A 71,221-nucleotide genomic window follows, 5' to 3' on the forward strand; every position below is an offset into this window, starting at 1 on the left:
GACAACACGGGAGGTTATGAGCTGTCAGACATGGGTGCTGAAAACCAAACTTGGCTCATTGCAGAGTGGTGTATTCCCTTAACTACCGAATCATCTCTAAAGCCCTATTTGTATTTTTTTTAATAAGAAAATACCCTAGGGCTGGCCAGATGGCCCAGCAGATAAAAGGTATTTGCCACCAAGCTGATGGCCTGAGTTCAATCCTCAGGACCCACATAGTTGAAGGAGACTCTCAACTCCTGAAAGTTGTCCTCTGAATTCCTCATAGGGTCAGTGGCATGTGAGAATCTACTCACACACCCACACACAAAGTAATAAAAACTGTTAAGACACCCTCTAAGGTTGCTGTTTAAAACCGTGTTAGTGTGACGAAAGTGCTTGCCACAGTTCTTGGCATCTGCTCAATCAGTGCTTGGTAATGAATGCTTCTGGACATGTTACGATCCCCCAGATCCATGCTTCTTTCTTCAATGTTCGTTCCAATGTTGGTCCATTCACTAATGGAAAAAAATCCCAGTAATAGCTTCAAGTTTGTCCATTCCGTCACTCCCCAGACCCAGCCTACAGCACCAATGCCTCTAACAGCCCCTCAAAATCAACACCATTACCTCTTACCTGGGCCACATTAGCAGCTACCCACCCTCCCACTGCCCCTCAACGCCATGACCATTCCTTTGGCCAAAGAACCCTTCAAAATTTAAATAAAACCAAGGAATCCAGTTTAGCCATGGATTCCTTCTGGCCGTGCCATCTAACCCTGGGCTGATCTGTCTTGTTCTAGCTTGCTTTTCTAATCACTCCAAACACGGTCATCTTTCTAAGCCTTTACCCACACTAGTCCCTTGGCTGGAACTGAGTGTCCTCCCCCACCCCCTTCCATGTCTCCTATGCAAGTGAGACAGGTCACGTGGCTTTCCAAACTCTCTGTGCCATAGATGGATATTCGCTCCTGTTAGAAATACGCTGAAATCTAACAGCCACTGTAAGCATGTGAAGAGGTTGGAGCTTATTTAAAAGGGAGCAGGCCGCAAGGACCCCCAATCTATGGGTGAGACTGTAAAGGGGTGGTCTCCCTCAGCTCCTTTTCTTCCTCTTGCTTTCCAGTGTGGGGGGATTCAGGAAGGAGGCCTTCACCGCCAGAGGCAGGCCGCTGTGTTGTTTGTTCTAAGAATCTAAGAACAGGTGGGGCTCGTACAATCCATACTGGCCTTGAACGTCTGACCCTCCAGCCTCCAGCTGAGATGACCGGTATGCTGGTAGCCTTTTGTGTTTGTTGGTTTGTTTTTAAATAGTCATTTTCTTTGTCGTTCTAAAATTTTATTTAAAATTATGAGTGTTTTGCCTACATGTATGTCTGTGTACTACATGCATTCCTGGTGCCCAGGGGGGTCAGAAGAGGCTGTTGGATCCCCTGGATCTGGAGTTACAGACAGTTTTGAGCCACCATGTAGATGCTGGGAACCGAACTTGGCTCCTCTTAGAAGAGCAGCAGCCAGTGCTCTTAACAGATGAGCCATCTCTTCAGATCCCTTTTGAGTCAGTCTTGCTGTGTGGCCTACACTGGCCTTGAACTCACTGCAATCTTCTCGCCTCAGGCTCCCAAGTGCTGGAATTACAACCAGGCCTCACCCTGTCCGGTGGTGTTGTTTTATTAGTGGTGGTGCTTTTTAAAGGTTTATTATTTTGTGTGTCTGAGTATTTTATCTATGTGGCTATATGTGCATCACGTGTATGCCCGGTCCCCGAGGAGGCCAGAGCTCCTGGACTAGGATTTACAGACAGCCATGAGCGGCCAGTGGGTGCTGGGAATCAAATCTCAGTCCTCTGCAAGAACAAGTGGCCTGAACCACTGAACTCACTCTCTAGCACTACCAGTTACTTACTGAGGAGATGGGATCGTGATCCGTTAGCTCCACTGGCTCTGGAGGAGGCTCAAATGCTACACCTGTCCAGACCCCCAAGTAGGCGGGGGTACAGGTACACACTACTGTGCCTTGCCGTAGGCGTTTGTTTTTGTATTTTTTATCTTGCGTTTGTTGTTTTGCTTTGTTTAAGACAGTCTCCCTGAGTGAGGTGTCATACATGCCTTTAATCCCACCCCTTGGGAGGCAGGGGTGGGTGGACTCACTGTGAGTTCAAGGCTAGCCTGCTCTACATGGTGAAACCCTGTCTTTAAGAAACTATCTCGGAGTTGGAGATTTGGCTCAGTGGTAGAGCGCTTGCCTAGCAACCGCAAGGCCCTGGGTTCGGTCCCCAGCCCCGAAAAAAAAGAAAAAAAAAAGAAAGAAAGAAAGAAAGAATCTCATGTATACTAGCATAGCCTCAACTTCCCTATGGAAGTTGACCTCAACCTTCTGATCCTCCTGCCTCCACTTCCCAAGTGCTGGAATTACAAGCATGTGACCTCGCCCCTAGCATTTGCCATCTAGAAGGAAGACCTCTCAGCTCCAGAACTCTGTCCGTTATAAAGCATCTAGAATCAGCGTTCTGTTGTGGCTGTGTGTGTCACCCACTCAGCAACTCTGAGAATCAGTCCCTCTTCGAACTATAGCATTCTGCTCCTGTGCCTGGTTACTGTCAGACAGAGCATAACCTGGACACAAGGACTACCTCTTCCGGGGCACAGAATACTACTCAGGTCGCAGGACCGATACCAAGAGACCAGCCCATAGTCTCAACTCCTGAGGACATTTTATTCATTTCGATAGTTTTGAGACAAGGTCTCTCTGTGTAGCTCTGTCTGTCCTGAAGCTTGCGAAGTAGACCAGGCTAGCCTCAAACTCAGAGACCTTCCTGCCTCTTCCTCCCAAGTGCTAGGAGTCTGCCTGGCACCTGGGGACATTTTAAGCCTATGCTCACGACAGGATGACCAGACCTACTGCTTCCCTTTGCCTATCTGCCTCTATGATTTCAGGAAACCTAGCCCTGTTTCTGAGCAAGGAAGGACACAGACCCCTCTGAACGCTGTAATGTGGTCTGAGTATAACGTAGACTCTGAGTCTAGCTTCAGGATTAGGGGTAAGGAGTTTAAGCTCCCCAAACTTGTCTCCTCCTCTGAAAATCGCAAAGCCTGCTACACAGAATTGTTTTTGATCAGTCAAACCTCACTTGCATCCCAATTTCAGGATAAAAAAAAAAAGCCATCTCAAGAGAAGTAATGTTAGCTCAGGCCCCATCTGGAAACCCAATAGAAAATGGACACCTTCTAGTCTAAGTGTCCCCATACTCGGCTGTGTGTCAGAATCACCTGCAGCATTGTTTAAAGCACACTGGAGGGGGCTGGAGAGATGGCTCGCCAGTTAAGAGCACTGGCCTCTCTTCCAGAGGACCAAGGTTCAATCCCTAGCACCCACATGGCAGTTCCAACCATCCAAAGTCCACTTCCAGAGGATCTAAACTTTCTTCTGAAGTCTGTGGTACACACGTCACACACATACATGTATACAGGCAAACACCAATGCACATAAAATTAAAATGTAAAGTCGTGGGGCGGAGGCGGGACGGGGGACGACAGTGGTGGCGCATGCCTTTAATCCTAGGACTCGGGAGGTAAAGACAGGAGGAGCTCTATCATTTCGAGGTCCGCCTGGTCTACAGAGCAAGTTCCAGGACAGTCACGGCTACACAAACCCTGTCTCGAAAAACGAACAACAAAAACAAAATGAAACCCAGAACATAAAAGGCCTGGCACTGAAGTGGTTGCCTGTAATCTCAGTACCGAGGAAGCAAAGATAGAAGGGGTTGGTGGCAGCCATTAGAGCAGAATAGACAAACTGTAAGTCTGAATCTCCAAAATGAAGGTGGAAAATAACCAAAGGCACTAGCAACCACTGGCACGCGTGCACGCGCGTGCACGCGCGAACACACACACACACACACACACACACACACACACACACACACACATTTACTTTAAAAAGAATAGGGCTTGAAGCTACCTCCGTGGTGCCTGCCAGAGGCTAACATTTGCTGAAAAAATATGTAAGAATTAGCTGGTCCAGTGTGGACCCAAACAACAGCCCACACCAAAGGCAGCCTTTTCCTCCTGCCTCAGGGTAAGGCATCAACCCAAAGGGACTATAAAAAGGGCTTTGGGGGTGGGGTGGGGGCTGTTGTGAAGTTCCTTCTAAATTGAGAACATCCTAGATCTAAAAATGTCATGAACTGGCATCGGACCTGACTGGGCCCACTACTTCTAGCTTTGTGACTCTGGAGAGCCCGCTTAAGCCTCCATGAGCTTCAGCCCTTTATCAGTGAGGCTCTGGTTCCCTTGGCTGACCATCAGGAGGCATTCAGAAGAACTAGCCATGCCTCCTTTAAGTTTCTCAGTGAAGTTGTGTCCTTTATAACTCTTGCAAAGTGTCCACCCACGGGAGGCATCAGAGAAAATGGCAGCACGAATCTGGAGTTTGCAGCTGCTGACTGGATTAGACCGGAGCTAGGAAGAGCACTTGTCTGTCCTCTGTGGAAAGCGACTGCGCATTCGGTGATTTCTAACAATAACCAGGGCCCCACCCACCCAGGGCCCCACCCACCCACCCTACCTATGCTCATCCGTCTGCGTGCGGCTAGGAGGCAAAGGGACCTGGTTTGAATGAGGGACAAATGGATTCGTTCCCTCTCCTTTACACACCGCAGGATCCCTCCCAGAAGGCACAAGTCCTTATTGGGACGACCAGAATCCCCTTTCTCCCAGCTAGTTCTTCCCCGAAAGGGCTCAGGCAACCCCTGAGATCCCGGAATCAAAAGTGCTCAAGCCCCTGGCCCATATTTTTACTCCCCCACCCCCACCCCCATCTTATCAGACAACCCCTCTCCCCCGGGTGGTCTCTTCTGGAGAGAGCTGGCTCCGGTGCAGTTCTGCGTTTTATTTTTCCTGGGATACTCAAAGGGATGTGGGAACAGCCACAGGTGTGGTGAGGGAAAGCCCCTGTCTCCCCTCCCCAGATGTGGGAAAGGAGAGAGGCCCAGGCGCCCTGGTCCTGGATTGGTCCAGCCACTGTGGTCCCTGGGCCCTGTGGGCAGAGGGCTGAGGGTGGAGCCCTGGGAAGGTGGGGTGGGCTCCTAGGCGGGGTTCGGGATTCTTCATAAAAAGCCACGAAGCTTGATCCCCACGAAGCCCAGCCCCGCGGGGTGTGGGGGGGACGCAGAGCCCAGATGGGGGACCCGGCCCGGCCTGGCCCGTGGAGGGGTAAAATAATGGCAGAGATGGTGCCCATGGGGGGAAAAGGTGGGGGTCAAAGCGTCGGACCAGGAAGATGGGAGTTCCAAGTGAGGGGCGCAGGGCGGAGAGGCACGACCCCCAGTCTAGCCCGGGCGCCTTTGCGTGGGATCAGGAAGGTAAAAAACCCACGAAAGCGCGGCGGGCAGGAGCCGGGGCGTGCGGTGCCGGCAGGGCGGGCGCACGGAGCAGCCCGCGTTCACAGTGACCTCGACGCTGGGTGTACAGTACGGGTAGAAAACCGCGGGCCCGGGTCGGGCTGGGCGGCCCGGGCGGGTCACAGCCTGGTCTGGGCCTCGGGGATGTAGATCTCGATGCTGTCCGCGCTCTCAGTAGCCGAACTGTGGCGGAACGAGGCGGCGCGCTTGGCCGCCAGGAGCCGCTTGCGCGCTTCCTGCCGCTGCCGGTCCACCGAGTCCAGGGAGCGCTCCTTCACCGGCACGCCCCGCCCCCGCGAGGGCTTCTTTGGTATCGGCGGAGGGACCTTCTTCTCCTCCTGTCGGGGGAGCGCAGAGATGAGCTGGGCCGTGGGGACCACCGCAGCATCCCTACTCGCTCCCCGCCACCCCCATGCAAGTTCCCCCAAGGGATGGAATTCGTGTGTCTCCCAACGGGACAGCGCCTAGATCTGGCCACTAACGCCGGGGACCAGAGGCTGCAGGCGCACGTGTTTCCACAAGGTCAAAGGCGGTCAAAGCCCGGGTACGGGTCTCCAAATAAGGACGGACTCGAGCGCCCCCTGGTGGAGACGTTTTCAACAGCTAGCGCCTACATCCAGGCTGAGGGGTTGTGGGGAGCATTGCCAAGGATTCCAGGGGCCTGCCCAGTCTCACCTGCACCGCTCATCTCAGACCTAAGTCTAGCCAGTAGAAGGCTGAACATCACCTAAAAACACCTAGCTCTACTCCCCACACTGCAGCTGGCCAGAGGTGGCCACTGTGCAGCAGTGTGAACAGCTGGACCAAGCACAGGAACATGGCTGTTGTATCTAAAGCTATTAGATACAACATCTAATAGCTGCGCGTCTGTTTCCCTATGACTTCTCCACACCCACACACCCACCTTTCTGAGAAGGACATTACAGAGTGTGGCTTCCTGGCCTACCGGGGACCACAAACACACCTTAGGCTCCAGGAGTTTCCAGCTGTTGGCCTTGAGTTGTTGTAGCTCCAGGAACTTGAGGGTTACGTCCTCAATGGAGAGCTGCAGGAGGTCCCAGAAACCGGCCAGGTCCTGGAAGGTGGGCACAGGGAACGCAGTGGGGTCCTGCCGTGGTGGGACACACAGGGGAGGCAGCCAGTCAGGGAGGTCTGACCCCAGGCAGGCTCGGGGAAAGTCATGCTTAGTCTCAATGTTAGGAAGCTCAGCCTAGGGGGATGGGTTGAGGAGTAGGGGACAGGGACGATAAAATGCCCAGGTCTCTCCAGCCTGGGCACAATGGGCCCAACCTCAAGGCCCAGTACTCCAAACACGTCACATCTGGCTACACATAATCCACCCCTCCAAGTCCACAGACCTGGTCCTCTCTCTCTAAGTCACGCTGGGTCACCTGTCGGATAGACACACCCCGCTCTCCCCTCACAGACACTCACCAAGCTTTGCTGACACAGCCTGAAGAACTGCTGGACCTTCTGAGACAGGAGAAGTTGTGTGCTGCCCACGGCGCTTCGAATCTTCTCTAAGACTAAAGAACAGAAGAACTCAAGGGGTTGGGGGAGGGGGTAAGATCCCTCTTTGCTGAGCCCCCAGGAAGTTGAGATGCTCACCTCCTGGCTAGTGTACTGGCTCATTTCCTCCAGCCCCTTTCCCATCTTGTTGACAACAGCTCCTATCCAGATACCCTGAGAAGACTTTCATTCTCAATGGAGTCCCTTCCATTACCCAACCTACATTTACCAAGTGCTGGGTCTTCTGTAGGAAGAAGGCCTTCCACCTGTGTCCCCCTGTCTAGCCCTCCAGCCTTGGCCAGAGCACCAGCTCAACGGTCCTTCATTGGCCATGTTTGGTCACTAATCAGTGCATGCCTCCTTGGTTTGTTAAAGATTGTTAATTCATCTCAGGGACTTGAAGCTGGTCTTCCTGGTTACCAACCCATCGATTTAGGGGTTCTATGGGAAGCCTATGGCTCCCCTCAGAGTGGCCTCACGGGGAAGGGGTATGTACCATTTGTGACAGGGCTTTCGTCCATGCCGACCCTCCATTTCTTCCTCAAGCTTGTTCTCACTTGAACGGCCTCCTCTGAATTCCTCTTTCACTGAGGAATCCCAGCATCCCCTGGGAGAGCCCATCTTAGCTCACATCAGAATGTCTGTCATGTGGTCCCAGCCTCACTGTCAAGCTTGCACTGGATTCGTACACTTGTTCAAGATCTGAACAGATTGTTCCCCGTGGAGTTAGTGATTTAGACTGGCAGCCACCTACTAGAAAATCCAGCATCTTGCCTGGTCTTGATCCTCCTGGGTCCTAGCCTTGGCTTCTAAAGAGGTCCTCTTTCAGGGGCTCCTAGCATGCTCTGTTCCCAGTAGGAACCTTAAGTTGGTTAAGCACTGAACCAAGGGAGAGACTAGCCCAAGCGAGAAGGGAGGGGCCCGCTGGTGCATTTGCAGCCAGGACCACCCTCACCATACCCCGTGCTCGGCACGCCAGCACAGGAGGCCGGTGCCCCTCTCCCCTTTGTGAATGGCAGCGGACTCACTCTCCTCGGGCAGCTCATAGTCCTCCGCCTCCCGCTCCATCTGCTGGCACCAGTGTTCCAGTTTCTCTACCTCTGCCCGCAGCATCTTGATGAACCACTCGCCATCCCGTGGGCAGGGGGACGTGCGGCCTGAGTCGGGGAGGCTACGCGAACCCCGCTCCATCCAGGAATCACGGCGGCCGGACCCGGGGCCGGGGGCGGGGACAGGGGTAGGGCCAGGCGACCCATCGGTGGCCGGCGGCTCATACGGCAGTGGGTAGCCCTCGCGGTAGGCCCACTGGCCCTGCGTGTGGACCGTGCGGAAGACTGAGTAGGTGGGGGCCCGGGGTCCGGGCTGGGGCTCAGAGGCGTGCCTCTGGAAGGAGCGTCCGAACTGCAGGGCCTTGTCTTCTGTGGCCACAGTGGCCAGGCCAGCCAGGCCCTCCAGTTCCAGGTCTGCCTGCACACCGGCTGTCACGCTGTTGGAGCGCTTGAACCTCGCCCGCCTGTGGAGGGAGATGCCTGTCTTTTCTGCTTCTGCTCAGGTCACCCCAGGTCACCACCCCCCCCCCAAACTCCACTCCAAAAAAAAAAAAAAAAGAAGGCCATTGCGATGAGGGACCTACAAACCGGTGGCCACCAATCCATACACTCAAAATCAATTAATCCTTGAAGCTGGTAGGTACCCAATATACCTAGTATAACTGACACTAAACAGCCAATGACAGTCAAGATAGTTAACTACCTGTACTAGACTCCAGGCAAAGCAGACACGGACCTACAGAAGCCAGCTTTGGGGCCCTGGGATGGCAGCTCTTGACCAAGGCATTCCGAAACTTTTTGCTATTTCTTTTCTTTGGAATTTTGCTGTTTTGAAACAAGGTCTTACTGTGTACCCAGGTTGACCTGGAACTCACAACGGATCCCCAGGCTTCACTCACACAGCAATCCTCCTGCCTCAACTTCCCGAGTACTGGTGTTGACTCACCACACCCAGCTTACCATAGAGTATTCTAGAAAATCTGGGTTTACACTGGCTGTACGGTGCTTCCTAGGCCTACAGAGATGTGAGTAAGTGGGGCTTAAGGGGGTCCCAGGTCATCCAGCTTCAGAGTGGCAGAGCCAAGGGTTTGGCCCAGGGCTGCGCTCTCAGCAGCACCAGCTAAAGGAAGAAGAATGCCTGGGAGCAGCTTGGAATGGAGGGGGGTGTACAGCACGGAAGACTTCACCCCTGGGGACCCCGACGGCTCAGCCCAGAGCCTGGCCAGACAGTCTGCCAGAAGCAGTGGAGTTGAATTAAGTCGTTGGCAGGAATGACACAGGGCCTGAACATTTCTTGTCTTTAAGTTAATTATATGCAAATCCTATGCAAAACAGAAAGTCAATTGGCCTTGTTCATTTTTCCCACTCTGAGTTCAGAGTAGGGGCTCTTTTCTGCAAAGAAGTCAATGCGCCCCATGAAGCATAAGGTGGGGGCCAGACAATCCTTTAAGAAGTAGGAGGTAGGTGGGGGTGCGCAGGGCAAAGATGAACAGAAGTTGAAATAGTCTGGGAATTCAAAAACCTCAAAGGAAAGGCCCATGGGTCTTTATCTACCTCCGCCTCCTCGTGGTCAAAAGAGAACAGGGTCCTATGGGACATCTCCAGGGGCTTGTCCAGCTTCCCAGGAGACTCTCCCAACCTCCCCCACCCCAACCCCTACAACTTCAACCTTCCTCCTGTGGCCCAGGCCTTCTCTCCAAGCCTGCCTGCCTGCCTCCTTCCAGCTGCCTGGCAGGCTGCCTGCTGGGAGCCTGTTGCCATAGAAACCAGACCCAGAAGGATGCTGCAGGACTCAGGGAAAGAGAGATGCGCTCATGTGCAGTCTCCAACGAGCCCTGTGTCCCCGCCCCCACCCAGAGAAAGGGAAAAAAAAAACCATATTTTCATTGCTTCCCACATGCCCTTCACCTTGGTATCTGCCCTGGGCACCATCCATGTTCACTACTGGCCCAGCCACCTCCTATCAGACATCTCTGCATACATTCAGTATAGTGAAGGGGAAGGAAGAACCCTGGACCAGGGAGCACACCTGAGCTCTAATGCTAGCTTTGTCACTGTGCCTTAGGGACGTTTTTCTATCCAGGCCATCTAATATGTGTGAAGTTGCATGTAAAATACAGTCAAATAGCCCCAAGTGGTGGTGCACACACCTTTAATCCCAACGACTCAGGAGGCAGAGGCAGGCAGATCTCTGCGAGTTCCAGGCCAGCCAGGACTTTATAGTGAGACCCTGCCTCAAACAACAACAAATAGTCTGATTTTAAATGTATAAATACATATACAGAACAAGTGCCACATTCACACATATAAAACCGTGGGAATGTGGTTTAATATCCCATAGGAATGGCACAATAGATGCCGATGTACTTCCTGTCTAAATATCTTGTGTGTGCTAAAATCTGGAGGCCAGCAATGATTCCTAATGGTAAGCTCTCCTAGGTCATTCCCCTGCTCAAAACCCTTACCATGCCTCCCCACTGCCAGCAAGGGAAAGCTCAAACTCTGTGCAAGCCTCGACCTGAAGCCTTTACTCTGGATGCACTCACATCGTCAGCCTCTTCTCTGTGTTCTCCTTTGATCCCTAAATAGATTACATCCTGACCACCAACTTCTTTGAGTATGCTGTTCCCCTGCCTGACATGGCCTTTTTCATTCTGGCTCCACGGCCGCTCTCTGCTTAAGCCCCTCTTGGTCTGTGAGTCCCCCGTCTGCCCTCAAGGTCACTCGTCAGTTCTGTAGCCCCTCAGCATCTTCCTGCATTTAAAACAACCCCACCCACTATTTTGATTAATTAGTCTCTCTTTCTGGTGACAGCCACATATGTCTAACTACACTCTCAGTACGTACCTCGGTTCCCTGTGAATATTTGTGCTTTTTGAACTCCAGTTGGCCCTGGAGCTCCTTCCAAGCTCCAGCATTTGCAAACATCAGGACTCGTGATATGTTTTCCCAACAACTACATTTCTGAAGAGGCAGCATCCCAATGTGTTTTCCCTGCTGTAAGTTTTGTTTGTTTGGTTGGTTTGTTTTGTTTTTTAAAGATTTATTTGTTGGGGATTTAGCTCAGTAGTAGAGCGCTTGCCTACCAAGCCCAAGGCCCTGGGTTCGGTCCCCAGCTCCGAAAAAAAGAAAAAAGAAAAAAAAAAAGATTTGTTTATTTTATGTATGTGAGTACACTGTCACTGTCTTCAGACACATCAAAAGAGGGCATCGGATTCTATTACAGATGGTTGTGAGCCACCATGTGGTTGCTGGGAATTGAACTCTGGACCTCTGGAAGAGCAGTCAGTGCTCTTAACCACTGAGCCATCTCTCTGGCCCTGGTTTTGGTTGGTTTTTTTTGTTTGTTTGTTTGTTTGTTTTTAGTTTCTGAGACAGGATTTCTCTGTGTAGCTCTGGCTGTCCTGGAACTCACTCTGTAGACCAGGCTGGCCTCAGAGATCACCTGCCTCCACAGTGCTGGGACTAAAGGTGTGTGTCACCAGGACTTAGCTCCTGCTGAAAGCTTTGAGTCCCACACAACCCCACAGGCCCTTACGTTTGAACAATTGGTCCCCAGCTGTTGACAGTGTTTGGGAGGTTGTGGAAGCTCTGAGACCTGGAACCTAAGTAGCAGAAATGGGTCACTGTGCGGGGGCCCTTGAGGGCTATCTATTCTACTTCTGATACAGGCCTGGGCTCTCTGCTTCCTGATCGGCAATAAATGAACAGGCCATAAACTCATGTCATTGTGCCTGCCCCCAGTGACAGCCTGCACTCCTTGAAACTTCAACCCAAAGTAAAGTGTTCCTCCTTGAAGTTGCCTCTGTAAGGTCACTCCCCATTAAACACACTGGGCTCTTGGGCTCCACTGGTCTGACGCCTTCATCTGACCTCTGTGAAGTCCTGGAAGGGTTCCACTCATCAGATTCCACACTCTCTAGGACAGAAACACCAAGTGCACTAGGCTTTATGGGTCTAAGTCGCCCTCCTTGGGAAACCATCTCAACCCATATACCCTGAGGAAGGCTGAGGGAGCTGAGAAGCTACTGGGCTTTTTGAAGCACTGCCCTCAAGTATCATTCCCAGCCAAAAGTCCTAAGTGCACAGGACAGGACAGTGACTCCTGTCAGCCAACCTTGTGAACTAGGCATTAGCGTGGGGCAAGATCATAATTTAAAAAAGAGTACTGCATCAAGGATCTAAAACCCCAAGGAAACCTGGACGTTTCACAAGTAGGTGAAGACATAGCAAGAATGCAACCAGGGAGGATGGGGAAGGGGCTGAGCCAGGAGAAGTTGAGTTGACTCAGTAGGTGAAAGTGCTTGCCGCTAAGCCATGCAACCTGAGTTCACGCCCCAGGTCCCACCGAGTGTAAGGAGAGAATCAGCTCCTTCAAGTTGTCCTCTGACATTTTGTGGTGCACACAAGTGCACATGCATGTGCATATCTGTGTGCATACATACACACAGATCAAACAATTAAAAAACAAAAAACAAAAAACCAAACCATTAAGCCAGGAGGAGTACATAAAGGCAGACAGAGGGGAAGAAGGCCTCGAGAAGGCCCAACTAAACCTGATCGAGAATGAAGGTTGGCCAAGGCTCTGCTCCTGCTGCCCACAGCCAGAGCAGGTTTGGTGGGATGTGGGAGCCAGTGTGGGCTGCACTGGCTGTCAGGAGATGGGGGAAACTAGTTATAAAACAAGCTCATGTCTATGATGGTGTCTGAGAAGCTCTCCAAAGTTATACCCTGAACAGGTGGGGAAACTTGGGGGGATCGGTGAGATAATGGCACCCAATGAGGTTCCTTTCTTTTTCCATTTCTTCTTCTTCTTCTTCTATCTTATGTGCGTCAGTGTTTGCCTGCACGCATGTCTGTGTGGGGATGTTGGAACCCCTGGAGTTGCAGACTGTTTTGAGCTTCCACGTAGGTGCTGGGACTTGTACCTGGGTTCTCTGGAAGAGCAGCTAGTGCTTTTTTTTTCTTTTTTAAGGTTTATTTATTTACTTTATGTCTGTAAGTACACACCAGAAGAGGGCATCGGATCCCATTACATATGGTTGTGAGCCACCATGTGGTTGCTGGGAATTGAACTCAGGACCTTTGGAAGAGCAGTCAGTGCTCTTAACCGCTGAGCCATCTCTCCAGCCCTGCAGCTAGAGTTCTTAACCACTGAGCTATCTTTCCGGCTCCAAGAGGTCCCTTTCTTAATCCCCGGTAGGAATGCTACCTTCCATGGCAAAGGGAGCTTTGTGGACTTGCCCAAGTTCAGGCTCCATCTGAGCTGACTATCTTAGATTATCCAGATTCGATGACTCGTCTTACTAGTCAACCGTCTGGGTTTGAGAATCACTCAGGAAGCACCTCTGGGCGTGTCCGTGAGAGTGCTTCTGGAGACAGTTCACTGAGGGGGAACAGAAGCACCCTAGGCAAACTGAAAGCCTATTGGCACCCTGTTATTCTGGGCAGTCATTTCTTGGCTTCTTGACTGTGGATGCAATGCGACCAGAGGCCCCAGGCTCCTGCTGTCTGCCTTCCCCACCTTAAAGGACCATGTCCCCTAATCACAGAGAAACCTTCTTTCCTTAAGTTGCTTTAAGAGACACTTTATAACAGCAACGAAGGAAGAGAAACGTGCCAGATGTGTCCAAATTACTCACATGGGTCCTTTTAAATAAGAGAGGGAGGCCGGGAAGGAGATGGAGAAAGAAAAACACAGGAAGGAGATAAACAAAAGACTTGTATACAGCTGGGGGGAAGACTAGTTGCTACGCACACAGGTACACACTCACGCACCCATGCGTGAAGTTCTGGGTTCAATCTCCGATATCACAAAAATAAAGAGTAGAATAAACAGGAAGAAGCCACAAAATGGCTTCTTTCTTGAACCTCTAGAAGAGACATTGTCTTGTTAACACTTTGATGTTAGCCCAGGTAAATTTAGGAACAACTTCTGAGCCCCAGAAGTGTAGGATAGATATAGATATAATATTATAGACATTATAGATATAATATAAATTATATTATATATTAAATTATATGTAAATTGTATATACATATATAATTTTATCATCACCTATCATGGCAGAGATGGGAAACAAACACAGTGGGTAATGATAAATTGAATGAATCAGAGAAGAGAAACAGTCCAAGTGGGGGATATGATAACATTTTCTGAGCACTTAGTATGTGCTAAATTAATGAGTAGTTCAGTGGGAGGGAACTTTGCCTAACTTGACTAAACATTCTGTGTCCTCACAATCAGGCCCAGCACCAGGGTGTCAGCACCATCCCTATTCACAGATGTGAAAAACTTCCCTTAACAGGCAAAGTGATTTCCTGAGATGGGACAGTGACCCAGTCCATGCACAGGTCACCTCAGGTCACTGCACCCCACCCCAGGCTACCCTGTACTTAGGAAGAGGTCAGTAATCAGTTGCCTGACCACTGAGGCAGAGCTGATGACTAAGAAGAGAGAAGTCCAAGCAAGGTAGGAGTTAGTGCGGAGGTTGGACGCGGGTCCTGGAAGATGGTCTGGGTCATCACAATGAAGTGCGTGGGGAGGGCACCTGCTGGGGATTTGTGGGAGTCAGGAGAGGAAGGAGAGTGAGCTTTTGGGTCTTGGGGGGCTGTCATCAGACCGGAGGGGTTAAATCTGGGTGCTCGAGAGCCAGACTGCCTGGCTCCAAAGCCAGCTGGGAGGCTGGAGCCTGTCGTCTTCTAAGTGGGAATGACAACTGCACCAGCTCCAGGGTGCTGGGAGATAATGTATGGGAAGAAGGGCCAGCACCTGGCCCACCATTGTGCGAGCTATTGTGGAGATGTAGGGAAGTTTGTGGCTCTCGCTGCCACGGAGAAAAGGAGCTGGCCGAACACAATAGCCCAGTGTAGCGCTGCGGGCCCCAGCTCGGGCATTGTAGTCATTAATTATTCTGATTGCCGTTGATCATTTCCATCTGTTCTCCTGCAGCACTCGGAACAAAATCTCCTTTATCTTCCCCATCACGTGGCACAGAGTCCGTTATTTGCATATCCGTCTCTCTCGCTAAATAGAGCAGTTCCTCAAACATCACTCTTGGCTGCGTGGCTGATGGGTTGGTTGGCTGCTAGGGTGTGGGGAGTACTAATTATCCCCAACATCCATTCTCCCTTTCTCCCTCGGTAAAAGAATCCCATGATTTTAAGCTGGACAGGTGGCCACTTGGGATAATAATTCATTCCCCAATCTCCCTTATAGCTTTCACGGTGCAGCAAAGTTCTAGCCCATGGGATGTAAGCAGAACTATTGTGTACAACTTCCGGAAAGTGTTCTTTGAAACAAAGTGTGAGGCTGGGCATGCAGTTCAGCGGGAGAGAACTTTGCCTAAGCATGCGCAAGGCCATAATAATGAAAATGATTTAAAAAGTAGGGTATAGGGCAGCAGGATGGCTCGGTGGGTGAAGGAATCTGCACCAAGCCCAACCATAGGAGCTCCGTCTCTGAGAACCAACTCTCACAAGCTGCACACACACACACACACACACACACACACACACACACACATGAAAAGGGGAAGGTTATAACCTTTTTTGTTGTCCCTTCTTCCTCCCTGATGACTATAATGTAGACTCAATGACTAGACCTCAAGCAACCATTTTAGAACATGAGCCACCATGTGGAGAAAGGAGTATGACAGAAACAGCCTGGGCTCTGACCCTGTGGAACACCACCCAGCCCTTTGGATACCTCAGCAAGCAAGAAAGCAACTTCTGCCATATTTAAGTCTCTTCTCTTTCACGGGTTTTCTATCACTCATGCCCAAACCTAAGCCTAAAACAATAAGATGAATTTTCAAGGGCTCGAGGTCCAGAACTTACATCCCCATTTGGTTTTGGACTTGATAGTCATGGCTGTGGTCTTCAGCAGATGTAAACACCAGGTAGGAACTGGCTTCTGGTTTTCCACTCAAGTGAAACTGAAGCCTGGAAATCGTTATCATGGCTACTTCAGGGAGTTGTCCCTTCTGTGGCTCTCTGGGCAGAAATTGGATTACCCCAAGAGACATAGTACTCAGAGAACATGCAGTACCCACAAACTAGCAAGGGTTTTGCCAGAAGTGTTTGGCAGCATGATGGCGGGGGTGGGAGAGGAGTGGGCAGGGGAGGGGGAATAGGGACGTGTCAGTGCACCCGATCTCTGGAGAAGCAGTTCATCTCTGAGAGAGCAGCCAAGACTTCAAGCCAGGATCCAGCAAGACAGACTTAGACGCCACAGGGTCAGTTAACAACCTCTCTGGACAGCCATGAAGAAGAGTGAAATTGTGACATTTACAGGCGAGGGACATCATTGTGTTAAGCCAAATAAGTCAGACTCACAAAATAGCCCTGGTTTTCTCAGATGCAGAATCTAGATTTGTGTGTGTGTGTGTGTGTGTGTGTGTGTGTGTGTGTGTGTGTGTGTGACAGAGAGAGAGACAGAGAGAGAGAGAGAGGCAGAGAGACAGAGACAGAGAGAGACAGAGACAGAGAGCAGAGAGACAGGGGGTGTAGAAGGGATTTAAAAAAAGAAAGACAAGGGAACAAGAAAGAGTAGGAGAGATTAAAGATAAAGATCCCAAGCTGGGCAGCCATGGGGGTACACACCTTTAGTCCCAGCACAGGTAGATGTAGGCAGATCTCTGTGAGTTCGAGGCCAGCCTGGTCTACAAAGTGAGTTCCAGGACAGCCAGGGCTATATAGAAAAACCCTGTCTTGAAGAACCAGGAGAAGGAGGAAGAGGAGGAGGAGGAAGAGGAGGAAGAAGAGGAGGAGGAAGAGGAGGAGGAGGAAGAGGAGGAGGAGGAGGAGGAGGAGGCAAGGTACAATGCTATATCGGTCTTAAAGTAGAAAAGATCCACCTGCCTTTGCTCTCCCTAGCGCTGGGATATAGAATTTTGAGTCCTGGGCTATAGGACACCATCTTCCTAAATATCAAAACCAAAAACAACAAAATCACCTTTTCTTTGGTCCCATGGGTCCCCAGAATAGCTTTTCTGCATATACTGTCCTTTTTTTTTTTTTTTTTTTATTAATTGTAGTCCAGGGGCTGGGGCTGGGAAAAACATGTGCAGTAGGAATGTCTAATTCTGTTTTTTATGAGTCTCAGATGACCCTGAGGCTAAGCTTCAAAAGGTGGGGGTGGGGGTGGGGGTGGGGTCAGTCTCGCTTGGTTCACCTCAGTAGCCTGGTACCTACGCAGTACTTGACGAGGGTAAGGAGGACCGAGAAAGCAGGTAAGCGGGGATGAGGGAGAGAAGAGAAGGAACTGGAGGCTTCAGTCTCACTGATGACGGGCACTGAAAGCATCCACAGACAAGCCTCAGAAAGAAGGGGCAGTACACTGGAAGCCCACCCAAGGAGCTAATATGGGCGCACTGACAAGCACCATTTTCATATTTGTTTGTTTGCTCTGTGCATGGGTGCATGCCCCAGTTGCAGAATGGAGATCATGGGAGAGCTTTCGGCAGTTGGTCCTCTCCTTCCGTCGTGGGTTCCAGGGACTGGACTCGGGCTGTGAGATTTGATAGCAGGCATCCTCTCGCTGACGATGCCCAGCAGTTTTTAAAACCAAAGCACAGAAAAGTGGGTGGCAGCTGTTGAAGTTTGCTCTGTTACTACGTATTCTAATGGTGAATATTGGCCCCCAAGGGCTAATTGCTGCCAGAGAGGAGAGAAGCCTCAAGTACACCAAATGATGCTAAGTGACCTTGCTCCTTAATGTAAAACTATTGGTTGAATAGAGATGCCATCAACCTATAGCGGGGTCCTAGAGAGGTAGGTGGGGTTTCAGTTCCCAGGCTGGGGATCTGAGGAGGGCTGGGAAGGGAAAGAGAGAAGGTGGAGAGGAGAGAATACTCGTGAGGTAAACGATCTTGAGACTTGGCCATGAGGGCTAGCCAGTCTGAGTAAGAGAGGCTCAGACAGAATATGGCAAGTCATATCTTGGGATTATTGGCAGGGAAGTAACCATAATAGCATAGAGGGTAGATATCTGCCCAGCCCTAGTGCTGATTAGGGCTTATTATAAATATAAAAGTTTTGTGGTTTTTATCGGAGAACTGAATGATCAAAGGCAGAGGTAGAAACCCCCAATTAGATTTAAAAATTAGTATGACCGTGGATAGAGGGAGACCTGGAAGTTTGCCTAGCAAGGCTACTGGACTTCACAGCTCACCTCTAGGTAGGAGTTGGGGCGTGGTGTGTGGTGAGTCAGAATTAAAGGACAAGGACAGACGGGATGGCAAGAGCTGTGAGAGTGTGTAAGAAAGGACGCCTTCGGCAGACAAGCAAAGAAGGCTGGCCAGAGAGATGGGCCAGATTTACCCTGTCCCCACCTGTCACTCCCTCTAAATTCCCAGTGTGATCACCTGTCCCTGAGAGTCAGTTCTTCATCACCTCCCCTCCCCCACCCTCAGCACCAAGACCTCATCACATTCCCTGTCAGTCTGCCTTGCCCGGGCCGGCTGGCCGGCTTCCCTTTTCCTTCAACCTGCTTCTCTGTTTGATCCACCTCTCCCTGGGTTGGCTGCTATCAGCCTCGTGGAAATGACTGATCTGTACAGGGGAAAGAATGGAGGAAGCGCCCTCCCACACCCCGTCACCTAGAAGAGCTGGAGAAGATAAAAATCGGAACAGCGTTCCTGCTCCCGTACCAGGCTTGAAAATGGGAGACAGCTTCAGGCTCCAGAAACACAAAGCAGACTTAAAACCCGAGTAGTAAGTGGATTTCGAAGCCAAGTAAACCACAGGAGGATCGAGCCAGACATATGCTAAAGGCTGGAAGGGAGGCAGAAAGGAGAAACCCCAAACCTATGCACCACGGGGAGTTGGAAGGAGATTTCCTGTGTAAAGCCAACAGCCAAAGAGGTCAGCTTTGTTTATAAATGCAGACTAAGGAGAATCTGGTGCTGATGTTTCTGGAAGGCGGCCTGGAAGGAGGATGCTGGGAAACCAGAACATGAAAGCTGTTTTGTATGGGGATGTGGGGTTCCAGTGTGTTCTATCAGCGAAGCACAGAAACTTCAAGCTGAGATATTCATTTCCAAATGGATCGAACGCTCAAGTAGTTACCCCAGAGAGGAAGAAATGGGGCGCCCGAGGAAGGAGTGGGCAGTAACAGACTGAGCGCACAAGTCACTCAGACATGTTTGTAAATCTACACGATTAGACCACAAAGCACAGAGCGGCTGATTAGCACGGCCCTTTGAAGAGGTGTAATCAAAATGCTACATAAGCACACACGCAGGCTAAGAAGAGGGAAGTAAGAGGGTGTGGTAGGCGTGCCTACAATCCCAGCAGACCGGAGGCTGATCCAGGAGGATCACCACGCGTTCGAGATTAGCCCTGTCTCAGAACAGCCCCCTCCAAGAAAACCTCCACGAAATAAAGCATCCCAAGGCTGTTTATGTCTACAGGGGACCACTGACTAAGTGTGTTACTAGAAAAAAACTGAGGGTAAATATTGTCGACTGTATTTGTACATTGTATTTTGAGACAGTGTTTCCCTGTATTATCCTGGATGGCCTGGTACTTGCTATGAAGTCTAGGCTGGCCTCAAACTCACAGAATTCCACCTGCTTCTTTAAAAAACAAAAACAAGGGGGTCTCACTATCTTTTCTAGGCTAGCTTCAAATTCCTGGAGTACTTGTGTGAATCTGTTTTTCTTTCCTTCTTTTTGAGACAGGGTCACACTGTAGGTGCTGCATGGTCTAGATCCAGCTATGTAAACCAAGTTGGCCTCCAACTCACACAGGTCTGTCTGGCCTTGACTCCTGATGGCCCAGCCTGCGGGAGAAATTTTTACACACTTCTCTGCCTGAACTTGTGAATTAAACGTATCAAGAAAATGGAAGATAAGCACCTGAAAGTTACAATTTTTAAGTCTAATCATGTATAAGATATCTAATGTATACAAAAAGATACATCTACTATATGCATGTATGCGTGAAGAAGACCGTCTCAATAATCTAAAAAACTGGGCTGGAGAGATGGCTCAGCACTGAAGAGTACTGGCTGCTCATCCAGAGGACCCAGATTCAATTCCCAGCACCCACAAGGCAGTTCATATCCATCTGTAACTCCAGTCCCCTGGGTTCAAACGGCCTCTTCTGGCCTCCACAGGCAATGCAGGTATGTGGTGCGCAGACATACATGTGGGCAGTACACCCATATACATAAAAGATAAAACTTAAAAATTAAATATTTAAAAGGAAACAATCTAAAGAATGAAAGTCAGACAGAACACATACTATGGACACATGTAGCAAACTCAGAAATTGATAATGAGAATATATGTTCCCTCCCTCTAAAAAATACATTCAGAAAATAAAAAGACAGCAGACTTACTCTAAATGATGCATGAGTTAAAATAGAAATTATGGGTGGTGGTGCACACCTTTAATCTCGGGATTTAGGCGGCAGAGGCAGGTGGACCTCTCTGAGTTCCGAAGTCAGCCTGGTCTACAGAGTGAGTTCTAGGACTGTCAGAGCTACACAGAGAAACCCTGTTTCAAAGAAATTAAAATAAACAACAACAACTAAGAATGAGGAAGAGGAAGGAGAGAGGGAGGGAGGGAAGAAAGAAAGAAAGAAAGAAAGCGAGGGAGAGAGGGGGAGAGGGAGAGAGGGAGGGAGGGAGGGAGGGAGGGAGGGAGGGAAAATAATGATGAAAGTTATAAACTATATAAAACTGAGCAATAAAAGATACTAAATTTAAGCACTTAGACGATCCAACAATAACAGTATATGTTTAGATGGATTTTAGAGCAGTGAAAGCATACATCAAAAGCCATGCACAGTGACATGAGCCTGAAATCCCAACACTTGGGAGGTGGGGTCAGAGGGGTCAAAGTCATCCTTGGCGGCTGAAATTACATGAGTCTCCCTTCCTCCCTCTCGGCACATATTAAGAAGTAGGAGAGACTTCTCATCAATACTAAAAGACAAGGTTCAAAAACTAATAAGACTACTTAAAAACATGTTTAAGTGTTAAAAAATAAAAAGCAAAAAAAAAAATTACAAAGCTGATCAAGAAAGAGAGAGAGGTCATGCATAAGTACGTGTGGTGGTTTAGGTGAGAATCCCCACCCCCAATAGGGTCATATGTTTGAGTACTTGGTCCCCAGTCAGTGGAACTGTTTTAGAAGGATTAGGAGGTGTGGCCTTATTGAAGGAGGTGTGTCACCAGGGGTGGGCTTTGAGGTTCCAAAGTCCACACTAGGCAGAGTCTGACTGTCTCTCTTCCTGCTGCCTTCCAATCAAGAAATAAAGCTCTCAGCTACTGCTCAAGCACCATTCAGGCTGGCCTACCTCCCCGCTGCCATGCTCACTGCCATGATGCTCATAGACTAAGCCTCTGAAACTATAAGCAAGCCCACATTGAAATGCCTTCCTTTATAAGTTGTCTTGATCATGGTGTCTCTTCACAGCAATAGAAACAGTAAGACAGCATGGTATTAGGAATGCAAAATATAAATAAAAACAACATAGAGAAAGAACGAATATTTATAGCATCATAACAGCATGAGAAAGGATATTTTGTGCCAAAGTTTTGTAAACTGTCCATTTTTATACAGTGGTTTAAAAATACTGACTGAAGAAGAAGAAAAAATATAAAACCAGACTAGATTAATAACCACTAAATAAGTAAAGATAATTTAAATTTTTCTTCGATCCCCAAAAGACACTAGACTAGAAAGTTTTATGGCAACTTTTGGTAACCCTTAGGGAAAAGATCACCCTGCTTATAAAACTGTTTCTAAGAACACACGGAGAAATCTATCAAACTCATGTTAGAAGTCTAGCGTGAGCTTGATTTCTAAACTGAATAACAACTGAAACAAAAGTATGGCGCAAGCATGTTGGCACACACGTGATTCTAGCACTTGAGAGACAGAAGCAGGACCAGAGTTCAAGGCCAACCTGCACTACATGAGATAGTATTTTTAAAAATTATGGGCCAGGGGTTGGGGATTTAGCTTAGTGGTAGAGTGCTTGCCTAGCAAGCACAAGGCCCTGGGTTTGGCCCCTGGCTCAAAAAAAAAAAAAAAAATTATGGGCCAATAGTACTTATGAACATGTATGTAGAAATCTTCAAGGAGTAAATAGTCAAAGATCTAATTATATATATATAAAATATAGCCAAGACTGAGGGCTCCATATATCCGTTTTTGGTTTTGTCTTTAGACAGAAAAAGCCCTGATTGTTAGCCGTGTGCTTCATGGGTTAGACTATACTTCACAGCCTCTCTTGCAGCTAGATTCTCCCATGTGATATGGTTACAGTAAATATGATCTAAGTGAAGGTGCTGTAATTTCTTTTATAAAAAAGAACAGTATCCTCCTCTTTCCACCTTCTTCCCAACTACTAAGATACAGACTCAGTAAATATAATTTTTGAACTACACTTTTTTTGGGCTCTGAAGTCATTCAAGAAAGTGGAAGATCAGGAAGTAAGAGGGAGCCTAGGAGTCCTGACACTACATCGCCTATGTCAAGACTAGCTTTTTTAAAGCAAGAAATACACTTGTTTATGACACTACTGACACCCCATAAGGCCAGATTTCATCTAAGTACACAGTAGGATCAAGCTGAGATTATCCCACGTTTGAAAGACCAGAGCAACATGGAAAATTTGTTCATCTCTTACATCACATTCCACATAGAAGAAGAGTAGGACTAGGAGAGAATTCCTAAATACAACAAAAATGGTACCCACTGCAACTTGTAACAAATTTAGAAGTCTATCTTGGAGAGATGGTTCAGTGGTTACGAGCACTGGCTGTTCTTCCAGAGGACCCAGGTTTGATTCTCAGCGCCCAGATGGCAGCTTACAACCATTTGTAACTACAGTTCTAGGGATCGGACACCTTCTGGCGTCTAGGGATCGTGGGTGCACATGGTGTGGTACAAGCAAAGCACCCATACGTATTAAATAAAAAGTAAGTGCATCTTGGGCCCAGTGAGATGGCTCAGCAGGTAAAGGCTCTCTTTGTTAAGTCTGACGTTTGATCTTTGGGACCTACAACATGGAAGGAGAGAACCAAATCATGCAAGTTATCCTATGACTGCCACATACTCACGCACAAATAAATTAGGAATGGGATGAGCCCGCCACCACTCAACAGGGAGCTGAAGTCCTACCTGACACATTGTCATAAGAAAAAACATTTAAGCAATGTCTTACTTTGTATCCCTACCTGATCTGGAATTTACTATGTATGTTAGGCTGGCCTCGAACTAACGAAGGTGGAATCTGCTTACCTCCGCTTCTCAAATGCTCGGGTTAAAGACATTCATCATCACACCCAGTAAAGAAACTTAAAACTTAAAAATATGGATTTGAAAGAAACATCCCGACTTGAAAACAACAAATTAACTGTATAGAAGAATCAATCACAATTATCAGGTAACCTGAGGCTCGATGAAGGACCAGCAAGACTGCTGAATACAAAAGAAATATCCAGAACTTTACAGCTCACAAACACTATTCCTGGCCAGTTCTAAACACCACAGGAGGAAGGTCTGTTGGAATAGCCACCAGAGTTCAAAACAACGTCCACCGCCCACCACCATCCTTCTGCATCATGAAAGTCACCCTGGTGAACTTCATTTCTTCTCTTTCTTCCTCAGATTCATTCTCCATTTAATGCTGGTCCTGACGTGGTGGGATGCTCAACAATTCCAGCATTTGGGAATTGAAGGCAGGGGGATCGGAGGCTCAGGGTTAGCCTCGGCTACACAAGTGAGTTCTAGGCCAGCTAGGGACGAGACCTTATCTTCAAGAAAGAGAGAAAGGAAGGAAGAAAGCAAATCTCCATTCAGTAGCTAATGCTCTTTTGTAAACATAAATTAAAGTGTGTCGGGCCATTCCTTTAACCTTTCAATAGCTACTCATTACCTATAATTAGAGCCCAGTTCTTTTAGCCTGTGCCCTGTACAGCCTGGCCCAGGCATTATCCAACTCTCTGCCCACCCCCTCCACACTGACCTTCCCCCCGATCCCAACACATGCCTAAGTCTTTCCACCTCCCCGTATGCTATTCCATCTCCCCAAAATGCTCACCCCCATCATCAGCCCAGTGGGCTCCTCACCTGCTACTCTAAGTTCACTTTGTCCCCTTTTCTTTTGTAGCTCCTGCGTTATACTGTTACATAGAATCCTGGTTTTAATCATGGTTAATTTACTGTCTTGACTCCCCTCTAGCCTGTAAGTTCTATGGGGCAAAATTCATGTCTTTGACAGTTCCCCGGGGCATTCAATACACAGCCCGGGAGCTGTCACGTTCCAAGGCTCAGTAATTATCTGCTGAATGACATCATCAGTGAAGGGCTGAGCATGCATCAAAGGCCTGCTGCACCACTGCAGGTTTCTGGCTTGATAGGAGGAATGGAGGGCCACCCTCCAGGATGGACCTATCTGGATGAGGAGTCAAAAGGCCTTCCAGAGAACCAGTGAAGATTTGTGGGTTGGTTTTAAAGGAAGTCAGGAAGGAATGTGGACCACAGAACTGTCTCCATCCGTAACTGTTACCATGATTCCATGTTTTGATGGACTTTGCCACGCGGCACCACCGCTCTTTCATTTTTATGGCATGTTAAGGGTTTGGAGGACAGTAGCTGCAGGAATACAATAGGGAACAGGGCTGGTTTTGCCACCCCAATATCTCAGAAGCACACAGTTCTTCGTGGAGCTACAGTCATAGGTGAGGACAGAAACAGTGACTCCCCTGAGAACCTCGAGACTTGACCAGGCACTCCAACGAAGCCGCTTTAGGGAGTCTCAGAAACTGGGAACACCCTGGGAGGATCGGAAAGCCTTGTAATGGTGCCTGGGAACAGCGATGAAGAACTGCTACCCAGGCTCCAGTTTCCTGCCTGCCGTGGATACTGCCTTAATGTCTCCCATTATCACGAAGCCCTCAGAGCCAGTGCCAAGAAGGTTCCCAGCCACAATACTCCAGCCTGCCAGCCTGGTGTCATTGCAGCCCAGAGGACATGTAGGGCCACAGTGGCACTGCCACCTGGTCATTAGAGGAAGTGTCTCCCTACAGGTTCCCCCCAAAGCAGAGAGGACACTTTCCAGGACTCCCTCTGGAGCTCACGATGTTAATTCTTCACCTGGAAATTAAGGAGGCAATGTTTCGGAGGCCACCTAATGCCAGAACAGTGGCTGCTGGCAATTCTAGTATTTCTGATTCACCACCAATTCAGGCACATAATAGGTACCCCCCACTGGTTAAATGCCTGTGCGAGCCAAGTGAGGAGGAGTGTTATAACTGCCAGGGACCCAGGAGAGGCAATCTTCCTGTTTGTTTGTTTCTTTTGAGCTCATATTCTTGTACACCACGGGATGTAACAAGGGACTGGCAGAATCCTGTTATCTCCTGCTAAAGGACAATTGCCGGAGGCCTGCTCAGCACCAACCTATAACCCACCCACGCCCATCCCCTGCAGCCCTCTTCCTTCCCCTGACCACCGCATCTCTCCTGCAGCCTCTCTGATCGGCTGGGTTGGCAGGATTTCAAGCCCTCAATGGAGACTTGACGGCTACCGTGGCAACATCGGTATCTACCCTGACTCCTCCCCAGTAGAAAGGGATGGGGAGAGAGCTCAGTGGTAAAGCATTTCTCACACCCGGACCTAGGTTTTTATCCCCAGAACCCACATAAAAAAGCCAAGTATGATGCCGTGTCCTTGTAATCCCAGCACTGGGAAGGCAGAGGCAGGAGGATTCCTAGGAGTTGGTGGCTAGCCAGTCTCGCCTAATTGGTGAGTACCAAACTTGTGTCAAGAAAACGAAGTGGGCTGGTGAGATGGCGCAGAGGGTAGAAGCTCTTGCTGCAAATGCCTCATAAAATCATTGCGGAAGAACAACTCCTGAAACTCTCCAGCATTGATACCTGCACGCACACACCCACACACCCACGCACGCACGCACACACGCACGCACACACGCACGCACGCACCACACAGAGGTATACTCTCACTTCTAGGCAAATAGCATGTACAAACTTTACACAGTCCTGGCTTCCCTTCATTCTCAAACCCCAACAACACCCGAGAGAGACCCACGCACACTGTGACCTACCTCTTGTCCTCTTCCACCTGAACGCCAATGGAGTGGAACTCTCTTCGGCTCCTGTTCTCGGTGTCCGAGTCTGAGATTGTCTCCACCTGGTGGCAGGGTGGAGGAGTCAGTGGCTGTCGCTAGCCAAAGAAACACATGGTCCACATAGGACTAGAATGGCCAGAAGTGGCTGGTACCAAGCAAGTCCCAAACAAATGAGACCAGAGAAGGACGATGTTTACAGGCAGCCTTATCTATCGATGAGCAAGATGGATCTACTTACGGCCTAGGGAAATGTGTTTGTTTGTTAAGGTCTGTGTATGCAGACGTCCCTTGTGATTTCCTTCCATCTATTCTCAACGACACAGAGCCAGAGCCCCGGATAGCTATTACTGCCAACCATACCTGCACCCCAATGGACGGCCGCCACTTCCGCTGTCGCGCCAGGCTCCGCAGCTCCTCCCGGCCAGGAATGGTCTTGATGATGAGTGTGGGGGGCTTGGGGCTGGCCCGGGGTGGCACCGGTGCCAACTCGAGGGTGCGTGCGCCCATGGTGGGGCCGTCCAGTCCGTCCGCGGAGCTGCAGCGCCGGGCCGGGCCCTCTGCTGCAGTGAAGCTCTCGTGGGCAGAGTCGGTGCTGCTCTGGGCGGTGATGGAGATGCGGGGTGGGGCCTGGCTTCCCGGCGGGATGGGGGGCGGGGCCTTTCTGAAGTTGAAGGCTGCAGACGGGGATGCAAAGGGTCGCCCATCATCCCCCACACAGCCACACCCACGTGGTAACACAGGACCCTGTGGCCAAGGACCGTTCCTCCCGCCTAATCCTACCCAGAGAGAGAAGCTATGAAGTAACTGGAGGTCAGGGGCAAACAGAGGGCAAACTCACAGGAGCCGGGCCTCCCTGAGACAGAGGCAGGGGCAGCAAGGAGGGGTAGGCAGTCGTCGTCTTGAGAGCAGCCGGCCTGGATGGCCCGGAGGTAGCTGTGGCTCCGCATGCGGAAACAGCCGGGCAGGTCCAGGGCGTCCACGGCCTGGGACTCAAGCTCCCCAAACACGGACCCGCACACGGCCTCCAGCTGCTGGTTAAACTCTTCGCTTAGCTGAGGAGGGAACCAGGAGGACCTTTATTGAGATGCTGAGATAGGATAGGATCAATTAGGTGCTTCGCTTTGGAGAGCACCTAAGTCTACAGTAGCCCCGACCCTGTGCGACGCTTGGGGCTACTGTGGTCCATTCTAACCCCTAGACCTACAAACACCAACCTCCGCCTCCCTTCAGGGATGCTGTACGCTAGCTAGACTCTAGAGCTCCACCTAGTCCCATGCTTCACATTTCTCTCACTTGACCCTGGCAGAGGGAACCAGGAACTAACATCCACCCTCCCGGGCCAGCTTCTGGTGGAGAGCAGACTGCGGGAGTGAACGCTTTTTGTTATGACATTGTTTTGGTTTTGTATGGTTTTTTTTTTTTCTAAGACCAAGCTCACTGTCACCCTGGTGGGCAGCAGAACTCAGAGCACTCCTCCTGCCTCAGTCTCCCTAGTGGATGGGATCACAGGTGCTCATCACCATGCTTGGCTAGAAACTGATAAAAGGCAATGCTAGAAAGAGCTTTGGCAAGGGGCAGGTAGACAATGACAGGTAATGGTGCGAAGTGTCCTAAAGTGCCCCAAGCCGCTCCCCGCTATACACACCTAACTAGGCTCTCATTTAACCTACTGGTCACTACCCTGTCCCCACCATCATGAATATGTCACAAGCACATCACAGGTACAAAGCCCAAGCATCACTCTCCGTGGATTTGAACTTGACCTCAGGCTTCCGCTCAGCCAAACCATGGAACTTCCTTCATGAGTCATAGTGTAGACTCGCTTGGACTCAAGAGCCACCATTTTCTTAGAGTGTGGCCTGGGGGTGTAAATATCTGGGGGCTTCAGTTTGCTTACCTGTCCCATGGGAGTGCTAAGGGCACTAGGTTAGGGCTGCCAAGAGGACTGAAATAGATATGCAAAGCCTTTGGAGCAGAGACCAGCACAGTGTGAACCCGCCATGGCATGTGGATGTCCCAGGGCCTCCCTGGTAAACACAGGCCAGGTGCTCATGAGGACTACGCCACTGTCACCACTGAGCCCAAGGGCAAGCCCCCTGGCTGATGTCACTGGACCAAGTCCTGGCTGAGGTTCTCAAAAACATTCCAGGGCCACTACAACAGCAAGTGCATTTTGTGACCTCTCTCTCTGGAAAGAGGTCTGTAGTGACAAACCTGAAAGAGTCCCTAAGTAGAACACAGCTCAGTGTTTCCCTGACTCGGCCTCCTTGGTTGTATGGGATCTCACTAGACTGCTCAACTGCAGCAGGCATCGCCAGCCCATCTGTCAGGCTCAGGGAAGCAGATAAAATGTCTGAGGATGCCCGTCTGGTGGGCAGGAAAACTGGATTGCAGCAGCTTATGTCTTGGGTCGCCTTTAAAGTTGGCCGGTCCTCAGAGTCTCTGAGGAACTTGTGGCACCTGCCCTTGAGGTACCGTTGTTCCTCTCTGCTTTGCTACTTAGAACCAAAACTGCTAAAGATATTTGGTGGCTCTTGTGCGGACCCAAGGAATGGCGCAGGACTGTGTCTGTGTCTTTCGGACTTCCTGTGGCTTTTCCCAAAGCAACTTGGTTGCCAGTGTGCAGACGCCCAAAGACTCTGCAGATCCTCCATCCTGGAGGATGGAGGTTCCCAGCCGTGGCTCTCCCGGGATTGCTGTACCTGGCTCAGTTCTCTCCAGGGCATTAAGAACAGCATGGTGCCAGGGTAGCTCCTAAAATGCAGGAGCTCAACGAACTGTTCTTCCTGGCCTTGAGAGGCTCTGCTGAAACTATCCAGCCCAAAGAGTTCTGCTGGAGCACTGGGGAGCTGATCTAACCCTGGTCAAGGGTGTTCTTGGCTTGGGTTGTTGGGGCCTCCAAGATGAAATGAATCTCTTAAATCCCAATGCCCTGCAAACTCCAGCCCTCTCCCGTGCGTAAAGCATGAGGGACATAGTAGACGTTCAATAAACATTAGAGACGCCTATGAGCAGCAAGAGTGTCTTGGATCATGTTGACAAGACCACTCAGCATGAGAGGCCCCTTCTTGCGGGGGGTACCAAGCCCTTAAAATTCCACCCACAGGTATGCTCAGAATGAACTCCATTCAAAGCAGACAGAGGGAAGAGAGAGAAAGCAGCTGCCATCTCCCAGTAGAACTGGACAAGAGGCGACTTGGTCCCGACAATGAACCAGGACCCAAGGAAACCACGGGCACATGAAACTCCAGGAGCTGACCCATTCTACTTGTGATTATCAAATGATAGCATTTTACTGTGAATATTCCCATTCCCTACCTGGACTTCCACTCTATTCCTCCCAATACCCACTTGCAGGAGAGTTAGAGTCCTCCTGGGAAATAAGATCCTCGGCCTGACTTCAACCTGAGTCAGAACCACAGGCTGTTTTCACGCGGAGAGGAAAATACTCTGTCTGGATCTAATTGGAAATTGTCCATGCTAGAGTTGGTGGGTCCAGCCGGAGGCCGGGCAATATTCTGGACACCCAAAGGACGGTATTCGTTTTAGCTAACCTTTGGAAATGCCTCTGATTCCAAGGCAGTCTACGACATTGGCTTCAACATAACCAGCGTTGTTTTATATGCATAGCTGAGCTCACAAGAAAAGCCAGATCAGTCCCCAGGGGACCAATGCAAAGAGGAGTCTGGGAAATCAGAATATGAACTGTGTGTGCCAATGCTGCAAACAGCCCGGTAGAGGAGGGGGGAGGCTGGAGGCAGGGGCTACCGGTCTCAGCAACCAAAGGTTTACGTTCTACCACCCACTCTGGTGCAGGAGTGAGGCTTTGGGCCTCTGCGAATTCCAAATGAGACGCAGAAATGAGAACCTTCATAAACCTTAATGATAATGTAGACTAAAACGAAAAGAAGAACTATCAGTCATAACCACGGGCCCATGACGAGGAAGTCAGTCCGTAGCTGAGATACCGAGGAGAGGAAGGGAAGCCGTCCTCTATGAATCTGTATGCACTAACCAGTCCCCCCACAGTCTCAGGACTGTGTGTGTGCATGGGCTTGCACGGCCCGCATTAAAAAATCAACGCGAAGCAGTCTCAGATCAGGAATGTTCCAACAGAAACAACCACAGAATGTATCCCAGGAGATCACACGGCATTGAAATTGCTCTGACCTTACCTAGAGGACGCCACATTGAACAGGAGGTAACTACTTCTTCTGCATCCAAGACAACGTAACCTGGTCTACAGGTTAATAATACCCTTAATGGCGCATGCTTCCTCTGGAATGTGGGCTAGACCCAGTGGTCCCTTCTAAAGAATAAAATGCAGCAGATAGAGCGGCTTCCACCTTAGTTTCTGTCTCTCTGCACATGCACGTGCGCCCCCCCACTCACACAGACACACACACACACACACAGACACACACACAGACACACACACACACACAGACACACACAGACACACACACACACACACACACAGACACACACACACACACACACACACAGCAACCTCTCTCTACCATTGCTACAAAGGAGGTAAAACTCTTATCACTGCCCAATAAGCCATGGAGGGCCGAGGGTACGCATGCCAGCAAGTCTTCTTCAAGGCTGTGATATAACTGCAGCCTGCCCACCACCTTGACTGCAGCCTTGTGGGACACCATACCCAGGTGCTCAGGGCTAAGGTAGCCCACAGAAATCAGGAGGTAATGTAAGGCTCTTTGGACAATTCATCACGTAGCCATGGGTAACTAATTCAAACTATGGCATAAAAACAGAACTAAATCATTCTGGGCTCAGTCATCCAGAAGCTAGGCATTCTGCACCTAACGTTACCTTGGCTATAAGAAAATCTCGTGTAAACCATGCTGTACTTTGTGGTTGTGAGGGCTTTTGTTGCTGCTATTCATTTGTTTGGCTTTGTTTTGAATTTTGTTGTGGGTTTTTTGTTTGCTTGTTTGTTTATTTTTGAGTTCCTTGTTCGCTGTCATTGAAACAGGGTCTCCTGTAGCCCCGGCTGGCTTTGAACTCACAATGGAGCCAGCACTGGCCTTGAATTCCCACAATGCCTAGCTAAATAATATTGTCTCTCTATTTTGCCCAGGATAGCCCCAAAATGCTAGGCTTAAACAATCCTCCTGCCTCATTCTCCTAAGTATTGAGGCTATATTGTACCCAGGATCAACTGTTTAAGAGTTTATACTTTAAACGATAAAACTAGGTGAATGCTTGCAGTCCCACCACCTCAAAGGTGGAAGCAGGAGGATCAAGAATTCAAGGACATCATCCACTACAGTTGAGTTTTATACAGTTGAGTTTTTAACTCAGTCTGAGTTACATGAGACCCTGCCTCAAAAAAAAAAAAAAAAGAAAGAAAAGAAAAGAAAAGAAAAAAGAAATATAGGCAAAACTAAAAAGTTGGACTGGGGATGGATATTAAAGATTTGAAAAGGAACCCCAGAAAATTTCTAAAAATTAAAAAAAAAACCCTCAGTGAAATTTAAAGCACAATTTATAAGTTAATAGTAACCAAGAAATAATAGAAGAAATTTTAATAAAGCGTCAACACCAAGAAGCAGTGAAGGGAAGCAAAGAGATGGGGAGCCTCAAGGGAAGGTGACAATACAGGGAGGGAAGGTCCCCTGCACAAGTATGGGTCAAGATGGAGACACCAGGAGCACTGTGGGGAAGGCAAGGTGTAGAGATAGCCCAGGCTGAGAATTCCCCAGACTTGCTCAGGACTTCAGACAAAATGAGAACAACCGATCTTTGTCCCCAGACAACTCGAAAGACGGACACGATGTCAGAAACAACCATTTTGTCACTCTGAAAGCTGATCAAAGGCACACAGGAAAATTACTTCGCTTTGGGTGAGAAGGACTCTGATCCTGTCCCCAGTCCCCAAGGCCCCAGCTTCTCAGGTGGCAGCACTCCAGGCTTAATGCTGCAGGCTATCCACAGAGCTGCTTTATTGCGGCAGCTGGAGGCCCCCCTGAAGTTGGAGCACCATCAGGTATGTCAAGAGCAGGAAGGCTGGCCACAATGTTACTCTGTGCAGCAAGCAGCAGCCCCGCTGACTAGACCTATTTTTTTTTTTAAGATTTCTGTTTGTTGTTTATGTATATTGTGTGTCTGCACACTTGGGCTTTATTCTGGGGGGGGGTCCCATCTTTATGTGGGCTCTGGGGATGAGACCCTGGTCAACAGGCTTACCACCGGGGTCACCTCACCAGTCCTGGCCTGATACTTTACAGAGAATTCTGGGAATGACACAGAGAAGGGTCTGGAAACCTGTACACCATCACCCAGCATCCCTCAGCAGGGAATCTGTACGCATGTGCACAGGAAGCCCCAGAGACCTTGGTGTTGAATGAAAGCCGGGGAGGCTTGAAACCAACCATAAACCAAGAGAGGAAACCTCATTGTCCTCAAGGGTTTTGAGGACAACTTCTACCCCATCTTTGGCCAAAACAAAGCCATGAAGACACTGGAACAATCTCTAGGAAACGAGGCTTCAAAAGCAGCAGGAAATGGAAGAGAGAAAAAAAGAAAGAAACGTGAAGAATCAGAGACTCTGTGTTGCAGGAAAAGCAGACTTCACAGGTTCCCTCCAGGAATTAACACAAATAAACAAAGTAACAGCAGTCTTTAGGAGGTAAAAATAAGAGCCCAGAATTGTCACACTATATTACCTAAAATGCTCGGTACTCAACAAAATATTTTGTCATGCAAATAAAGAAGAAAGTATAAATGGTCTCCAAATGTTGGGTTTATCACACACGCAAGCTACTGAGTGGTTATTATAACCATATTCAAAGAGCTAAAGGGAGCCATGTTTAAAGACTGAAAGGCAGGCATGGTAACAGTGATTTCATGGATACAAATCATAATCATCAAATGAAAAGGAGGGGGAGGGGCCTAGACAGTGTCTCCCGGCAGTGCCCGGGCCAATTTCACTCACCACGTAGCCCCAGCTGACACTAAACTCAACATCATTCTACATTGGCTTTTCAAAACTGCAGGCCTTTTATTATTATTATTATTCATTTTAAAATTATGAGTATATGTGCACTGAGGTGCCCTCAGAAGCCGGAAGAGAGCATTGGCTCTCCCTTCCCCCCCTCCCCAGGAGCACTGGAGTTAGAGCATAATGTAGTTTCCAAGAACCAAACCTGGGTCCTCTGTAAGAGCAGTATGCTCTTTTAAGTGCTGAGCCATCTCACTGGGCCCTTATAATTATTAATTTGTTTAAAGAAAAACAAATGTGGAGTCAGCGAGATGGCTCAGCGGGTGAAGGCGCTTGACAAGAAAGCCTGGCTCTCTTCATTCCAACCCTGGAACCCACATAAAGGAGAAAAGAGAGAACTGACAGCATTACGTTTCCCTCTGACCTGCGACTGAGTGCTGTGGTATGTGCGTGCACCAACACACACACACTCACTCACACACACATACACACACATGCACCTGCGCGCACACGCACACACAAAGAATTTGTAAAATTTAAGAAAGAAATATAAATATCTATTCAAGAACTGGAAAGTAAACTCACTGAAATTAAAAATTCCATTGAGAGGTTTAATATAAGATGTGATCAGCAAATCTGAAGGCAAAGCAATTCAGACTGTCCAATCTAAAGTGTGGAGAGGAAAATAAACTCTCGAAAATTCAAACAAGGGACAATAGCAAGCAAATAGACATGCATGGGATGGGAGACCCAGAAAGACAATGGGAGGAGGAAGAGGAAGAGAAAGGAGAGGCCAAAGGCTTCAGTGTAGCTCATTCGTAGAGTTCTTATCACTGGAGACCATCTGGGTCAACCTCCACCACCAAGAAACCAGGCAGGCCTGGTACCACAACCTTATGACCCAACATAAGGAAGCTGGGGCAGAAGGACCATAAACTCAGAACCCACCTGGGCTACAGACTGAGTTCGAAGTCAGCCTGGGCAAATTCAAAACATCCAGTCTCAAGAAGAAAAGAACTTTTGTCCAGACAAGCTCTCACTAAGTAGCACTGGTTGGCCTTGAACTTGATATGTAGAATAGGCTGGCCTCAAACCCACCACAAGCCGCCTCCCTCCCGGAGACTGAGATTTAAAGGTACATACCACTACACTGGACAAAGAGGGAGGCTGGGGCATGTAGCTCCGTGGTAGAGTATTTCCCTGACGTGTGCAGGCCCGTGGGTTCAACTGTCACTTGAGAGTAGAGGCTAGGGAGTGGGGGCCTACCAAGCCAGTACGTACAAAGGAGGCAGGGTGGGCTTTCCAAAAGTCATGAAAGCCCCGAACCCTCAGACTTAGGGAGTGTACGTGCAAACGCGCACACCACAGGGAAGATGCAGACGCCAAAGCCTAAGCAAGCTCTCAACGGCAACCAGAGAAGAACGGGAAGTGCACACAGAGACAGTCGTGGTGCAGCGGACTTCTTAAATCAGACAGTGAGAGGGACTGACACTGACTTGGATGTCCCCCGACAGGCTAAATGGCATCAGTCTGTCACAGCATGCTACCAATCACCAGTGAGAAACTAAAGAATACACTTTAGGTGGAAGGAACTCATAGACAAACATATGACCTGGAAGAGAGAGAGAGAGAGAGAGAGAGAGAGAGAGAGAGAGAGAGAGAGGTGTATATGTGTATATGACTTAGGAGTAATAGTGTAAAAACAAAAACGAACAAGGGTCTGGGGCCCGCTCATGGGTAGAGCACTTTCCTAGCATGCATGAAGCCCAGGACTCCACCCACAGGATGGCCTAAAACCAAGCATAGTGGCACAGACCTGTCATCCCGGCACTTGAGAGGTAGAAAAAGGAGGATCAGAAGTTCAAGACCACGCTCAGCTACCCAGTGAATTTTTTTTTTTTTTTTGGTTCTTTTTTTCGGAGCTGGAAATCGAACCCAGGGCCTTGCGCTTCCTAGGCAAGCGCTCTACCACTGAGCTAAATCCCCAACCCCGAATTTGAAACCAGCCTGAGCTACATGAGACCTATCTCAAAAAACGAAAATCAAATGTCACATGTCATGTGCCCTCACCCAAAACACCCTCAAAACTGATCAAATGCCTACACTAAGATGAGAAAGACATTAATTTTGTTATGATTTTGGATTAAAGCAAAGATTTCATTTTATATTAAAATGAATTTTCTGGGAGAAAAAAAATAAAAATTTATGAGATCTACCTCCTGGGGTGGTTTGAATATGCTTGGCCCAGGGAGTGGCACTATTAGGAGGTGTGGCCTTGTTGGAGTAGATGTGGCCTTGTTGGAGGAAATGTGTCACTATGGGCGTGGACTTTGAGACCCTCCTCCTAGCTGTCTGGAAGTCAGTCTTCTGTCTGCCTTCTGATCAACTCTCAGCTAAATCGAATCGCAGTAGAATTCTCAGCTCCTCCTGCACCGTGCCTGCCTGGATACTACCATGCTCCCACTTGATGATAATGGACTGAACCTCTGAACCTGTAAGCCAGCCCCAATTAAATGTTGTCCTTTATAAGAGTTGCCTTGGTCATGGTGTCTGTTCACAGCAGTAAACCCTAACTAAGACACCTCCATTAAAGTGAATGTGATTTATCGGGTCTGACAGTACAGGGCTGTCATCTAGCTGCTCAAGAGGTCGAGACAGGAGGATAGTAATTTCAAGATTAGTTTGAATGAGACCGGAAGTCGGTGACACATGCCCTTAACCCCAGCCCTTGGAAGGCAGAAGTAGGTGGATCTCTGAGACCGCAGCCAGCCTGGCCTACAGAGCGAGTTCTGGGACAGCCAGGGCTACACGGATAAACCCTGTTTCAAAAACAAAACAACAGTGGCAACAACAAAAAAAATCATTTCTTTAAATAAAAAAGCAAGAAGGGTTCTAAGGGCAGGTGGAGGCGCTTGTCACCAAGCCTGGTGACTTGAGTTTGATCTCTGAAACCCACATGAGAGAAAGAACAAGACCCCCACAAGTTGTCCTCTGATCTCCACACATACACTGTAGGACACATGCGCACTAATATAGAAATATGACTTAAAAAGTAAAAAAACAAAAGAATTCTGGGGATATAACGCAGTAGGACAGCACATTTGCAGACGTGCGAGGCCCCAGCACTCAAGGGCGGACGGTGAGCTTTCACACTGTGAGACGACACAGAACGTAGGTGATTGCCACCGCCAAGACGGGTGGCCTCAGAACTGACTCTTTCGAGCTGTCCTCTGGTCTCCCCGTGTGTATGGAAGCACAAAATAACGCAGGCAGAAATACACAAGTAAACGAATAATATATAAATAAATGTAATACCAATAACGACAGTAAAATGTCTTTTTTTTTTTTTCAAACACCAGAACACAAGTCCCTCAGCAGAGGAAAGCATTGTGGCTGACATGTTAACGCCACATTTCCAGTACCCAGAGTCTCTGGAAAACAGTGTTTTTGTGTGGACGGTGAGGAGAAAACCCAGGGCCTCGTTCATGCTAGGCAAGCATTCCATCACTGAACTAGAACCTCCCTCTCCCACCCCCAAGTAAATTTCTATGGCTTAAAAGGGGAAGAAAGAGGCCATCAAAATTAAAGCACCCTAAGGACCGTGCATTATTCAGAGCGAGAGTAGGAAGCCTTGTCGGTTGCAGACTAAGTCAAGTGTGCACATTAAAATTACAGGAGAAACCATAAAGGATAAAATGGGGTATGTAACTGTCAAACCAGCGTGGGATTTGACAGAGAGAAGAATAAAGCAAACTCCATCAATCCAAAGGGGCAGAAAAACACCGACTCTGATGGATGTGCTGACGTAAACCTGTCATCAGCCCTCAGGAGGCTGAGGCAGGAGGATGGTCACACGTTATAGACCAACCTGGGCTACATACATAGCAAGTTATAGACCAGCCTAGGCTACACAGTGAGACACCATCACAACAAAAATGGAAGAAAGACAGACAGACCAACATAAAGGAAGGAAGAAAAGTATCATCTAAGAAGCAGGAAAGGGCCAGGCAAGATGGCTTGGCAGGTGGAAGGGATTGCCACCAAGCCTGATGACCTAAATTCAATCTCTGGGATCCACGTGGTGAAAGAAGAGAAGCAATTCTTCCTCCATGTTGTCATCTGACCTCCACACATGCACCCCAGGATGCACTCTCCCGAACCCCAGCAGGATAAAAGAAGGCACGAAGTAAGGTGACAGAAATAAAGCCAAGCAAACCACAATAAATATAAACGTACAAAACTCTCGGGCAATTAGCAAATGGATGTAAACTATTTAAAAAGACATACCTGAAGCATACGGGACAAAAGACTCTAAAGCCAAAGATGGAAAAAGATGTCCAAGGCAAATACTAAAGAGAGGAATCCACTCAGGAGGACAAGCATCATTAGAGACAACAGGGCAGTGTCTTTGCTGCTTTAAACCTCTCCTCTTCTGTAAAGCAAGGACTCTAAGTCACACCTCCAGGAGAAATATGCCAAGTATATACACTGTTAGATAATGTGAGGTGGGAGGAGGAGAGAGAGGAGGAGGAAGGCGAGGAATAGGAAATGTTTGGAAGGTTGAGATTAAAATTTCAGAACACTTGGAAAAAGATGAGAGAGAGAGGAGAGAGAGAGAGAGAGAGAGAGAGAGAGAGAGAGAGAGAGAGGGAGAGGGAGGGAAAGTGAAGGAGGAATGGACCACAGCAGAATCTTGGAGGGAGACACCCAAGCAGTAACAAATGCTCAAGTTCTAAGACTGGAGAATGTCAACGTCCATGTCTGGGAAGCAGGCGGGTACAGTATGGTGGAGGAAGGGAAGGGAACAGAGCTAGGAGATGAACACAGAATCACACTGGCCGGCTCACACGGGGCTCTGTAAACCCCAGCAAAGCCCTGGCTGGTTACTTTGAGAAAGGCCAAGGCTCTGAGCAGAAAGGCAAACAGATGTGGTTATATTTTTAAATAACCATTCTGGCTCTGCTGACAGAGAATGAGTTAGAGTCAGGACAAACACAGAAGACCAACAAGGAGGCAGCATAACGGCCCCGACCAAGCCCATGGGGGCCTGCGGTTCAGCTGCTGAAGGGTGGATGGAGCCTGGGAATGTTGTGAAGGGGATTTGCTGAAGGACTGAAGGATAGGGTGTTGTCTAGCAGGGAGAGCACTCTGGCTTCATGGATTGTGGGTATAGCTCTGTGATAGAGTGGAGCGTGTGCTCAACAAGAGTAAGGTTTAATCAGAGCACAGAGAGGGGAAAAGGGGAGGGAGGGAAGGAAGGAGGGAGAGAGGAGGGGGAGGAGAGGGGGAAGAAGAAGAGGAGGAGGAAGAAGAAGAGGAGGAGGAGGAGGAGGAGGGGAGTGTCTGCAGCAGCTAGCCAAGTGAGCTCCAATATACAGTTCCATGTGCACGCCTGGCATCTCAGGGAGGCTCTGGGCTGTAGTTATACATCTGGGAGTCGTCAGGTTCTCAGTAATATTCAAAGCTACAGCCTGGATGAGATCACCCATGGAGTGGGCGTAAAAAACAGAGAAGGGACAGAGCCCTGGAAAACTCCAGTGGTGACATCCTGAAACACAGATGTCACCACAGTCATGGGGAGAGATGGGGGTGGACGGCCAAAAGCCACCAGAGAAAACAAGTCCCAGGAAGAAGGGTCCTCAAGTATGTTAGATGTCGCCGACGGGCAAGGAACATGAAGATTGGGCATTAACCGATGGGACTAGGAACAGAGGCTGGCTTGAGGCAGAGAGACAGCTGTGTGTGCCAAATCAGAATCCCTGATTCAGGAAATGGAACAAAGAGTTTCTGAGAGACTGCCGAGGCTCACAATGGGAGCCGATGGACGGTCTTCTGCGTGGCTCTGTGCATTGCTCTCCCGGCACCCCCCGCCCCCCAGCAAACAGTAAAAATAGCTAACCTTTATTGAGCACTGGCTATGTGCCAAGAATGCTATTATGATGCCTATTTTTAAATAGGGAAGGAAGGGGCTCAAAAGTCATGTAGCTTGCCCCAGGTCACACAGCCGGTAAGTAGTTCAGCCTCTATTCAACCCTGTTCCTACATTCAAATATAAACTACCATTGCCTCCATTTAATGGAAGGGGAGGCCTGCGCTTAGGTATAGAAGTAACTTTATTTTCTTTGAGATAGGGTTTCTTGGGCCCCGGGCTGGCCTCCAACTTGCTAAGTAACTGAGGACGACCTTGAGCTTTTGATCTGTCTCCTGAGATAGGCATGTGCCGCCATACCCAGTTGTATGCATCCCTGGGGATTGAACCCGGGGCTTTGTGAATGAATGCTAGGCCCTTTGCTAACTGAGCTACATTCCCAGCACTGGAACTCACTTTATAGAACATCGGTTTTGGACCAGCGCCTTCTGTTTGAATGTTTTCCACTGAACTCCTACAAATCCCCTGAGAGACAGTCAACACTAACATTGCCTTTTGGTTTTGTTTCTTTGAGAGCTGAGTCTTACACCAAGGTTGGCCTTGAACTCATGAACTTGCCCACCTCCACCGCCCACGTGCCAAGATTACAGAGCCATCATTTCAGGTTTACTCTTGTCATTTCAAAGACTAGGTAGGAAACAGGGGGGTGTTGAAAGGGAAGGTGGGGTCTAAGGGAGTAGAGGTCGTGGCTGCAGAACTCAGGCCTAGATAGCCCAGGAGACTTCAACTCTGCCTATCCTCTGCCATTTACGAGTCTGGGGCAGCCAGGATTGGAGAAGAATGGAGAACCCAATAGAAATGACGCTGCCTTCACGCATGCTCACCACTTTGAGCATTCCTGGGTGGGTTCTCCGAGATCCCCAGCCCAAAGCAGATCTGGAAGTCACAGGCAGGTTTCGGGGCTTTCCCATAACCAGACTTGCTGTCTCTCCTCACAGAGACTGACCATCGCAGCCTTGAAAGAGCACATGGAGCTGACCCCCCTTTTCCTCTCCTTCCCTCCATGTATATAGGGCCATTCCCTACCTGTCCAGTTGTAAGGGAACGGCTGTAGCCAGGGATGGAACTCCGGGGATGGATCCGGGGTGGGACACAGCAGCTGAAAAAGGCAAATACCAGAGTCAGAAGGGGAGGACGCTAGCAGGTGGAGAGAGGGCCTGATAATATCAGGGCCTCTGACCAGGTTCTGTTCCTCCCACACAAACACAAAGAGACTACCCAGGAGACTCACAGTATGAGGTCCCTCCCGGACTCCACCCCACCCAGACCCCCCACACACACTCAAAAGAAACACTAAGACAAAGACTATGACTCCATTTGGAGCAGAGCAAAATAGTCTGTTGAATCCTAAGCAGGACTACCCATCCAAAACCCTCTACATACGGTTCCTGCAGGAACTCCGAAGTCGGCTCTGACACCCCTCCCCCACCATTCTTACTTGATCCTGGCTGTGTCCACGCTGGAGGAACGGCGGGAAGCAAAGCGCCGGGCAAGTGCTTTGGGAGACGTCTTGGGGCTACCATCTGAGTCTCCGCTCTCCTCGTCCCCCATGGCTTTGATGTAGCTGCCGCTCCGCATCCTGCGGCAGGGGATCTCCCCATCCTTGCCACCCGTGGGGTAACCCCCCCAGTCATCTTGCGGCACCTGCAAGGACAAGGGCCTCTGTCCCTCAGACACTGTTACTAGTCGGCTTAGAGGAGAGGGTATTCTTCCTCCCATTGGCAGTAGGGGGCGCTCTGCCCTGCTGGGGGAGCGCGCCGCACTGACTGAGTAGGCACAGGGGACTTAAAGGGAATGTGTCAGGATGTTTTCTCTCTCTTGTGGGGGTTACTGCATCATCCTCCGGAGACCTTTAGCTACTCAAAAGAGGGTCAGCAGAAGAGACAAGATGCCAAGACATTGAAGACCAGAGGCCTGAGTGGCCTGTCAATCATGATCCTCATCCGTGCCTGACCTCAGTGACCTTTCACCCTTCCTCCTCCATCCTTTGAACAGGCCTCCGCTCGCCCTCCTGACTCCCTCCCAGCTATCAAGGAACCGCAGAGGGTATCAGGCAGGGAGCGTATCAGCACCCTCCAGTCTAGACCGAAGCTAGATGGTCAGGAGATCAGGCCCGGGCAGAAGCTCAAGTGGCAGGAGGGAAGCCAATTAGGAGGCTGAGGCTGTTCGGCAGGCAAGGGATGATGAGGCCTAAATTAAGACAATGAGAATAAGGGAAAGAGGAGGAGAAGGAGATGGGATGCGCTAAAGAGCATCCGTGAGCCTGATTAGTGGGGGAGGGAAGAGGAGCCTGGGAGGAGTCCAAGATGGCTGAGAAGAGCGGTGGCTGAGGACCCGGGGGTACAGGGTGTTGTCCTGCACTGAGCCACAGAAGTCCAGATCTGGGGAGGGGTGACGGGTTCAGAGTTGAGCACCGTGAGTAGGGCCAGGAACACCCAAGAAGGTGTTACGTGCAGTCTTGGGGTTTACTGGTAAAGATGGGCTGGAGGCAGACATGGGGAAATCAAGGGTGGTAACCAGATGCCTCGGAGTAAAGGAGACACCCCAGGGGGCAGAGGGAGAGAAGTGAGGAGAGACCCGCTGACATTTTAAAAAGGACTGCAAAGCAGGGAAAGGGGGCCTGTGAAGTCACCTGAGAAGGAGTGGGCAGAGGGGTGGGAGGGAGTCAGGAGAATGCCATGTCACAGAAACGAGACATTTCAAGAAGAAAAGGGAGTCGATTATGTCAAATGCCACAGTGTTCTCCAAGGTCAGTAACTTGTGCTCTGCAGTTAGGAGACCCAGGGCAAATCCTGGCCCTGTCACTTGCTAGCTAGGTGAACTCGAGCAAAGCTAATTGAGCTCTAAGAATCAGTTTCCTGGGCTGTAAATTGGTAAAAGTAATTATACCTGCACCGGAATGGTCGGTGGGTAAGATAAACAAGCAATTCTGAGAGCCTGCAACACAGACATCGCTCCGTAAATGCTAGCTATTATTACAGGCGCTGGAGGCTTTGTTGGGGGGAACGGCTGCCCAGAGACCACCAGTAACCACTGCCCAGGGCAAGTTCAAGGGAAATCTGACTGAGGTGAGAGGTGAGGGAAATGGAGGTCTATGCTCTGAGACTTTAAGTAGAAAAGGATGGCAGGGAGTGGGAGAGCGTGAAGGTTTGGAGAAATGTTTTAGGAGAAAAGCAGCCGTGGATGTTTTCAAGAGAGCCAGTCGAGGTAGTCTCTAACTCCAGGGGCAGCTGAGGGATGCAGTGGCTGAGGAGCCCTGGTTGGGGAAGGAGCAGCTCCATGGGTTGGAGGCTCTGATGGTCCCCTACACGGTGAAGAATGAGATATAAGGAGAGAAGGCTGGAGGAGCAGGGCCTTTAAAACACATGCAGTCCGGAAGAGGTTAAGCAGAGCAAGGAGAGGCTCCAAGGAGGCAGGCTTAGGGAGGGGGTGGGGATGGGGCGCGTGGTAAGGGTGGGGCTAGAAGGCTCAGGAAGAGACCCTCATAAGGGAGCAGGCTCAGCGAGGGCCAGAGCTCCATCCGAAGGGAAATGAATGTTGTTCTGAGGGGGATGCAGGGACCTGGAAAAGGCTCACAGGCACACGGGTGTCCAGTGGGAGAAACCAGGCTACATTAAAGGGTAGGAAGCTAGGGTATGGTGAAGTATCCCTGCCATACCCAGGAGGCAGAATGGAAGCCGATAGAGGCAGCCTGAGCTACGCAGGGAGATGGAGATCACCTCGGCCTACATGAGACCCTATTTCAAAAAACAACAAAACAAAACAAACAACGAAAAAGCCAGAGGGGAAAATCCCGATAAAGTTACCACGTCACATAGAACCAACCTCCCCTGCTTATGTGACAGGGGAGTATCAGGCTCTCTTGGAAGGTCCCTGCAGCCTTCGGTTCACCCACCCTTGGGCTCAGGCCCCCACTCAACCCCCATCATGTTAGTATGCTCGGGAAGCCCAGGCCCTGAGAGCCATCCCCACCCCCATCCTCTCCAGAGAGGAGTGGCAGGAGGCGAGATGAGGGCACACACTGCAGGGCTCCACTCCACAACCACTGCAGAGCTCTTTCCACTGCAGGACACTGTGAGGTGCATGTTAAAAAGGAAGCCCCCAGGGAGGTCAGGACAGCCCTGGAGAAGCAGCAGGGAGCAGCAATATGGTAGCAAGGTCTGGTTACAGGGGAGGAACAGTGTGTTTTTCCCTGCACTCCTCAGTTCTCAGCCTAGAGCCCCTCCCCACCCAGGGAGGGAACAATCTGAAGCTGACCTACCCCCGGCTCAAATCCCAGAAGTCTCATCCCGTTTTTGCTACAGTGCTGTTTGCTCTCCTGGGCTTTCGTGTGATTCCCCACAGGAGAGCACTAACATGTGTACAACTTACAGGCAAGGCCAATGTCACCCCAAAGGCTCATGCGAGCTCACCTCTCCAACGCACTGTAGGAACTTCCTGGAACACCTCCAATCTGCACTCCAACTCCTCCACTGAGACTCAGCTCAGGAGACATTCCTCACAGGAGCCCCCTGGAGCCACCCCTAGCCACCGCCCACAGGTGAGTGAGGAGCCTCTTCTGTGTTCCCCAGGAACCCAGGACTCTCTTGTATCACATAACCTACCATCTCTTTCCTGGTCTATTCCCTAGAAACCACGAGCCCTCGGCAGCCAGGGTCTCGGTTGCTGTATTAAGGATGTGCTCACTGAATGAATGGATGTGGATCAACAACCCAAGAGAAATGCCCACATTGGAGATAACCCTAAACCTTGTGGACCTCCAAAACTTGACGTTTTCCCCCTAAAAGGCCAGGAACATTCAAACAATCAATGTGGGCTGGTTGAAACTGGAATGAAAGCCCCAGGAAAGGGCTCGGAGCTCCTTGTGGCAAAAAAGACCACAAGTTACATGGGTAGGATGAGAGAGGGTCACGCCATCACTTCCCCACCCACTCCACCACACTGCCTGAATGACAACAGGACTCAGACTCCAGTGTGTCGCCAGCCTTGGAAAATCCCCCAAGAGGCATTTCCTCCAGAGTCCTCCATAATTTTCTGGACTGTCCCGCCACACCACAGCCCAGATGACAAACCCAAGTAGAGGAATGTTCTGGAATCTGACCTTCATATTCCAATGAACTGGACCACCAGGATTTGCATATAAAAGTTCTAGGGAAGGGCTTGGGGCTGAAGGGACTTCTTTCCAACTCCCAAGCCCCAAGCTCAAAGACAATGCCATTATGTCCTGTCCACCGCCTTCTTCCACCCCAGAAGACAGTGGTCAGCACATCTCATCCAAGCCAAGAAGTCTTCCTGGTATCAACATCACTGGTCAGATTAGAGGGGTCCCTCCAATGTACAAATGAGGAAAGAGAAGCCCCAAAGGGGCTCAAGGTTTCATGAGGCAGAGCCTCCTTCCTTCAAGACCTCCAATACAGGGACAGCTGGACTCCACCCAATTATATCCGTCATTCCCCCAGCTGACCAGACTGGTGAGGACTCAAAACATGGTCCCCTACCCCACCAAGCCTCACCTGCAAATAGTGATAAGTCCTGGCTTTGGCCTTGGTCTCTGGACCCAGGAGCCCCTTGCCTGGCCCGGCCCCTGGGTATCCATCCCGGCCCTGGCTGACCATCATGGTATGCCAGGCACTTCGCTTGACTGACTGTCCATCCAGGGACATGGACATACCAGTGCAGGCAAGGCAGCGGCCTTCTGACCCGCCCGAACGCCCCTTGAAGCTCAAGTCCCGGTAGGACCCATCTGGAGCATCCAGGCAGAAGGGACCTCCGGGCTCTCCAGGGGGCCTCCCACCCAGAAAGCCACTGTCACTGTCCAAATTGTCATCAGAGCTCCACCAGCCTGTGGCCTTGGTCTGGTGTCGCCCATCCCCCTTGCGGTCCTTGCTCTTGCTCCGTTTGCCATGGCGGGACTGGTGGTGGTGATGGTGGTGGTGGTGATGGTGGTGGTGGGAGGTGGGGGGGCCTCCAGAGCCTGGACCAGAGTAGCTGTCTCCCCCAGAGCTACCTCTTCCCTCGGCCTTAGGCCCATTATAGTCTCGCTTCCCAGGTGCCTCCAGAGAGTGGGACTTGGCAAACAGCTTCTGCACAGAGTGAACCAGGTGCCGGATGCGGCTAGGACTCTCGCTGCGAGCCTCAGGGGCAGCGCCAGATCCAGGTCCAGGACCAGGCCCTGCTGGACCTCGCTGGTATGGGAGTGTGTGGAAGCCATCTTGTTGAACTGGCAACTGCTTTTCAAACTGATCCAGGAGTGTGGGAGGCAGGCGGGTGGCACCCTTGCCCTGTGGGTGGCCCACACAGTCTTCACAGGTGTCGAAGGGGCCCTGGCCCGGGTACATCCTGGGGAAGGTACTGCTGCCTCCCCCAGCCCCCACCCCCCCTGGGCCTCCCTCGGGGCCTACAGATGATGGACCCTCACTCAGGCTCAGGGGCCCTTCTGGAGAAAGGTGTCCCAGGCCAGCTCTCGGGGCACAGAAGCGGGGCTCGGTGGAGAAGGCCTCCCTGGAGCCCAGCAGGTACGGGGCCCTGGCAGCTGGGCCCACGTCCATATGCTGTTGGTCAGCAAAGCGGGCTGGGCGGGGATGGCTGCCTCGGTCGCCATGGTAACCCCTCATGGCCTCAGTAAAGGCTCTTCATACTGTTGGGGGCCAGGCCCCAGGAACCTCCTGAGAAAATAGAAGAGAAAAGGGATTTGGACTGAACAACAGGCCACTTTACCTAAAATCATCTTTCGCTAGGCACCGTGGCATCCCTGTGGGTATTGCCTACCAATTTTATTGTGATTAATTATACTATCTTTCCACACATGGACTGAAAAGTCCTTAAAACAGTCATAATAGACAAAGACACGAGGGCACAGAATAATCCCATCATTCATCACGGTTGCAAATTTGATAAATACTCATCCACAAGAGGAAATGCTCTCAGCCAAATGGGCTTTTAAATATCTTTAGATTATCAAAAACAAAAGGCAGCCCAAGCAGACAGACCACATATTCAAAGAAACCAGTCATTAGGTGAACTGGCTTTTAACAAGCTAAGCTGAAGCAAATTGATCCACAGCCATTCCGCCACCTCAGCCCTATCCCGCATCCCCCTGCTGCAGGTTCCAGGAAGAGAACACTAACTTCAGGTCTACATCTCCACGCCACTCCATAGAACCCCTATTCCTTCCATGTCTACTTCCTTGCCTCGACTGCAGTCTCCTCCGCTCCCCTCCTCTGGGGAATGCCATAGGCAGGAAAACTAGAGTTGGCTTCTCCCACCTTTGCTGGCTTCCCGACACTAACCACTGGAGTCCCCGCCCTCTTCCCTTGCCGATTACCCTTTGCCAACCTCCCTGACCATGAGAAGGCATCTCGGAGGGAGGAAAGACTCCGGGCTTTCCTGGCTAAAGCAGGCAACATTTGACCACTGGACTGTGAATGGAACCCAGGAGTTTTTCCTCCCAGGAACAGTGGGCTGGAGAAGCTGGAAGCCAGTGGAGAAGCCACTGTGGAACCAGTGTCCCTGGCCCTCATCCCAGGCTTGCCGAGGCGACAGGACAAGAGAGGTCAGCTCTCAGCAAGAGTTGCCTCCAATCAGGACTCCAGGAGCTGCCAGGACAGGAGCTATGGCAGGAGGAGGTGACAGCAGGAGGGACAGGGACAGAGGATCTGGCAGACGGAGCCCTCCCCCACTCTAGACCAGCTCCTGGGCCATCTGCTGACTAGGAGATGACAGTCTCAAAGACTCCAGACAGCAGTACCTCTTTTTTTTTTTTTTTTTTTTTTCTTTTTTTGAGCTGGGGACCGAACCCAGGGCCTTCAGCTCCTAGGCAAACACTCTACCACTGAGCCAAATCCCCAACCCCGACAGCAGTACCTCTTAAGACTCAATCTCCCTTCCTCCCGACACGGCTTCCCCTCACCCGTTCTACCTCTGGTTTCTCCCAGATCCTGCCCGCAGCTCATCTACTATTTCCCTAGCGCTGGTGATGTACCGGGTATGGTGCACACATCAGTCTCTAAGCTGACTGAAAATCCTGTCTTGTAGACATTATCCACACTTACCATGAGAAAATGGAGCTCAAAATGGGGAGATGAAAAAGCCGGTAAATGGGTGAGTCACCGCCTATCAAGTATTTGGATTCAAGAACCCAAATATAACCCCCATCTAGCAAATTTTCTAACACTCACCATCCGGGGTGTCCCATCCTTGATGTCAGGATCCCCACCACCAGGCAGAATCCTAACTTCAGCAGGCGCAGGACCACTGGCTCCTGACAGGAAAGAGAGAGGTAGTGAGCCAAGGAAGGACGCTCCTCCTGGAGTCCTCGGGACAGGTCTCTGCCCTGGCAATTTTCTTTCCCAACCCCCCAAACCAGGACTGGTTGGATCCCCCACGATGCAGAGGCTTCAGACCCTCAGGGAAATGAACTTGGCTTCATTATGCAAATGTATGCAAATTTGCGCACAGGTTGGACTACCTCCAACTGCAGGTGTCTGTGTGATCTGTCCATGAGGCTCAGCTACAGCGTTTTCACTGCCCTTAAATATGGCCGCGTTCCACAGACATTTGTTGAGTGCCTACCTAGCGGAAGGCAGATTGAACGAGAAGCATACGGAGGTCATTTGAGTGCGGCCCTGTCCTTGAAGGGTCTGTAGTATAACGGGAAGAACTTCAGGGACAGAATTATCAGGTCCCTATATCCTGGCACAAGCTGTTGTTCCTTCTTCCCTGGTTCTCCTTTCCCCTTCCCCCAAGCTCTCCTCCTGGCTAACACTTAATCACAAGGAGCCTCAACTTCCCGTGGAGACTTCCTGTACACTTTATTCTGGATTTTGCCTCTCATTGGGCTTTTATGACACTCTTGGTACCCCCAAGAAACAGCATGCTCACAGGATTGAAATCGTTTGCCACTACCACCCTCCAGTAAGGTGGGGGAAAAAAGAAGAAAAAGAAAGAAAATAGGTTCCAGTCATCTCTGACTTGAGCTGGTCCTAAGTAAGTGTTCCCTATGGGTGAGGGAATGGCTGTGCTGGAGAGGTGACAAAATATTAGTCTGGCTTGGATTAACAGCTAGAGCAGATTCAGTAGAGAAGAATCAAGGACAGCTTCCTGGAGAAGAGAGTATTTGAAGCACGATATGGGTAGACAAAGGTTGGGTTTGGGATAATTTCCCAGGGGAGAAAACGGCGGTTACAAGGCAGATAAAAAAAAAGTGCAAATACCAAAATCTGAGGGCTGGGCTTGGAGCATTCCAGAAGCTGGTGAGGATTTGGCAAATACTGGAAGACAGAGAGTCAGGGAGGAAGAGGACTCTCAAGTTTTCGGTAGCCGTGACTGGAAGACTAATGATGCCATTATTAGAGACGGGGATGTCAGAGGGAAGAGCTCGCTTTGGGGTCATGATTAATAATAGTGAAAGAGACACAGTCAGACATGAGGAAGAACTTCCTGACCCTGAGGATTGTGACACAATGGAAAGGGTTGTGGAAGTCCGTAAGAGTCTATAGAGAAAAGGTTCAGACATAAGCTGTTTCCAGATCCAGGGCCTGGACCAAAGGAGCTATTCATTCGTTATCTTGCCTAGAGAGACACTGTGGTGACATTGTTGATACCAAGAGCCTGGCTCTACGGCGATTCTCATTACTGTCCTTTTGGCAGGATAAGACAGGGAAGTCTGACGGAGAAACTTAACCTCCTGTGGAGGAAACTGACCAAAGCATCGTCCCAATGGAGACGAAGCGTTGAATACTGTGGAGCTTTGTCTGTGACATGTTCTTTTCCTAACCCAGAAGGGGCACATATCAAACTGGACCTCACACTGAACTTCCCAAATGTGGACGTCCATGTCCGAAGGTGTTCCCTGCCACCAGCTTCCTACACCTGCTGCCACCAAGCTGCTGGGTTGCCATTAGGATGTTTTGTTTTGCTTTGGTCTTTTCTTTCTTTTTTTTTCTTAAGATTTATGCATGTTATATGTATCCGTGTTTTGCCATCCTGCATGTACATGCATCACATGTGTGCCTGATGCTTACCGAGGTAGGAAAAAGGTGTCAAATCACCTGGAACTGGAGATCATTGTGAGCCACAGCATGGGTGCTGGCCAACACACAGATCCTAGCAAGTGCTCTTAGGCAGCGTCTGTCCCTCCCACCCTCTTGGTTTTGCTTTTGGAGCAAAAGGTTCAGGACTCCCAAGCTGGCCTAGGACCCCTTCTCTAACCAAGAGTGACCTTGAACTCATGACCTTGCTGTATCCACCTTCCAAGGGCTGGGTTTATAGGTGTCTTGTCTTCAAGCTCTTTTTAAACTTGATTCTCGTTCTCACCAATCCATGTTCCCTTAGCTCAGGTCTCAGACAGGAGCCCCAGAAATCACTCCTCTCCAGGTAGACCGCCAGCACCCATTCCCTTCAGGGAAGAACTGTCCAGAAATAAAACACCGCCCCAAGACCAGGTCTATGGGATCAGACAAACGGTGTTATCTTCCAGGTTTAATCCACCTGTCCACACTAATGTCATCCAGGACATTAGTGAACATCGAATGACACAATACCTAGGAAACCATTTTATAGCCCTGGAAGATGGAGGCCGATGAGATAGAAGGCTCAGTGGACAGTATGAGTTGGCTCCCCAAAGCCCACAAAGTGGAAGGAGAGGAGAGAGTCCCAAAGGTTGACCTTTGACCCCCCACACACATGTGCCTCGTGACATGGGTGCACACCTCCAGTGAATGCATTCACATTAAGCAAATAATAAAATTAAAATTAAAAGTTTAAAACCCCACCCGGTGGTGGTGGTGCACCCATTATAATCCCAGATCTTGGGAGGCAGGGACAGAGCTCTGAGTTTGAGGCCAGCCTGGTCTACAGACTGAGTTCTAGGCCCTCCTCCCTCGGCCGCTTGGGAGTCGGGATTACAGGTGTCCAAGCAAATCCGCCAGAAGCCTTTATTTGGGTGTCTAAAATCTTCAACATACAAACAGCAAATAATATAACTAAATACAGGTTACTGAAGGAAGGGGATATTTCTTTCCTGTATTTTTTTTTTTTTAAATTACTCTCAAGTAGCCCAAGCCAGCTCTGAATTCCTTACACAGCCAAAAATGACCTTGAGTTTCTGATCCTCCTGCAAGAGCGCTAGGATAGCATTTGTTTGTCACTACACCGGGCTTTAAAGGAAAGATTTAATTATGAACTCCTATTCCTCAGATCCCATGCCTCCCCCTCGGCCCCCACCTCATCGCTAAATACAGTGAATGGGAGGGAGAACCAATCAAGGAGAGAGCTCATCGTCCAATCCATCACCCCTTCCTATGGAGTTTGCATCCTAAAAATAGCCGTGCCCACTGAGTCCCATGCCCACCAATCACTGCCGGCGGAGGATCGGAGACTGATTCCCAAACCCCTTTCCCTTCTTCCCAGCCTCCCTTGTGATGAAGCCAGGCCATTCCACGGTGGCTAGTGATTTATACATGAAAATGTGAGGTTCCTGGAGGGGAGAGTCTGCCTTTGTGACAAGGGATGGGGTTTGCGGGTGCCATCCTCCCTCCCCCTGCCTTCTGCCTGGGATAAAACAATGATGGTCAGATCCGGGGTACCCGGCTTGAGAGAGAGACTTAGAAAGTCGCAGAGATGTTAGCACTGACACCATCGAGCCACACAACCAACACAAGCGGTTGCCTTTCTCCAGGCCTGTATACGATGAGGAACAAACTCTATTTTAAACCCCGGTTGGCCAGATTTTCTGCGTTTGCGGCAGAAAGCGGTGCTACCGAATCCAGCTGCACCTCAAACATCACCTTCTGCTGGGACATATGCAGGAGGCTCATAGCTTGTCTCCCCCGTTCTGGTAACCCAAATTATCCCTTGGAGATGCAGATGTGACCGTACTGCTTCTCTGCTTTCTTCACCCAATAACCTTGGGTTAGTTAACATCTTAACCTGGCCAACAGAGCCACACCTGGCCCTTTCTGCTTTCCCAGCATCCTCTCCCCACATGCTCCCCCCTTTGCTTGTTCTCTTTGCTTCAACCAAACCAGCCTTTTTTCAGTTCCATGGGCCCTCACATCATGGGGCCTACTCTCTGTCCAGAGAGCCTTTCCCCACCCACCTCTGCCGTGCTGACTTCTGTTTCCCCTTCAGATCTCAGCTCGGTTGATGCTTCTTCGGGGAAGCTTTCTCTGGCCTCGCTGACTAGGTCAGATCTCCCTGCTGTTTGCTCTCAAGGCATCCTGTACCCTTCTCTAATCTAGTTGCCATTTTAAAGCTGTGTGATTCTGTGACTGTCTTATCCTATTCTCTCCCAATAGGATGTGAATTCCACACAGGAATTCTGACCATCTTCAGCGAATTCCCCCCAGCCCCTGGGCACAATGCTTGGCGAGTTGTAGGCATTTGTTGAGTATGCCTGCAAAGGACAAGGCCCTCCGACTTCAGGCATTTTATTTGATCCCCAAAACTACCCCAGGATATGACTTCATTCCCCCATACATTCTCATCTGAAGCTGCCAAGACGACATTGAGAGCTGACAGCAAAGCCAACATTGCCCAGCTCCGCAACCCGACGGCTTTGCTACAGCCTCACGATTAGCCTTGAGAAGCTGAGCTTGTAAAATGTCATTGGAAAGTAACAGGTATTAATGCCACCGGACAAATAGAAAGACTGCATACATACCGCACAGCTAATGAGAGTCCTCGTTTAACTTTCCTCTAGGTGGGGAATATAACTTCATGCCAAGCCCAAGGTCAAATAAAGAGACCAGCGGGAACTCCCTGAAGTTTCTTGGTTAGTTAGCTTCTTAACCTGGCCAGCCGAGCCACATACCTGACCCTTTCTGCTTTCCCAGCATCCTCTCCCAACACACACCACCCTTGCCTGCTCTTCCTCAGCCAAGCCGACCCAAGACAGGGTCTCAGGTAGCCTGAGCTACTCTCTATCTCACTATGCATCAACCTTGAATTTGTAACCATCTGGCCTCTATCTCTGAGTTCTGGGATTAGAGACATGCCTGAAGTCTGTTTCCTGTGGTGCTGAGGGCCAAACCTCTGGGTGATGTATTTGCATGCTAGGCAAACCCCTCTACTCTCTGAGCTACATCCCCAGCCCTGTTTCTTTTTTTTCCATTTTACCAAATCAAGTCACCTTTCTTCTTCATCCCATGACACAGAGAGAGGCCCAGATGGTGAACCTCTGAGCCTGGAAGGCGGCCACTTTGACAATCACCTGTGGCTGTCTGGGAAGTGGAAAGGGGAGTCCAGGAGGATCTGGTGTGTGACAGGCTCTTCCGTGATAGACCTCAGATCTATCTGGGGATGGAAGAAGGTGGCACAGATGCTGACACCAAGAAATTACCCAATTTAGCACCAACTACACAATCCGGCAATTAGTTTCTTAAACCGGAATTTGCTGGGGGCTGCCAGGCTGGTGAAGTTGTTGTTACAAATCTCACTGGGAAGCCAGCTGTGTAATTCGCCAGGAGGTTGTCACTGCCCCAAGCAATTACCTTCCAGAAAAAGAATGGGAAAATGGAAGAAGGAAAGGAGGTGCAGTCGAAGTCAGATTACCTCGTCCCCTGCCCCAGGGTTGGGTGACAAGCCTTTCCTAAGACAGAGGTGACTCCCACGCCCACCCCTCATCAAAGCACTCACTGGCGTGGAATTGCCACCTCACGATCTAGGTACAAATCCCTTGCTACTTGCTTGCTAGCTGTGTCTACGGGGTGGGGGGGGCAGGGATTCGCTGAGCTTGCACCATTTTCTCATCTATAAAATGGGGACATTAGAGCCACCGTGAAGGTGTTAATGACGTGGTTAATGCTTAGCACATCAACTCCTTAGCACTCTAGCTGACACAGTAAATAGTCCGCACAAGGGGCTAGCATGATGTACAGCTTTATTTTCCTCCCTTCCTTCACCCGTTTACAGGGCGACCTTGAGCAGGTCGTTTGCTCTCTGTGAGACAACCACCCAAGGCTGGTGATCCTCTGGTGGTCAAAAGACAAGTTGTTCTTCACGGTCCGTATCTGGGGACCAGGGATCCAGATGTGCTCAAGGAAAACCAGTGCCTCGGGTTTTCATTACACATGTGATGGCTTGGGTAAAGATTAAATGTTAGCTGACTCCTTCCTTCCTTGGGAAGCTGCTGGGAGAACTAGACGGGGTGGTCCAGATAGTTGTAAACAGATGTTGGGGCTCTTTGACAGGTGTCAGCCTTATTTCTTTGCCCGTATTAGGTCCTTTCCATACTGGTTTCAGTAGAACAGATTTCCCAACAAGTGAGGCCTAGGGTTTGCTTTGTTGCTGGGAGCCTGGCTTCCTCCATGCCTGTGAGTGAACCGCATGTGCTGTTGGGAGTTCTGGCTTTAGGTTGTGCTTAACCATCCCCTTTCCCTGTGTCAACTGAACTAATATAGCTAGGAGTGTACCTGGTTCCCTGTTTAGCCTTCCACCACTCCTCGACCTGACAGCAGCTGCATGCCCACAGGAAAGGGGGGGAGGGGGGCACCCTGAACCATACATAACACGGAACCTCTGGCCCACAAGTCCACAATGGTTTATCTCCGCCCATGGATTCCTCCCGTCCCCTCGCCTCTTCTTGCATCCACTCTTATCTGAGCCCCCTTTAACCCATCTGACCTTAGTTTGGCTCTGGTATCCCCATCAGCATCTGTGTTGCTAGGTGGGGGCCCCAAGTCCCTGGCTTCTCTCAAGCCAGCCCCATGGCCCATCCCTAGTCCTCGAGACTCCAAGAAAATGCCTCCCCTACCATCCCTGCCACAGGAAATGGGGAAGGGGGAACAGAATGGAATCAGGGAATCCCCTTTCTGGGAGCTCGGGGCAAGAGGGCTGCTGAAAATGGGCTTCCTCTTCCAAAACACTCAAGACATTTCGGCAGGGCTGAGTCTAAATGCATCTCCCGACCCCCTCTGACAACGCTCATGCAAACCTGAGAATAACGCCACCTCTAATCTCTTTGAAAGTCCCACCTCAGGGGGGCTTCGCACTTGATGTTCTCGCTGCCAGAACACTCTGCCCCAGATACTCCTATGGCTTCCTCTGTCTCATCTTGCTGGGCTCGGTCCTGACAGGCTTTCCCTGACCACTCACTCTCACTCAGTGCAGCCTTGTCCTCCCTGGGGTTCTTTCTACACCACCCAGCTCTGCTGCTCCGAAGCACTTAGGGGATCTTTGAAATTACTTTCTTCACCTATTACGTTTTTATGGTGTGTCTTCCAGTGGCAAAACATCACCTCCAAGGGGGCAGTGACTAAGCCTGCAGCCGTCTGTGATCCGGAGTGCCTGGTACTAGCAGACAGAAATGAATGGCTTCCCTGCTGCCCTCGCCCACTCTCTGTGCACAGAAGCCCGAGGAAAAGACCTCCCCAGCCTTCCCTCCAAAGGCTTTGGAGAGCTCAGAAAGACCAGTGTTCAAAATCCTGTGTCTAAACACAGCCCCGCTCTTGCTGTGTGCCTGTTATCAGTCAGATGTGCTCTTTTGCACGGGGAGGGCAAGGTGGAGAAGACAGAAGGAAGGGGATGACCCTTACGGCGAGTGCTGCAGAGACAGACGAGCCTTCGAGGAGGCTCTGAGAGACTGACTGAGTCGTAGGAGTCAGGCTCGGTGCCCACCACCAGCCCGGAGAAGGTCTCGTCACTCAGACTTGTTGGATCCCAGCTCCCTCTCTAGCTGGGTCCACGGAAACAAGAAGCCTTGCATACCACGTGTGAGCTTCCTCCTCCTCCTCCAGGGCTTCCAAAAGGCCATGCTGACCAACCTTCTCCCTCAAGGTCAACCGTTTCCAGTCCCTCTGCTCTTAGCTATGTCTGCCAACACCTCACCCCACCCCAACTCCTCAAGGGTCTCCAAGAGCCCAAGTTTGGGAGCTTCCCCTTGCTGAGAGGAGCCTCAGGACCAGAACTCGTAGGAGGCTCTATCTAGTGGTGGCTAGTGACAGAGAGTGTCTCTTCTAAGTTTCGAGCTAAACAATTCGGGTTTAAAGCCCACCAGACATAGGCCTTAAGGAATTGTCTTCCTCTCTGACAAAGTCCCCCTATGCTCAAAAAGGAGACAAAATGGTCTCTTTCTCAGGTCTACAATGCTACAGGGGTTAAAGTAACACAGTAAGGTGTCCAGCACAGTGCGGAAGGCTGGCTGTAGATGAAGGGGAAGCCATTTAAATGCATGAGAATTAAATGCACGGCCTCTTGAAGAGGATTTCTCAGACAGCCTTGGGCAGAGACCTGCAGCTATGCCTGGTGTATTAGAAATGGGTGCTGTGGAAACTCTCGATTTTTTTTTTTTTATATCCAGAAATTCGCTTCCCTGGAATGCTTTCGAACACCGCGCACATCTCAAAAACGCAGAAGGCAGCAGAGCAGCCCCGGTGTCCCAAAGTGGAGGAATCTGAGGGAATCAGAGCCCTTAGGTTCACAGACCTCCAGGGACAAACCTCCAGAGTCTTCTATAGCCATAAATGGCCATCTCTTTTCCCACTCCAGAGACGGAGACGAGACAGCTCAACAGTCTCACACTGAGGGCTGAAAGGATGCTATCTATCCACGCCTATGCTACTTCAGTTGAACTCTAAATAGCTTGTTTTCTCTGCCTGGGTCTCAATGTTCTCATCTGTAAAATGGAGACATTATTTGCCTCCTTGAGTTGTGGACCGCCTATAACTAATTGGTCAATTAATTGGACTTAATGCATTGGTCTCCATTCTCACGTCTGTTCTAACAGGAACACCATAGCATCTTCTTTCATTTGTGTGTGACTCACTCTGGCCTCCAAAGTGACGCCAGACTGGAGCCTGCCAGGGCCACCAGAGAACAAGAGGCAGAGGCCAAGTCCCAGCAGGGGTCCAGTGGACATGTGATTCTGTGCCAAGCCAAGTCCACGGCCTTTTCTACTTCCAGCCTCGCCAACTGGTCATGTGTCTCTAACATGAAACCTACAGCTTAGGGTTAACATACCGTCCCATCTGCCCAAGCCGTCTATGTAAGTGGCACAGGGATGTCTAGCTCAAAGGCCCTTCCTCTCCTTCTGGGTCCGTGCCACAGGAGAATGAAGTACAAGGCTGGACCCTTAGAAGGGGCTCTTGTTGGCTGACCCTTGGTTGGAGTCTATTTCCCTTCTGCTCTGCCTGAAGTCGGCTGACCCTGTCCCAGCTGCAGGGATGCCCATGCCCAGTTCTCCTCTGAACCTCTGGACTTTGAGGATCTGAGAACAGAAGGGGAAGCTGAAGGGTGAGGAGCCCAGCAGGCAAGAAGCAGTATAAACTGTAACAGCCAGCCACAGAGCAGACTTCCCCGTCAGATGCACCTCTGATGCATTTGAGACAAGCTCATAAGTAGCACAGGCTAGCCTCAAACTCACTTTGTAGCTGAAAGGACCATAAATACCTGACCTCCCAAGAACCGAAATCCTAGGCATGCGCCAAGCCCAGTTGACGCAGTGCTAAGGCTCTAGCTCAGGGTTCTGTAGAGGCTGGGCAAGGATTCTGTCAGTTCAGCTACATCTCAGCCCCGCATGAAGTATTAACTGAGAGTTGTCTTCCCATGAAGCCCAAGACAGCAGATGCTACCTCCTCTTCTGTCCCGTATCCCTTATTCTGCGCGATAGGATAAATGTGGGGTGCAAGCATTAAACTCCTCAGAGGCTGGGATCAGATATCTATTTCTACATGGCCAAGCAAAGCATACAGTACATTCTCAATGAGTTCAGCTTCAGTGACTGAGTCACCAAGAGGCAGCAACCAGCAGCTGATGCACTGGAAGGAGGGAGAATCAGCGCTGCACCTGGGCCAGACTTCCAGAGCAGACAGAGTCTGTGTTCTTCCCAGGGAGGACTCCAAGCAGAGTCCAGCACAGAACAGAAAATCCTCAGCTGCCTGCCTGTTAACTTGGAAGTCTAGGGTTTGTAGCCCAAGCTGGCCTTGAACTTGGTATGTAGCCAAGAATGGCGTTAGTATTAGTGGTAGTTATAGTCATTTGTTTGTCTGCCCGTTGTGACAGAGTCTCGCTTCATAGCTCTGGCTGGTCCGGAACTCACTATGGACAGACCCAGCTGGTCTCAAACTCACAGAGATCCTCCTGCCTCTGCCTCCTGCCTACTGGAATTTCACGTGAGCTCTGTGTGGTGATGGAAATGGAACACAGGATCATCCATGTCAGGTGCACACTCTACCGACTGAGCTATATCCGTGGCTGTCCCAGAATTCTCTATATAGGCCACAGGGATCCACCTACCTCCCTCGAGTGTTAGGATTAAAGGTGTGTGTGCTGCCATGCCCAGATTTTGTTGTTTTTAATTTTAAAAGAAAGAGTTAAAAAAAAAAAAAAAAAGCCAGGCCTTTAATCCCTACACTTGGAAGGCAGAGGCTAATGGAGCTCTGAGTTTGAGGCTGGCTCAGTCTACAGAGCAAGTTCCGGGACATCCAGAGGTACACAGAGTCTCGCTATGTAACTCTGGCTAGCCTGGGCTTACATAGACAAAGCTGACCTCAAAAACCACAAGTTAGGCTGAGAGATAGGACAGTGGTGGAATGTTTGTCTCGAATCTATGAGGCCTTGGGTTTGATCCCCTGCATGGTGATCACATACAGAAAATCCCAACAATCCGCCTGATTGTGCTTCTCCAATGCTGGGCTTTCGTATATGCACCACTATGCCCGGCTACTTTAAACAGTGTTCATCCATCCATTCATTCACTCACTCTTATTTATGTATATGTGTGTAAAACTGCTCTTCTGCACTTGCGCCACATACGTGCAATGTTCATAGGGAGCACTAGAGGGCACTGGAGTTACAAGCAAGTACAAGCCATCCAGTGTGGGTGCTGGGAATCCAGTCCCAGTCCTCTGCAAGAGCAGCAATGCTCTTAACTATGGGGCCATTTCTCTAGCCCCTTGTTTTGGTTTTTGAGACATCTAAGTATACATAGCTTAGGGTGGCCTGAAACTCAATGTATAGCCCAGGCTAGACCCAAACTCATCAATCTATGATCCCTCTGTGCCTCAGCATCCCAAGTACTGGGGTTACAGGAGTTCAGCTCTTTGAGTGCTATAACCATGTAACAAGCATGGTGCTAAACCGTACAGGAGAAAATATTTTCTCACACGGTTACCACAACTGCCCGTGGTGGGCGCCACCCTCCGTCCCACCTTACAGATAAGAAAACTGGAGCTTAGAATGTAAAGAAAACTGATCCTCTGAACCTCAAGGAAACCAGGTTCAGACTGAACGAGTATGTATCAGAAACATCTTTCTGAGTCAAGCTCTCTGATGAGGTCAGCCGAGAGACCCCCCTCTAGGTCTGGCTCAGCATTCACCTCAGGAAAGTTCCCCCCCTCCCACTTCTCCCTCACTCGTGGCCACACAATTACCTCAAACTGCCCACTCACGTTTCCCCTCACGTTCATCCCGATGTTAAGTGCCCAGCCACGCAGTCAGCCACACACCTCTTACACAGCACTTACTCTCCTAGAGAGTCCTGGGCACTTGGCATACAGAAACGCCGTTCCCACAAGAGTTCTTCTACGTCTGATTATCACCCAAAAGACACTGATGTCTGGGTGCACATACGTCCACCCTTATCTCCCTAGGAGAGTGCTATGTGTGTGCTCCTGTCTCACAGGCACCCACATCCGCTCAGTGTCATACATTGAATCCTCCCCCAACAAGAACTTTATCCATCGTTCCCAGATCCGATACTAGGCCCAGGTGAGCAATACACTCCCTTCCTCTGGGGTTGGCCAGGCAGCCCAAAGAAGGAGAGAAGGCTCGGCCTGCCTGTGATGGATGGAATTAATCTACTGAGCTAGAGAAACTAAATAATTAAATCCCTAATCACCCCCCCAAGCCAGCCCAGGCCAATATAGTTGAGGGAGGGGGAGCTCTGAGGCCCAGACCAATATCCTAGAAGAGGAGGGGCTGAGAAACAAGGCCTGGGCAGAAGCATTTTGAGGGGGTCTCTTGGAGGAACTGCGGCAGGCAGGCAAGTGTGAGCAAGCTTTCCTTTCTCACGTGGAAATGAACAGTCTTGGAAGCCAGGTTACCACCAGCCACGGAAACAAACTGGGTGGGGGCACAGCCTTCCCACCATCCCCAGAATCCTTTCTGCCACTCTGTGAAATGGGAGGTGTATCCTGGGACTGTCGGGGGCTAGGAGAAGGAACACTCAAAAAAGCCAAGGGCTGTGGCAGTCAAGGACATCGGCCCAAGAGGCTGATTTCTCTCAGACCAGCTTTGGCCCTACTCTCCGCCCCGCACCCCGCCCCCTGTCAGAGCAGGATCCCAAACCTAGTACATACAGATGGCATCGAAGGACCCCTCCACACTGGTGCACCTGCTTCCCCACGAAGTGGGGCCAGCACGTGGCAAAGAGGCTGAGGAACGGGGCAGAGGCCCGGGCAGGGGGGCTCAGGGAATCAGCCTGGGAACAGGCCCCAGTCCGATTGGTTGAAAAGTGGGTCATTTTCCTTTTGAAAAATAGTGAGAAAATGGAGAAGTAGGTCGGGCTCTCATCCCCTCAGCCCCAAGCACCACCCCCCGTCTTGTATGGGGAGACATGGAGAAGTGTGCATGTGCAAAAACCCCATGTTCCTCAGAACCCCAGCCAAGGTCCACGTGTAAGAGGCCAAGGTCATCATTACTCAGGCCACTCAAGGACAAGCACACTCTGTAGCCGCGACGGAAACACAACCACACCCTCCCCTGGGGTCCCTGGGGAGGAAGGAGTTAGGGCTGGTCCAAGCTGAGGAATGGGGACCCTAGCATAAGGAACTCTGAGAAGCCCCCTCCCATCTTCACATTGCCGACACCTCTCCTCTCTTCTCCTCCCTTTCCTCTTCGTCCACGTGGGCAGAGTCGTTGCCATGACACCGCGGGCAGGTGGGCGGCTCTGGCGGCTGTTTCGGCCCAACCCCCAAGCTCACAGCCCAGGTGGGAAGGGAGAGGCTGCAGCACCCGGCCCCTAGTCCCCAAAGAGATAGGAGAGCAGCAGAGGGGTCCCCTCCACCCCACAACCGAGAATGGGTTTTAGTACCAGCCTCTCTGTTGCAAAACAACCCAGCCCTAGGTGTAGAGGTCTGCAGGATGAACACTCAAAAGAGATCTTTAGCCTTGAGTAATCCCTTTCCCCAGAGGTCAGGCAGGAGGTGGGGGAAGGGTGACCCACCACCCCCATTTCTTTTTCTAGTTCTCACCATCAGTGATCACAGACTGTCTTGGTCCCTTCTTCCTAGCAGCCCACTGGTCCTGCCCGAGGTCTGACCTTAGTTCCCAATTCTACAATGCAAGCTCAAAGCCCCTGGCTCTCATGAGAGAGGGGGAAACCATCTGTCAAAACACAAAGAGAAATTCCTCCCATACTGCCAAGCCCAGACCACCCTATAGAAACTGGACCTGACATCACATCAAAGGCCCAGGGACCAACAGCTCTCAAGCATCTTTGGCTATGGCACCCACGCCACCAGGGGAGGGGTTGGACTGGTCAGAGAGAATGCCACATCTGATTTCAGGAAGTCTGAGCTGTGCCTGAGCTCTCCAGCTCTCCGCCTCCAAGGCTGTGTCTGTGGCTCTGCCTTGCTAAGGTTCTCCCTGTTGTTCAGTGTCCCGTTTGCTTTCTAGTCTGTTCCCTAAGGCAGGAGCTTTGTGTCACGGATGCCAGGGAGCCACAGAGACCCTACTTAGCAGCCCTCTGCAGCCTGGCTGGCAGAGGTGGGCGTGTGTGGGTTGGTAGTGACAAAATCCTAAAGGAAGGGAGAATGGCAGCCAGGGTTAGCTGGAGGGTGTCCAGGTTCTCATGGGGGTATTAGTCGTGACACAGACGCAGAACACACACACACACACACACGCACTTGCACACACGTGCACACACACTTCTACTTCCCTCCTTAGCCTTCTCCGTGTGTGCATGCACGTGAGCGTGCACATGTGTGTGCACTATCTCTCCTTTCTTCTTCCCCCACGGCTAATATCCTACATCAGGCCACCCTCGTACTCACTTCTCACCACGGCTATCACAACAGCATCCCAAACCGGTCTCCCTGCCTCACACCTTGATCCGGGCATCCTACCAGCCTCTAGTGTGATCCCTCTATAATCTGTTACGAATAAACTGAGAGTGCTCTACTCGGAACCAGATACGCTTCCTGACACAGTCAAGGACTCAACGAGCAAGGCAGACAAACCTCCCATGCCCGGGAAGTTTATGGTCTGGTGAGATGGGAGACCGAGATATGAGGTAATGGTGGTGGCGGCAGTGGCGGCGGCGGCGAGCGAGCGAAAATTTAAAATATATATAAACTGGGGTGAGGGAGTAGAGTGACAAGAGGCTATTTAAGTTAGACTGCTGGGGAGGGAGGCCTCTGCAGAAGACAGACGTTGGAGCCAAGATTTGAAGAAAGGGAGGGAGGGTGGCGTGAATGGCTAAAAGAGCATCTCGGGCTGAGGGGAAAGGAAAGATCAAGCCTCGTGGTGGAACTTTCCAGCTTCTTTATGGGATGGAAAGGAAGCCCCTTGGGACCAGGAAGGCGATGGGCATTGGTTTTACACTTAATACTCGGGCCCCACCCACTCTGCACTCTGGATGTTGCTCCCGGTGAGAAAGCATGACCATAGCTGAAGATGCGCTTGCCTGGTATGCAGAAAGACCTGGGTTCGATCCCCAACACTTCTTAAAATCTATCATGGTGGTGCAGGCCTGTACTTGCAACACTTGGGAAGTAGAGGCAGAGGGAAGCACAAGTGTAAGGTCATTCTCTGCGGTCTGGTGAGTCTGGCGCCAGCTCGATTTGAGAGAGACCCTGTCTCAGAAAGGGGTGGGAAAGAGGCAGGGAAGAAGAAGAGAGTGGGGGGAGGGTACAGTATAGCCTTATCCTATTCCAACCCCGGGTCCATGGAGCAAGGGTGGAGGATGGGAGACAGGCCGGGACCTTTCCTTCATATATTTTTATACATTTGTTTATGTGTATATTTATTCCCTTGTGGTGCGAACCGTGTGCATGGGGGAGAGCAGAGCACTTGAGGAAGGCGGTTCTTTCCTTCCACCATGTAGGTTCTGGGGACTGAACTCATCAGGTTTGGAGTCATTTAAATGTCTTTACCCACTGAGCCATCTCACAGCCCCGCTGGACACTTCTTGCCCCGTAATACCAGTCCCCTCACTTGTCCCCTCATTCGCTCCCACGCCAAAAGCTGGCTCTCCTTTTAAGCTTTAGCTCCACCCCCTCCACCTTCTTTGGGTCCCTGCCAAACTCCTCCCTCCCACTCCTGAGCTGACCTAACTTTCTCCTGGGGTTCATGGTGCCCCTTATGCTCATATGCCCCCACATTTCCTCCTTAGATTGCAAGTCACTCCAAGTTGAAGAGCATCTTGAGTATCAAGTAGAATCTGTGGAATTAGTGTCAGCATAAAATAGACATGGACTGGGCGACTAGGTGCCCGAGGGGAGGCACGTGAGATGGAACAGGGACTGCTGAAAAGCCAGCATCAGCCTTGGATGAGACAGACATGGTGGCTCATTCCTGTAATCCCAACTGAGGCTGAGACAGGATGATTGCCATGAATCTGAGGCCATCATGGGCTACATACTGAGTTCTGTGCTATCCTGAAGTACAGAGTGAGAGACTGTCTCAAAACACAAAAGATTGAGTAAGTAAAATACAGAGGTTTATGGCCACAAGTTGCCATTATGTCACAGTCACCATATACTGGGACAGCTCATACACACACATGTTAACATTTATGGGCATGTGCATATGTGTGTGTGTAAATTTGTTTTCATATGCATCTTAGAAAGTGCACTAATGTTATATGTGCATATATTACCATAAATAAGCAATACACACATTGCTATTTGCCCCATGTGGGCACACACACATACACACACATACTGAGCCTCTTTAATATCCCCTGTCCCCTTCTTCTATTAGCGTGTTCTTAATTCATGAAACCTCTACAGTAGTGATGATGTTTCTCCTCCACACTTTTCCACAAACACCCTAAACAGCACAGCATCTGGTCAACATCAGGACCAGATCTCTTTCACAGCTGTCTTCAAGAATTCCCTCTGCCAACTGCCTTCCTATGAATGGTGATGGGCACTAGCTGGCTTCCCAGGACATGGGACTTAGAGACACCTGCTTTCTGGAGAAGAGCCACAGACATCGGAGTAGAACAAGTTCAAGCTAGTTGGAAAATAACTTTTGGACGGAGCCAATGTTGAGTTAAACTCAATATCTATCTCCCTCTCTTTATGAATCAAGTTTATGCACATATATTCATGTGCTCCTAAATCATTCAGTAAATATGTATTTACTTATACATAAGTATATACACAGACCCACATTCATGTTCACGTACACATGGCCATGCATCTATATCCCTGGGTGAGCACATCGCACACTCATCTGCGGATTTAGCTGCCTTCAAAGTTACATGTATAAATGGATGTATACAAAGTCATACATACACTCATGTATGTATGTGCCCACATGTATACACACACACACACACATCATCATCATCATCATCATCACAGATCCACTCACAGCATAGGCATCTTCCCCCCATCTCTACCCTGTCCACAAAGTCAGAAACTCATCATTATACTTCTTAGTAACAAACTTATTTTTGCAACTTGCAAGTCTCCCACTTTTCCATTCGCAAAGTAGTTCCTGTTAGTTCTAAGGTACACCCAACTCCTGGGCACATATTGAAATTCCCTTGTCCCGTGCCTGGCAAAAACAGTATCTGCTTAGACAACTTGGGTGAGGATAGCAATAAAGTTGGTATAACTCATCCTATCCGAGAGGCAGCCCACATCCCTTAGTTGCAGAAGAAGGGAAAGGATAGTTTTTCTCTTAACACTCCTGAGTATGTTTCTCTACTCCCAAACTCTGAAACTGATATCGAGGCGGAGAAAGAACAGTAAATGAACTACTTTGTGTCCTGAAGCTTCCTGGGACACCCCCTCTTCTTCCTTTCAGAGTAGCTCCAGGATGTCCAGGTTCCCAAGGCAGCCTGAGAGCCCTGACAAGGGAGAGGGCAGACAGACCAGGAATCTCACAAACGTAAAGAGGATGACCCGGACTGGAAATCATAAAAGCCAGCATTTCTAAACAGGAGCCACTCGGGGACAGAAAGGCAGGCTGCGGCCACCTCCTGGAAGAGAAACAATTGCTAGAACACTGGATCATGAATAGCAGGACTCTCTAAGGGGCCAGGGAGAAGGGGGTGGACACCAAGCATTCCATGAGGGGGTGGAGGGGTGACTGCTTCAGGCAGTAACAGCAGCTCCAGAGCTTTATCAAAGCTGTTATGTAACCAAGGGAGCCGAGTGGAGCACAAACACCTCCCCTCCCCAAACAGGCACCCACACCCACACCCACCACCTCCCAGCACCCACAAGCATACGAAAACTCGGCTCCTCTCATGCAGCTCAAGAAGGGGAAATCATCTTGAGCTACATCAAACACATGATGGGTGAAGGGCCCCCTGTTAACCAGGAGTCCTGTCAGGGAAGGAGAGACTGGTTCAGTGTGAGACCTCTGGAAATCCCTCTCATGTCTTGAATTTCCTGCCACACCCAATGGCCGCCCAGAGTCATCTGGAAACCGTTCCCTTCCCCTCCCCCCCTCAGAAGGATCCCATTTGAATATTTGATTGTGCTCTTGGGGATGGGAGGTGAGCTCCCATCAACCCCTCCTGCCTGTTGTTCCCCCCCACACGCACTCTCATCTGCATGTCCTGACATTTGGCTCTCATCCTCCTGGGATGACAAGGAAAGGGACCTGGAGAAATAACTCCTTGCTTTTATTCCCTTCGCGGTTACAAAAGCAAAGCAGAAGAACCCGGGCATTGCACATGACCCCGAACGCAGGTCAGTAGGGGAAAAGCTATCTGGAGGAGCCGAGTGTTGAAACCCAGAACTCATCCTTCCACTTGGATATTTTTCTACTCCCCCAGGTCTTCCTTTTCCCTGCTGCCCTGTCTCCAGTAGCCTCCTCCTCCTCTTCTCCATGGCACTGAACAACCCCACCCACTCCTTGAATCCTTTGCTGAGAAATCTTCCTCCCCAACAAAAGTCGCTCCAAAATGATGCTTTGAGCTAAGGCTGGGGATGGGCAGAGCACAAGCAGACTTGCAGAATATTTTAGGGCTCCTCTTCTCAAGTCTAAAGTTATGGTTAGCAGATTGGCACCAAGTGGCCAGTCAATTATCCTGAACTCCATCCACCATGGTCTACCCTGTCAGACTAAAACTCTGAATGTCTTGAGTCTGAACTTCTGGGACCCAAAAAGAAACTTGTGGACTCACCCAGGGTCCATAAGTTTGTTATACTAATATGACCTCAGAAGAATAAAGCTCATGGCCACAGCGTATTGCCCCTTCCTAGCCCCACACTAACAGGTTTTGGCAAGAGGAAGGCGAACTCAAATAGGGAAAAGAAAGTCCTTTTACCAAATGCCACTAACAACTGTGAGACCTGAATTCATAAGGATGACCTCAGAATTTATAATTCTATCCAGGGACTCTGCCCTTGGAAAGTGGGTCACTTGGGAGAATTTTTCTAGTGAACCCTCAGTACTGCCCAGGCAACTTTCCGTCAATGGCGCAAACCCTTTTCAGAACCCTGGACAGCTCCAAAAGGAGCGCTTCTCCGCCGAGTATCCTTCAGCACTGAGGACAGTTCCCACAGTCATTCTGCCAGGGGGGTTCTGAAACCCAGACAGCAAGAGAGAAGCTTTACCCAATGAAACCCCGCTAACCACAAAACTCCCACCTTTGCTCCAGTCCCCTGGCACACCTCACATCCCTCCCTTCCCTGGAGGTCTCAAAAGAGAAAAGAAACCCAGACCCGGAGTTTCCCTGAAGAAGCCTAGAGATAGGACCCCACCCACCTCCTTTCAGTCTTGAGCCTCTCAACACCACTCACAGCTGCACTCTCCTTCTTAACCACCACCCCAAAATAAAATAGATACTCACGTGGGGGCTCTCAGCCCTGTAGGCAGATGTGCTGGGAGGAGGAAGAGAGAGGTAGCTCCCCACACCCTGTCCTGAACCCCCTTTCTGAAGGAGCCAGCTCCCATCTGGACTGGGGGGAGGAGAGGCATGTGGAACCACTGAGTGAGGGGAAGAGAGAGGGGAAGAAACAGGAGCGGGGGACTGCAGGGCGGGGGTGTTGGGATGGGGGCGAGGGAATCCTTTTTAATTTCATTCTCTCCCCATGTCTACATCAGCCCTGCAGGCTCAGCTCTTTAATATTTACACACAGGAAGAGGAGAGGATGAGAAAGAACAGAGAGGGGGGGAGCAGGGGCTACCTGAGCTCAAAGGGCACAGAGGCAGAGGACTTGGAGAGCTGAAAGCTTGGATTCCCTGTACCACCCTCCCCCCAGCCCACTCCCCTCCTGAGCTCTGGACTGGAAGGAAGAAGAACCCTGGGACCATTCTGTCCCTTTGTTAACAAGATACTTTGAAGCTGCATCAGAAAAAGATCGGATCCCCACCCACATACCTGGACACCCCCACAAACCCAGATTTCTTGGGTGCCTTATGTGCAGATGGCAGAGGCAGTATTCATACACAAGTGTGCTCGGATGCTTGGAATGTGCTTGCCTGTGGGCTGTTGTGTATATGCGCACGAACATGTCAGCTAGCATGCACAAGTTTAGGAAAGTGTGAATCTAGTCACACACTAACGACCCAAGGAATCAAACCTGTGTGACCACATTCATAACTCAGCTCCCAAGCCACCTCACCTCTTTCACCATGGCTCTCCAGCAAAGGAACCCAGGGGAGAAGCCACCCGGCCTTCTCAGGCTCTTCTTCCCAGGCCCCTCCTTCCTAAGCCTCACTTTTTCTGTCTGTAACATGGGAAGAAGGGCTAATGGGAAAGGATGCTGCACTGAGCCCAGGGGCCCCTGACAAGTTATTAGCAACGATGAGCTGGCAGCTCGTTACCATAACGATAGTGCCACTGCCTCACCCCAGCTCAAACCCAGACTCCCCAGACGGCAGGAGGCCCGCTGAGCCAGCAGCCTTCAGACTGAAGGAGGGGGGGGTAGATAAAGAGGGAGTTGAGACATGATGCTTGCGGAGTGGAGGGTACACAGCTGTTCTTCCAACCCCCCGCTGAGAAACAAAGCTTTGACTCCCCCAAGTGGGTGTAAAATCAGACTCTGAGAAGGCTTCTTGACCATAGGGATGGGAAGACACTGGGAAAGTCTCTACAGCTTGTCTCAATAAAAGCCTCATGCTTATACCCTCTCCCAACACACACACACACACACACACACACACACACACACACACACACACACACCACCCTTCATTTCAGCCACCTGAAACCAAACAGAAAGCCCCTCATTCAACTGCAGTTTCCTCTCCAGTAAAAATGAGGGCAATTATGTTTACCATTTGCTCTAAACTCCTGGAAGACTGGTCCAGAAAGGGTCCAGGCAGCTACACAGCCTTTTCAATCAGGCAAGATCAGAAGTTTCTCTACCCGGCAGAAGCCCAATAAGGTTTAAACAAAACCAAAAAAACAAAACAAAACAAAACAAAAAACAAAAACAAAACAAAACAAAAACCAAAAAACCAAAACCAAAAATAACCACTGTCAGCCCAGCTAGAAGCAAAGTGCATCGGAAACTGTGGGGCAAAGAAAAGCACCAACCGACATCAGCTGCAAGAGATACTGCATGCCAGGCAGCTGCTGAAAGCAGGCATCAAGAAAGAAGGAAGTCTGAGGTTGGGCCTACAGCAGCAACTGCTGGTAGCCAGCTGGAACTAAGCCAAGGCCATGGCCTTCCTCTGTGGTGGGCCTGCCAGGCATCCCCATCCCCGGGAATACCTGTAGCCTCCTCTATTCAGAGAGGAGTCCCAGGGTGACGGATTGACAGCCTTAGACATATTGAGTCTTCATTTCCCCTCCCAGCCTGCACATTTAGCTCTGAGGGGAGGGTGGGGAGTTTGAGGATGAACATGAAGGTTAGAAGGTTAGGAAATTACCTGTGAGGACACACTAGCCTGAGAATCCACAGGTTCACTGTGTGACCTTGAGTAGGTCTCCTCTCTTTTTAGACTCCCCAGTTTGTAATTAAGAGGTTGGACCAAGTCAACTGTAAAAGGTTCTTCTTCCTCTGCCTATCACTCTATGGCTTCATGCAAGCTCACTCCTTGGATGTGAGCCCCCTGGCACGAAATGCAGTGGGCACTGCCTGCCAGATCAGTGGGGCAGTGGGGGGAGTGCGGGGGCTGCATTTGAGGCTGTTCATCCTGTATTCACGTTCCTTTTAGAAACACCTGCCACCCTAGCCCTCCCAGCTCTCTTTTTAGACCCTGATTCACTGCCAACTCACGAAGCTCTCCCTCCCCTCCCTCCTCTCTTCTCTCTCATCTCTCTTTTAGGCACTGACAGCTGGGTACAGAAGTAGACCCCCCCCCACACGCTCAGGGAATAGTGGACAGAAGTGGAGGGCAGTGATCCAGTGTCAGAGAAAACACACTAGAAAGTACTACTCTCCAGCCGTGGCCTAGCTGGGTTCCTTGGGTCAATGGAAGACCTGGGTGAGAATGTTTCTCTACCACTCACTGTCTGGCAATGTGTGATTTGAGAGATGCAATGCACTTCCCAAGCCTCAACACCCTCTTTTGCAAACTGGCATCATACTAGATTGAACCGTGTGGAATGGCTGTTTTTGCAGGTTAAAAAAAAAAAAAAAAAAGCAAAAAGCCAGTTCAATACTGTCAATTTCATATGGCTTAACCTGACGGCATCCCCACCTGCTTCCAAGGCGGTTAGAGAAGCAGGAAGAAATGAGAAGACCGTTTTCTCAAAAGTCCTAGACTGATACAAGTACATTCTTCTATTCCGACTTCAAGGAGCTAAATACAGACCCACCTGGAACCGTGAGCTAAACCAATGACCCACAACTTGGAGATTAGGGACTTGGAACTCTGGGAGAAAAGCCACCTGCAAGGTAAGGTCTTCCTCCTGGCCTCCTCAGCGTCTGACTCTAAAGGGCCTTGGCCAAGCATCACTGAAATGACACAAGCTCCTAGCACTCTTCACCCTCCCACCCCCGCCCCCCCCCAAAAAAAGTATCCCCACACACAGGTACACAGCCTTAGGCTCACCACCAGCAGGGACCCAGCATGCCGGGGGGGAAAGATACCAGTGGCTTCGCAGAGAGTGCCCCAGGAAGTAGATGAAGGTGCAGAGTTCTCTTGTCTGGGTCCAGGATAAGGAGACCCTGGAGGGAGGGGGCGGTCTGACCTCGGAAAAGTATGATCTTCCAGCGCTAAGTCCCACCAGGAATGGGGGCGGGGCAAAGCCCAGGTGTGGGTGAACCCTGCTTGGATATATTCCCACAGTCACACAGCACACATACCCAGACCCATTCACAGAGATAGTCGCACATGCACATGCACACGCACGTCCATTCATACACACTCAGACACCTACATACACAGCCACACACAGTGACAGCACACACTCAACCACACATATGTCGACAGATTCATGGACGGTTAACACCCTGCACGCTCACTGCATTACACTCGCTCACCCACAGACCCACACGGCGACACCCTCATCACACGCACGCTCACACACCTGCAGAGGAAACTTCTCTCCGGATCTCCCCAACACCACGACTTCCCCCCACAGCCAGCAGGCTACTCCCTCCCAGATCCAAGCTTCCATTCTAGCCGGGCAAGGGCTGGGCGGGCGCTGGCCGGCTTCCCGCGGCCCCGGCCGGGACAGCGCGTCTGCGGAGCGCGTGGTCCCCAACCCGTCCCCGGGGTCAGTCACGCCGGCCTCCAGGCCCTGGGTGAGGCCGGGGGCGGCTGCAGAGGCCCAGCCCCTCCCCCCCCCATCTCGGGGCCCGAGCCCAGGCCGCTGGAGCCCCGGGCGTGGGCGGCGCCGGGGCTGCAGCGGGCCGAGCCTGGGGGCGCTGCAGAGGGCGCGGCGAGCGCGGCCGGGTCCCCACCCCTCCCGGTTGCTTACCTGGCCCGGTCGGCCCGGCCGGGGTTACATGGTGCCGGCGGCCCGAGCCGGGGGCGCTGCGGCTGCGGGGAGCGAGTGCGGGCCCCGGACCCGGCACTGCGGAGCCCCTGGCGGAGGGGCTGCGCCGGCTGCGGAGCCCCGAGCGAGTGCTGAGCAGCCGCGGGCGCGGGAGACGGAGGCGGCCAAGCCACGGAGGCTGGATTTCCCGGGACCAGGACGGGAGGCGGGGATCCCGCCCGCGCTCCGCCCCTGCCCCCGCCCCCCGCAGGGCGGCCGAGCCAGGAACCCGCGACAGGGAGGGGGCCCGCGCTCCCGCCCCGCAGCGGCCCCGCGAGGACCGAGGTCGCAGCCGGCGGGCGGCCGCCGCGGTCCCGGAGGAGCGCCCGCGTCTCTGAGCGACAGCGCCGGGGAGGCCCAGCTCGGGGGTGCGAATGAGGTCCCCCGGGTCGGTGTGCACCGAGGACCCAGGAACCAGCACATTCGGTGTCACGACCGCGCACAGCAGACCTGGGCACCGGGACCCAAGCCCAGAGCGCGGGCAGCAGGGGAGACACACGGCAGCCTCACCGAGGCAGTCACACCCTGAATGTCACACACAGCCTCCCCCTCGCAGGCACGTCCCCTTAGGCTACTGTCCTTAGTTTCCCGGGTCTGGACCCCGACCTAAGCTCTTGGCCTGGGCTCTAGGAGTCCCTTTCCCTTCTCCAGTTCCTTCTGCCCCACCCCTGCCAGGGCGGGGCGCTGTGCCCGGCCTCCGAGTCTCTGACAGGCGTCCCTCACCCACAGTCCGCCAGCGGAGGCAATCCCCGGTGTGCGGGGAGAACCCCGCTATACCTGCCGTCTTAGCTGGGGGCCCCACCCGTGCCCACTGTGCCCGCCCACCTCTGGGCCCCGAGCCAGGGGCTGTGCCATGGCGGGGGTGGGGTAGAGAAGGGAAAGGGGGACTGTCCGAAGCACAGCGCGAAGCTGCAGAGCCAGGACACAGGCTGCAGAAGCGCGGAGAGCGGACTGCAGCAGTCCCTGGCTGGAATCCGTCTTGGCGCCCAGAGCTATGCTGTAATGGGGGGGAGGGGGCCGCGTGGGGAAGCCGCAGGAGGAGGGGCTGAGGAGATGGGGGAGGGGCCGACTCTGGATTCTGACTTTTCCAGCGGGTGTGAGGACACGCTGCCTCGGGCGCTCCAAGTTGTGGTAGAGGGCGAGCTACGTCCTCCACCTTGGCTAGTATTGAAAACTTATGGTGGTGGGGTGTGGGCTTGAGAGCCTTGAGAGACAGTCC

General features: G+C 50.7%; 1 protein-coding gene across 2 annotated transcripts; it reads right to left on the bottom strand.

Moving 5' to 3' along the window:
- Positions 1–4,848: 4,848 nt before the first annotated feature.
- Positions 4,849–47,205, bottom strand: Dlgap3 (DLG associated protein 3). Of its 2 annotated transcripts, none has more exons than XM_032897620.1 (11): positions 47,123–47,205; positions 44,459–45,610; positions 40,384–40,589; positions 39,972–40,044; positions 26,888–27,101; positions 26,410–26,723; positions 26,026–26,111; positions 7,917–8,401; positions 6,814–6,905; positions 6,344–6,454; positions 4,849–5,717 (listed from the first exon to the last, which is right to left on the bottom strand). In XM_032897620.1, exons 2-11 carry the CDS (start codon positions 45,557–45,559, stop codon positions 5,499–5,501), a joined length of 2,901 nt encoding a protein of 966 aa, XP_032753511.1. In that variant the 5' UTR covers positions 45,560–45,610; positions 47,123–47,205; the 3' UTR covers positions 4,849–5,498. The 2 variants fall into 2 exon arrangements, with proteins under 2 accessions (XP_032753511.1, XP_032753503.1); XM_032897612.1 differs by having other exon boundaries at positions 6,344–6,487.
- Positions 47,206–71,221: the final 24,016 nt, after the last annotated feature.

Source organism: Rattus rattus, chromosome 1, assembly GCF_011064425.1.
Source record: "Rattus rattus isolate New Zealand chromosome 1, Rrattus_CSIRO_v1, whole genome shotgun sequence".
In the NCBI taxonomy this organism is placed as follows: domain Eukaryota; kingdom Metazoa; phylum Chordata; class Mammalia; order Rodentia; family Muridae; genus Rattus; species Rattus rattus.

Excerpts from the sequence above, each read along its gene's own strand:
- Dlgap3 (XM_032897612.1), bottom strand. The coding sequence starts at position 45,559 with ATGAGGGGTTACCATGGCGACCGAGGCAGCCATCCCCGCCCAGCCCGC. Across the intron at positions 27,102-39,971 it reads GTTCCCTTACAACTGGACAG|CTAAGCGAAGAGTTTAACCA; the intron begins GTAGGGAATGGC and ends TTCCCTCCTCAG. Across the intron at positions 26,724-26,887 it reads CTCAGGGAGGCCCGGCTCCT|CCTTCAACTTCAGAAAGGCC; the intron begins GTGAGTTTGCCC and ends CCCCGTCTGCAG.